The sequence below is a fragment of the Camelina sativa genome, chromosome 9 (assembly GCF_030686135.1).
Source record: "Camelina sativa cultivar CO46 ecotype springtype chromosome 9, ASM3068613v1".
NCBI lineage: Eukaryota > Viridiplantae > Streptophyta > Magnoliopsida > Brassicales > Brassicaceae > Camelina > Camelina sativa.
In genome coordinates, this window is record NC_141888.1 from 10531402 (window position 1) to 10603490 (window position 72089).

The 72089-nt window shown below is 38.4% G+C and overlaps 3 protein-coding genes and 2 non-coding genes across 6 annotated transcripts; 2 read left to right on the plus strand and 3 right to left on the minus strand.

Moving 5' to 3' along the window:
• Positions 1–16232: 16232 nt before the first annotated feature.
• On the minus strand, positions 16233–17420 carry LOC147938036 (uncharacterized). Its single transcript, XM_087465434.1, has 2 exons — positions 16629–17420; positions 16233–16556 (listed from the first exon to the last, which is right to left on the minus strand). The coding sequence occupies exons 1-2, from the start codon at positions 17418–17420 to the stop codon at positions 16233–16235; spliced, it is 1116 nt and encodes a 371-aa protein (XP_087321560.1).
• Positions 17421–19565: 2145 nt separating this feature from the next.
• LOC104710816 (WAT1-related protein At3g30340) lies at positions 19566–22041 on the plus strand. 2 transcript variants are annotated; one of them, XM_010427472.2, is made up of 6 exons: positions 19566–19865; positions 20160–20222; positions 20317–20433; positions 20505–20907; positions 21166–21317; positions 21733–22041. In XM_010427472.2, the coding sequence occupies exons 1-6, from the start codon at positions 19678–19680 to the stop codon at positions 21902–21904; spliced, it is 1095 nt and encodes a 364-aa protein (XP_010425774.1). In that variant the 5' UTR covers positions 19566–19677; the 3' UTR covers positions 21905–22041. The 2 variants fall into 2 exon arrangements, with proteins under 2 accessions (XP_010425774.1, XP_010425775.1); XM_010427473.2 differs by having other exon boundaries at positions 19596–19865; positions 21714–22041.
• Positions 22042–22117: 76 nt separating this feature from the next.
• Positions 22118–22190, plus strand: TRNAK-CUU (transfer RNA lysine (anticodon CUU)). Its single transcript has one exon. It is a non-coding gene; the product is annotated as a tRNA-Lys (tRNA).
• A 3698-nt stretch (positions 22191–25888) lies between these two features.
• On the minus strand, positions 25889–27471 carry LOC104710817 (protein GOLVEN 3-like). Its single transcript, XM_010427474.3, has 5 exons — positions 27267–27471; positions 27050–27117; positions 26809–26968; positions 26426–26472; positions 25889–26333 (listed from the first exon to the last, which is right to left on the minus strand). Exons 1-5 carry the CDS (start codon positions 27355–27357, stop codon positions 26109–26111), a joined length of 591 nt encoding a protein of 196 aa, XP_010425776.1. The 5' UTR covers positions 27358–27471; the 3' UTR covers positions 25889–26108.
• Positions 27472–66549: 39078 nt separating this feature from the next.
• Positions 66550–66658, minus strand: LOC147938037 (small nucleolar RNA R71). The gene has a single exon (XR_015567634.1). It is a non-coding gene; the product is annotated as a small nucleolar RNA R71 (small nucleolar RNA).
• Positions 66659–72089: the final 5431 nt, after the last annotated feature.

Consider the following 72089-nt stretch of genomic DNA (forward strand, 5'->3'; position numbering starts at 1 on the left):
AGTTATGTTTGTAAATATATTTTTTTTTAGAATTATTTTATCAACATTCAATAGCCGAACTCTACCAATTTTGTATTTGATTTGTCTTTAATTCGGTTTAGACAAAAGAATGATCAGATTGGTTTATGTTATCAATAAAGATAATTACATTAAAAAAATAGTAAAAGAAAGATTGTATGTTATTTTGGGACAGTAAATGGGTCACATCCCTTATATCTAGAGTTTATATTTAACTATTTGATATTGTATATTTTACTTCAATGTAAGGGATTCAAACATACATGTATGTAAAGAATTTTATTGGTAGATATATATATATATATATATATATATATATATATATTTGATATAGCATTTATAACATAAATTTATATTTGGTTTGCTTTTATCAAGTTGTTATCGCTTCACCATAAATTTTAGATCAACATGATAGCTAACCCAGATCGAGTGTGATCAAGGTTAGGGTTAGTGATCAGTGTAACACCCGCAAACCAATTTTTGGTATTTTGGTAAGGGTGTCGATCGACACCTTCTAGTGAGGCATCGATCGACACCAGTTGTGGCCGGTTTGGTCGGTTCAATTTTAATTGTCCGGTTTGCCGTGTTGGTTTAGGGAAAACCCTAGCTCGGGTTTTTAAGGAGGGAGCTCGAGTTTTTCTCCTCTCTTGGCCGCTTTTGTCAAAAACAGAGAGAAAGAGGAGGAAAGCTTTGTTCTTGAGTTCCTGGGAGTTTTTGTGAGATTTTCTTGCTGTTCTTGGGAGATCTAAGGCTGGGAAGGTGTTAAAAGCTTGCTAGGAGTGAGGGAATTCGTCCTTATTGGTCAGAAACTTCCTGCAAAGAGGTGAGTGCATGACCATGGCTTATCTAAGCTAAGATCTCTAGATTCTATGTGATTTGGTGCTTATGTGGTTGTTTCTTTGAGTTCTCTATGATATTTCGTTGCTGTCTGGGCTGGGTTTGGCTTCTGGGAGTGCAAGGAGCGGATTGGAGAAGCTTGGAGCCGAGATTTGGAGTTTCTGATCGAGGGGAAATCGCTGCTCGGCATCGGTGTCGGTCGACACCAGTTGGGGTGTCGGTCGACACCAACGCGAGGACGGCTCGGGACTTTAGCAAGTGTCGAACGATGCCATGTGGAGGTGTCGGTCGATGCAAACTAGGGTTTCCGGGAGTGTCGGGCAGGGTGTCGGTCGACACCAGTTTGGTGTCGGTCGACACCAGATGTTCAGTATCGATCGACACCATCTGGTGTCGGTCGACACCCCTTGTTCAGTTACGATGGACGCCGCATGCTTTGTATATTGCCTGGTTTGTTTTATTGGTTGTTGTTTGTGGCATGTAGAGATCTTATTGCTTGCGTGTATAGCCCAGTAGATGGGAGGATTGCCTCACTGAGTGTTTATGAAATACTCATGCATCTCAATTTGTGTTTGTGGTGCAGGTAAAGGCAAAGTGTGATCGTGGAATCAAGGCAATGAAGAGGAGGATGTTCTAGGGACTCGATTGGATGTTGTCTTGCATTGCTAGGTTGCTAGAGTTGGGTCATTAGAAACATTGCTAGGTTGCTGGTTCCTTGTTTCTTGTTGTTTGGATTGATTATTGTTGATGATTATGGTTACTGGTTTTTATTGGAGTATTATTGGATATTATGTTGGTATTGTTATTTCCGCTGATGTTTGTGATTGTGGTTAGGTGGCTAGTGGGTATGGAACCACTAGTTGTAGTTCTATTTATCATATTATATTTATTATTATTATTTTTTTTTTTAAAAAAAAAAAGGTCGGTCGTTTCATTTTGGTATCAGAGCCCTTACGGTTCTAGGTTTGGGTTCACTAGGTTTCTGTTGTAGATGTTTGGGATTGCATGTCTTGATTGATTATGTGAGTTAGTCAATTGTGTGTGGCATGGAGTCCTAGAACATCCTCTTCGAGCCGAGTGTGTGATTCCACGGTGAGTTTATGTTCTGTGTTATATTAGAAATTGTTTGCTTAGCCTTCTGTTCATGGTAGTGCAGATGGTTAGAGAGGATGCTGTGACTGGTCGAGGTCGTGGACGCGGACGTGGTCGCGGACGTGGTCGTGGTAGGGGCAGAGCCCCAGTGGTTAGTGAGACCGAAGACCAGAGCGTGACAGCTGAGGGTGTTGGCGAGTCACAGGATGTTCCAGGGGATTCCGTGAGTGTGGCAGGAGGGGGCGGTGTTGATGCTCCAGTGGCCGGTGATGCTAGGGTCCCGGGTGTGGGAGTCCCAGCGGGTGGAGTCCTTGGTACTGACGTTGTGGCTATGCTAGCACAGTTGTTGGAGCGGTTACCACCTGTGGTGCCGGCTCAGGCTCAGGTAGTGCCACCAGTGGTGGCGGAGGGGCGGCAGCCAGTGGCTGCGGATGTGGGAGTTCATGCTCGTTATCTCAGCATGTTATCAGAGATGGGTAAGTTACGTACCGAGCAGTTTCCGGGAGGTGTGGATCCTACTGCTGCGGATGCGTGGAGGACGAGGGTGGAACGCAACTTCCATACCTTGAGATGTCCTGAGGAGTTCTGGGTGGACATAGGGGTCTACTTTTTGACTGGAGATGCTGAGTTGTGGTGGAGATCTGTGGCTGCTAGGAGAGTGCAGCGGGAGATGACTTGGGCTGACTTCGTTTTGGAGTTCAACCGCAAGTATTTTCCGAGAGAGGCATTGGATCGGTTGGAGGTGCAGTTCCTTCAGTTGTCTCAGGGGACACGGTCAGTGCGGGAGCTGGACTTGGAGTTCAGTCGACTTCTGTGTTATGGGGGTCGAGCTATGGAGCCTGAGGAGGCTCAGGTTAGGAGGTTTATGAGAGCTCTACGTGATGAGTTGAGAGTTCATTGTAGAGGGAGGTTTTATGCTACGCGTGCAGAGTTGGTGGAGACTGCAGCAGAGATTGAGGAGGATATCCGGGCACAGTCAGTGCCGGTTGCTCCAGCAGTTCAGCCTAGTAAGGCTCAGCAGCAGGGTGGTTCTAGCAGGGGCGGTAGGCATGCTCAGGGAACCAAGAGGAAGTGGGAGGCTACGCAGAAGCCGAGTGGTGCGGGTTGCTTCGGGTGTGGGAGCAAGGATCACAGGGTTGCTAGTTGTCCCAAGAGGAGTGTTCCGACTGCGGGGCCTCGGGTATGTTATCACTGTAGGGAGACAGGGCACATTAGGCCTTTTTGTCCCAAGCTACAGCCGGCAGCAGTGGCAGCTTTGCAGCAGGTGCAGCCTGGAGGTCAGCAGGTGGCACGGATTGAGCAGGCGCCACGTGTTTACTCGACAGTAGAGACTGGTGGAACCAGTGCCGGGGCGATCACAGGTATAATTTCTGGTACTTAATCTTTGTGAATTTTTGTAGGGTCAGATTTTATGTTCCTGTGATAAATTGTTAGGTTCTCAACACATGAGGTTTGTGTAGGGACCTTGTTGGTGGGCGGGTTTAAGTCCCACGTTATGTTTGATTCTGGAGCTTCGCATAGCTTCATTACTCCAGAGTGTGCAGAGTGTGCGGGGATCAGCGGGGATCCTGGTGAGCGTGCAGGAGTTGTCAGAGTTGCGGGAGGCGAGTTCCTGAGAGTGATTGGTCGAGCTAGAGGAATTGATATTCAGATCGCAGGAGAGTCGTGGCCAGCAGATTTGCTTATCAGTCCAGTGGAGCTGTATGATGTTATTCTCGGGATGGATTGGATGCATCGGCATATGGTGCATTTGGATTGCTATCGGGGTAGTGTGGAGTTTGAGCGTCCAGGAGGGAAGTTGGTTTTTCAGGGTATTAGACCGACTTCGGGGAGTCTCGTGATCTCAGCCATTCAGGCTGGGAAGATGATCGAGAAGGGCCGTGAGGCTTATCTGGTTACTATATCTATGCCAGAGTCAGTGGGGAAGTCTACGGTTAGCGGTATTCCAGTAGTGGAAGAGTTTGAGGATGTGTTTCAGTCTTTGCAGGGATTACCACCATCTCGGTCGGATCCTTTTACCATTGAATTGGAACCGGGGACGACACCGTTATCCAAGGCTCCTTACAGAATGGCTCCAGCAGAGATGGCAGAGCTGAAGAAGCAGCTAGAAGATTTGTTGAGTAAGGGATTCATCCGTCCTAGTGTATCACCGTGGGGAGCGCCGGTGTTGTTTGTGAAGAAGAAGGATGTGAGTTTCAGGTTGTGTATTGATTATCGGGGTTTGAACCGGGTCACTGTGAAGAACAAGTATCCTCTTCCTAGGATCGATGAGTTGTTGGATCAGTTGAGGGGTGCTACTTGGTTCTCCAAGGTAGATCTGGCGTCGGGTTATCATCAGATACCGATAGATGAGGCAGATGTGAGGAAGACTGCTTTCAGGACGAGATATGGGCACTATGAGTTTGTGGTGATGCCTTTTGGATTGACTAACGCGCCAGCAGCGTTTATGAGATTGATGAACAGTGTGTTTCAGGAGTTTCTGGATGTATCTGTCATCATTTTCATCGACGATATCCTGGTTTATTCCAAGAGTCCTGAAGAGCATGCAGTGCATTTGAGGGCGGTTATGGAGAAGCTGCGGGAGCAAAAGTTGTTTGCCAAGTTGAGCAAGTGTAGTTTCTGGCAGCGTGAGATGGGCTTTCTGGGTCACATTGTTTCTGCAGAGGGGGTTTCTGTAGATCCAGAGAAGATTCAGGCTATCAGAGATTGGCCTAGACCGCAGAATGCCACAGAGATCAGAAGTTTTCTTGGGTTGGCAGGTTATTACAGGAGATTTGTGCAAGGGTTTGCAAGCAGAGCATGTCCTATGACTAAGTTGACAGGGAAGGATGTTCCTTTTGTCTGGTCAGAAGAGTGTGAGGAAGGCTTTGCAAGCCTGAAGGAGATATTGACTACTGCGCCAGTGTTGGCTTTGCCTGAGCAGGGAGAACCCTATGTGGTTTATACAGATGCATCTAGAGTTGGGTTGGGTTGTGTTCTGATGCAGCATGGGAAGGTGATTGCCTATGCTTCGCGGCAGTTGCGGGTGCATGAAGGCAACTATCCTACTCATGATTTGGAGATGGGTGCTGTAGTTTTTGCCCTGAAGATTTGGAGATCTTATCTTTATGGTGCAAAGGTGCAGGTGTTCACAGATCATAAGAGCCTGAAGTATATATTCACTCAGCCTGAGTTGAATTTGAGGCAGAGGCGGTGGATGGAGCTTGTGGCGGATTATGATTTGGAGATAGCCTATCATCCTGGTAAGGCTAACACGGTTGCAGATGCTCTGAGTCGGAAGAGGGTAGCTTCGGCTCAGGAGCAGGAGATGGAGTCACTGGTAGGGGAGATCAGTGCTTTGAGCTTGTGTGCTGTTTCACAGGAACCGTTGGGTTTGGAAGCAGTAGATAGAGCAGATCTTCTGAGTAGAGTGCGGTTGGCTCAGGAGAAGGATTTGGGGCTGGTGAATGCCTCTAAGGATGTGGATTCAGAGTATCAGGTCTCAGATAATGGTACTATCTTGGTGCACGGTCGTGTGTGTGTGCCCAAGGATGAGGAGTTGAGACAGGAGATTCTGAGAGAGGCTCATGCGAGCAAGTTATCCATTCATCCAGGAGCGACTAAGATGTACCGTGACCTCAAGAGGTACTATCATTGGGTCGGGATGAAGAAGGATGTGGCTAGTTGGGTTTCGAGGTGTGATGTGTGTCAGCTAGTGAAGGCTGAGCATCAGGTTCCTGGCGGGTTACTGAAGAGTTTACCCATTCCTGAGTGGAAGTGGGATATGATCACCATGGATTTTGTGGTGGGTTTGCCAGTGTCACGGACCTTTGATGCTATTTGGGTCATTGTGGACCGGTTGACTAAGTCAGCACATTTTCTGGCCATTAAGAAGACTGATGGAGCAGCGGTCTTGGCTAAGAAGTATGTGAGGGAGATTGTCAGGTTGCATGGGGTGCCAGCGAGCATTGTGTCTGATAGGGATTCTAAGTTCACTTCGGTGTTCTGGAAGGCATTTCAGGCAGAGATGGGCACTAAGGTGCATATGAGTACAGCTTATCATCCCCAGACAGATGGACAGTCTGAGAGGACGATCCAGACGCTGGAGGATTTGCTGAGGATGTGTGTGTTGGATTGGGGTGGCCATTGGGCAGATCACCTGAACCTGGTAGAGTTTGCTTACAACAACAGCTATCAGGCGAGTATTCAGATGGCTCCTTATGAGGCGTTGTATGGAAGGCCATGTCGTACACCATTATGCTGGACTCAGGTGGGGGAGAGGAGCATGTTTGGTGCCAGTTTTGTTCAGGAGACCTCAGAGAAGATTCGGGTTCTCAAGCTGAACATGAAGGAGGCTCAGGATAGGCAGAGGAGTTATGCTGATAAGAGGAGGAGAGATCTTGAGTTTCAGGTAGGAGACAGAGTGTACCTCAAGATGGCCATGTTGCGGGGTCCGAACAGGTCATTGTCAGAGACTAAGTTGAGTCCGAGGTATATGGGTCCATTCAGAGTGATTGAGCGGGTTGGACCAGTGGCATATAGATTGGAGTTACCTGAGGTGATGCGTGCATTCCATAAGGTTTTCCATGTGTCTATGTTGCGGAAGTGTCTCCGTGAGGGAGAGGAGGTGTTGGCTAAGATTCCTGAGGATCTTCAGCGTAACATGACTTTGGAGGCGAGACCAGTGAGGGTTCTCGAGAGGAGGATCAAGGAACTTCGGAAGAAGAAGATTCCTTTGATGAGAGTCCTGTGGGACTGTGATGGTGTTGAGGAGCAGACTTGGGAGCCTGAGGCAAGGATGAAGGCAAGGTTCAAGAAGTGGTATGAGAAGCAAGCCGCGACTTGAGCTTGTTTAGCCTGGTCCCATCTGTAATCCGTGGCTGGAGCGGGAATGGAGTATTCCAGCCCATCTCTCTTGTTACTCGGTCGCTTGGGGTGGTTGGTTGTGCGACTCAGTAACAAGATGAGGTGGTGTTGGGGTACAAAGTTTCCGCGAGGCGGGGTTGCGAAGTTAAGTTTCCTGAAAAAGAAGTTTCCAAAAGTGGGAAGTTTCCAAAAGTGGAAAGTGCTAAATATGGAAAGTTTTACGGGAGTTAGAATTTGTCCATTTTAGCGGTGGGAAGCCTCGGAGGGGCTTTGTGGCCTTTGTGGCGGACTTTCGAGTCAGGGTGCATGTGTGTGGCGGTCTTTTTAGACAGTGTGTGTGGCCTTAGTGGCGAGCTTTTAGCCAATTGTGTGGCCTTAGTGGCGGGCTTTTAGCCAATTGTGTGGCCTTTGTGGCGGGCTTTTAGCCAATTGTTGGCCTTTGTGGCGGGCTGTTTAGCCAGAGTGTCTTTGTGACGGTCCTTCGGGACATATGGTCTTTGTGACGGTCCTTCGGGACAGATGGTCTTTGTGACGGTCCTTCGGGACAGATGGTCTTTGTGACGGTCCTTCGGAACAGACGGTCTTTGTGACGGTCCTTCGGGACAGATGGTCTTTGTGACGGTCCTTCGGGACGAGTGGCCTTGGTGGCGGTTCTCTTTAGGACATTTGTTTTGGCCTTGGTGGCGGTCCTCGCTAGGACATTTTGATGGCCTTTGTGGCGGCCCTTGTGGCGTGTGTATGATCCTTGTGTGGTCATGAGGTATCCCGGTGAGGGGATATGTGGTTGGTAGGACATTGAGATGTTTCTACGCGAGCCACGGGAAGGAAACCTGGGTAGGGATAGGACTCAGACGTGTTCAGAATCGTTTGCTCGCGACTCTTGGGGGACTTAGGTTCTCCTAGTACTGCTATATTCAGAGACTTTGTGGCTCGGGAGTATGGTTGGTATATCGACTTCGGATGACGATCCGGGGGCGCACTGTAGGGTGGCAACCCGAGAGACGAGTTTGGGCTTTTCCTTATATATTATGGCATGCGGGCTTAGGCCTGATGAGGAGCCAACATTGGCATGCAGACTTAGGTCTGATGATGAGCCGATGAAACTCAAGGTCTAGGCCTATGAGTAAAGGAAAGTCCAAAAAGTCAAGAGCAAATGACGCCTGGAGCGTGAGTCTATCGCCTAGAGGTGACCTTCTGTAGATCAGTCGGAGGAGTGCGGGCCGTGGAGACGGTTGCACGGGAGTCCTTGACTGATGGTTGTTTGAGATTCGAGGACGAATCTAGTTTGGTGGGGGAGAATTGTAACACCCGCAAACCAATTTTTGGTATTTTGGTAAGGGTGTCGATCGACACCTTCTAGTAAGGCATCGATCGACACCAGTTGTGGCCGGTTTGGTCGGTTCAATTTTAATTGTCCGGTTTGCGGAGTTGGTTTAGGGAAAACCCTAGCTCGGGTTTTTAAGGAGGGAGCTCGAGTTTTTCTCCTCTCTTGGCCGCTTTTGTCAAAAACAGAGAGAAAGAGGAGGAAAGCTTTGTTCTTGAGTTCCTGGGAGTTTTTGTGAGATTTTCTTGCTGTTCTTGGGAGATCTAAGGCTGGGAAGGTGTTAAAAGCTTGCTAGGAGTGAGGGAATTCGTCCTTATTGGTCAGAAACTTCCTGCAAAGAGGTGAGTGCATGACCATGGCTTATCTAAGCTAAGATCTCTAGATTCTATGTGATTTGGTGCTTATGTGGTTGTTTCTTTGAGTTCTCTATGATATTTCGTTGCTGTCTGGGCTGGGTTTGGCTTCTGGGAGTGCAAGGAGCGGATTGGAGAAGCTTGGAGGCGAGATTTGGAGTTTCTGATCGAGGGGAAATCGCTGCTCGGCATCGGTGTCAGTCGACACCAGTTGGGGTGTCGGTCGACACCAACGCGAGGACGGCTCGGGACTTTAGCAAGTGTCGAACGATGCCATGTGGAGGTGTCGGTCGATGCAAACTAGGGTTTTTGGGAGTGTCGGGCAGGGTGTCGGTCGACACCAGTTTGGTGTCGGTAGACACCAGATGTTCAGTATCGATCGACACCATCTGGTGTCGGTCGACACCCCTTGTTCAGTTACGATGGACGCCGCATGCTTTGTATATTGCCTGGTTTGTTTTATTGGTTGTTGTTTGTGGCATGTAGAGATCTTATTGCTTGTGTGTATAGCCCAGTAGATGGGAGGATTGCCTCACTGAGTGTTTATCAAATACTCATGCATCTCAATTTGTGTTTGTGGTGCAGGTAAAGGCAAAGTGTGATCGTGGAATCAAGGCAATGAAGAGGAGGATGTTCTAGGGACTCGATTGGATGTTGTCTGGCATTGCTAGGTTGCTAGAGTTGGGTCATTAGAAACATTGCTAGGTTGCTGGTTCCTTGTTTCTTGTTGTTTGGATTGATTATTGTTGATGATTATGGTTACTGGTTTTTATTGGAGTATTATTGGATATTATGTTGGTATTGTTATTTCCGCTGATGTTTGTGATTGTGGTTAGGTGGCTAGTGGGTATGGGACCACTAGTTGTAGTTCTATTTATCATATTATATTTATTATTATTATTTAAAAAAAAAAAAAAAAGGTCGGTCGTTTCAATCAGCAAGATTTATGTTAAACTTGATAATCCACATAGATCTATGCATAGTATTACATATAAGAAATATATTGTGGGAAGTATCTTTATTCAAGTGATAATAGCACCGCCTGTGCGACCAATCTCATCGAATTTTAACTCCACTAAATCGTTGATTCAATTTTCAACAAAAACTATAAATCTTAACTACAAATTTGAAAATTATGAGTAGTAATAACAATATATAAAATTTATCAGAATCTTAACCGTTACTATTTATCCATTAAAGCTATCCTTAACAATAAAAATTTGAATTTTAACTTATGAAACGGAAAATCTCTAAACATTTTAATTAGACATTTTGAATTAATCGTTTTGAAAATTTATGATATTCAAAATTTTGAGATACTAATGAATCCGAATTTATAAGAGGAATATGCTACTTTTTAAAGTATTAAACTATGGTTAGATTATATATGAAAATTTTAATACATGTTTTTAAAATTGAAAAATCAATATAAATTCAGTTTTTTTTTTAGTTTTTTTTTGTTTCCATTTGTTTTAGTCTGAACTAATTAGTATAGCTTTTTAAAATTGTTTTTTGATAAAAATCTACTATATTAAATGATGATTTGTATTTACTGAATAATAATAAATTAGATGGTCTTGTTTAAAAAAACAGATAATATACTAGCAAAATTAAATATGTTTGCATATATAGAATATCAATATTAATAACCTCATATGAAAACTTTAAAAACAACTTTCCTAAATATTGGCTAGTTATCAAGTTGTTGATTTAATTTTGATTAGTTTGTAAACAAAGATCCACTTGTTTATTTGACCAGGATCCAACGGGTCACAAAATTACTTTTTTTTTTGCATTTTTTCTTTATTCAAAAATATTCTAACCTTTAATCAAATATAAAACAAAAACTGTGAATTACAATTTCAAAACAGTTTTATAAAATTTATTAATAAATAATTTATCTTTTATACCACATATATATGTGGATAGATCATAGATGCATAACTCTACTATAAGATTACATGTTCTTTTCATCTATATAAGGCTTAACCAAACACAAGTAAAGTATATTTAGATTAAAGTCCCTTAATTATACTACTACTCCCGGTATGATCTTGCATGCTTTCGTCTTTTTTCTTTTTTATGCTTTCGTCTTTCACGCCATATTTTCTGCAATGTCCATTGTAAATCATTTTTAAACGTCTTTCAATCTTGCAAGTTCAAAAACCTGCTTAGACTACATATATATTATTTACTTGAGGGTTGTGTGTCAACAGTAACATTATATTTTATTATACCATGTAATTTAGAGACTATATAATACATGAACTTAATTTATTATTGGTTTAGTGACTTACCTCTTCATTTACTAATAATAACTTAATTGTTGCATCTTCTGCTTTCTTTCTGCTTCTAGATACTCAAGTTGTCATTGGCTTAATCTGTCTAGACGAAGATCTGAAACAAATTAATAAGTTATGTAAGAAAAATACCAGAAGAAATATTTGAATTTTAATGAAACTACAGAAACACCGAAGGAATATTTTATTAGAACTACAGAAATGAATCTAAGTAATCGGCTTGTCAAGCTGTATTTATAAAACAAATAAGCTTTCACGATTTAGATTTATAGAAAAATCTTTCATTATTAAAATATATATATTTTTAATAGTTATGGTTCCTAAAATTACTCCGAAAAATTTGGTTATTTGTTATGTAAATAAGATAACAATTCCTAATTTTTAAAAATACATTTAGAGCTATGATCAATTCAATGCAATTCAATAAAGGAAAAATGTTTGTTATACTTGATAGATATTTTAAGAAACAATTTATTTGTTGGTATAAATAACATATTGTTGACTGTTTTTATTATGTAATTTGTACTAATCTAGTTTCTTAGTATACGTGATCTGAATTTGAGATTCATTTTAGTTATTTATAATATTTGTATTTTTCATATTAATTATTTGTTTTGATTTATTGTATTAAATTAATTTATTGTTTCCATAATTATCTCATAGTATACAACCAAATCAAATAAGTTTACATATATCTAATTTCAAATTTAATTTTCGATTGTTATGTAAGCAACTTTAAACAACTTCCTAAAATATTTTGTAATTAAAATATTGATTACCTTAATTATTCAAACTGATAAGATTTTTTATGTTGCATTATTAGGAAACTTAATATTTTGTATATGTTCAGATACGCGTTTATTTCCAATTACGTGGGTACATTTTTTTGTATTTAATGACATCTACACTAAAATATCGTGTAACCATATTTGTTTTGTTCCGATTTTTATGTTAAGAATCAATTAATATTTGTTTGACTACTACACTAAAATATCAATTAATATTTTTTGTTCTGATTTTTAGCTATGGCACATAAGATCTGTTTGGCTCAGAGTTCTTTTATTAGTTGATATCTGTTAGGCTACATGATTTATACATTCTTATTCTGTTTTCAGTGGCATTTCATGTAATAATCTCTTAATCCATGTATACTTATTAAAAATGCTTCCCTTTTAATAGTATAGATTTGGGTAAACTCATATATCATGAAATGCGAGCACCTAGCTAGAATTTATAACCAACTAGAAGGAAAATATATAAGTTTTTGGAAACTTCTATTTTAAAAAGAAAAAATATGTGACGACAAAGAGTTTATCTAATTCTGGTTAACGTTTCTAATACGATACGATTGTCATTTGTCAACTTTGTTATGTTCCAAGTAATTCAGCTGACTTTGGTTTCCCGACTAGTTTTAAGCCCCGTTTTAAAAATCGCTAGACGTTAGTCGGGCGGTGAGGGAGTGCCTAGCGATTAATCGGAAAATAGGATATAAATCAAGGATTAATCGGAAACTAGTTTTAGGAGTTTTATTATTATATATGATAAATAACTAATAGTTATAATTATATATAAATTGTACCAAATTATTACTGAAGTATTTGACAGCTCAATTGGTTCAAGGCTTGCTAAGAACCCCTAAAGTGACGAGTTTGATTCCCTGATCATGCGTTTTGTCCATTTTTGTTGCATTTATTAATAAGGAGCAAAATGGTAATTTGCCACTCATCATCTCCACATACGATTTACAGTCTGTAAAACTCTAATTTATGGCAGCCAATTTTTTTAAACTCAATTTTTACAGATTTAATCATCTTTTTAGCTGGTTATGACATATAAATGGTAGATCTACATACTCAACATCATATTTAAGTGGAAAATCAACTCAAAAATGAAAAAAAAATTTGGTCTGATTTGAGTATAATCGTGGCGGCTCTTTGCTGCCTAGCGATTACACGGCATGGAATTGGTAAAATCGACCGATTTTTGGAATAGGGGTTTTAAGTAATACACATGATTAGAAATCTAAAGACGTAGAGTAACCCATTTGAACAACAATAATAAAATATGGTTTTTGTTTTTTTTTATAATTTACATAATATTAGTATCAAAGCTTATATTCTACTATCTCGCAGTTTAAGAAACTTGGTAAACCTGAAAATATAGGTTGTCGAGAATGTGAATGTTTCCATAAACATGTCAAAAAAATCATGTGGAGGTTGATCTATAATAACTATAGAAAATATGCAGGTTGCAGGTTTTGTAAAGAACAAAAGATCAAATAAGAATAACTCTCTTATCTTAGTTCTAGAAAAATTGTTCTTCTCTCAAACTTTCAATCTCTATATGTTAATGTCATAGCTCGATACACACACATATATATATAAGAAGGCCAATCCTAGAACTACTACGAAACACCAATATCTTAGATACCACCAAATAAAGTTTGATCCTTATCGATTCACTAATCATAACTCGATTAGGAATGCTCTGCCTTTCTATTTTAAGTTCTTCTCAAGCTTAAACCAACATTCTCCCCTTTAAGCTTGACCTCACTCTTCACGTCACTCACACCAATGAGATCTCTCATCTCTTTGAACTTGATCCTCCCTAGTGCCATTGTTAATATGTCTGCCTTTTGCTCACTTCCCGGTACATGTTCTACATCGATCAATCCACTCTCGACACACTCTCTTATTAAGTGGAATCGCCTATGTATGTGTTTACTTCGGCCATGAAACACAGGATTCTTTGTCAATGCAATTGCAGACTGATTGTCGAGTCGTATTGTAACCTTCTCACATAGAGCTATGGTAACCTCACTAAGCAGTTCTTGTAACCAGATGGCCTGTTTTGCTGCCTCTGTTCCAGCCATCAATTCAGCCTCACAAAAAGATAAGGCTACGACATCTTGCTTCTGTGAACACCAAGTTATCGGACTCTCTCCTAAGTAAAAGATATGTCCGGAAGTGCTTTTGCCATCATCTGCATCAATGTTGTGACTGCTGTCACTGTATCCTATCAGTTTTGGTATCTTCGTTCTCCCAAACGTTATTCCGAGATTTGTAGTTCCTTTCAAATACCTCAAACATTGTTTCATAGCTGCTCCATGAGATTCTCTAGGACTTTGCATATACCTGCTTAGAACTCCAACACAAAAAGATAGATCAGGTCGTGTATGGAGTAAGTAGCGAAGGCATCCCACATTTTTATGTACATTGTTGCATCGATCTCTTTCTCATTCTCAGCTTTAGACAATTTCAGGCCAATCCCCATCGGAGTATGTACCAAATTGAAGTCTCTCATCCCTGCTTCTTCAAGAATCTTCAAAGCATAACGAGTTTGATTCAAAGTTATTCCTCCTTGATGTTGTAACACTTCGATTCCCAAGTAATATGTCAGCTTGCCTAAATCACTCATCTCAAACTTTGATGACATATCTCTCTTGAACTCATTAATAATCTTCAAATTTGTGCCTGTCACAAATAAATCATCAACATAAACACCAATGACTAGCAAGTGCTCACCAACTTCCTTGCGATATACCGATGGCTCCTTTGAGCACTTAACAAACCGCAATCCTAGCAAAATTGTGTTCAACTTGTTGTTCCATGCTCTAGGTGCTTGACGCAAACCATACAGTGCTTTGTTCAACTTGTATACCTTCTCTTCACTTCTAGCCTTTTGAAAACCTTCTGGTTGTGAGACATAAACTGTTTCCTTGAGCTCACCATGCAGAAAGGCTGTCTTAACATCAAGATGATGTATCTCCCATCCATATGCTATTGCAAGATCAATAAGCAATCTAATTGTTTCAATCCTTGCCACTGGAGCGAAAACCTCCTCAAAGTCAACTCCATATTGTTGTACATATCCCTTTGCAACAAGTCTAGCTTTGTGCTTGTTGATACTTCCATATGAGTTTTTCTTTAGTTTAAACACTAATTAAGTCCGATTGGTTTTGCTCCAATTGGCAAATCAACAAGATCTCATGTTTACAACCTTTTGATCGAACCAACTTCCTCTTTGCAAACGTGTATCCATTCTTTTGAGTCCTTTACTTCCTCAAAGTGTCTCGGTTCATTGTTCAAAATTAATAGCAGCATCTCTCCTTCTTCTTCAGCTAAAAGAACGTAATCCTCAAGATATTTCGGAACATGTCTCTCTCTCTCTAGGATCTTCTTAACATAACCGGAGACAGTCTTTCATGTGTGCAATCGTGCTCTTTTATCTCTTCACTATCCTCTCTGTCCTCATTATTCTCCGATGCTCCTCTGTTTTCATCAATTTGTTCTATCTCTGATTCTTTGACATCATCTTGAAGTCCATTATTTCCAAACCCACCAATCATAATCTTAAAGCTTTCATTACTATTTCTCATAGTATCTACACCATTCCAGTCCCATCATTTTGTTTCATCAAAAATAACATCCCTACTAACAATGATCTTCTTTGTGAGAGGGTCAAACAATTGATAGGCCTTTGATCCAGGTTCTGTTCCTAGGTGAACAAGGATGCGAGTTCTGTCATCCAGCTTCCTAAGATGTGGTGAGTCAATTTTTGCGTATCTGATTCAGCCAAAAACACGAATGTGATCAACATTTGGCTTCTTACCTCTAAATAATTCATACGGTGTTTTATCCTTAAGAGACCGTTTTGCCACTCTATTCAAGACATAGGTTGAGTGTCTTACAGCTTCTCCCCACATGTAGTTAGGCATGTACATGTGTTTCAAGATACTTCTTGCCATCTCCATTAGTGTTCTGTTTCTCCTTTCCACTACACCATTTTGATGTGGTGTATAAGCTGTAAGATGTCTCTGAATGCCATTCTCCTCACAGAAGCTTCTAAATTCATTGGATACAAACTCTCCCCCTCTATAGGTTCTCAAAGTTTGTATTTTGCTCTCTGTCTCATTTTCTATCACTATTTTGAAGCTTTTAAATTTCTGAAAAGCATCTCCTTTCTCTTGTAGCAAGATCGTCCACATATATCTGAAGAAGTCATCCATAAGGACAAAACATATTGTTTTCCAGCACTTGTACTTGGTGTAATTGGACCGCAGAGATCACCATGTATAAGCTCAAGCTTCTTCGTTGCCCGATACGATGTTGCATGTGGAAAGGCTCTTCGCGTTTGTTTACCAATCAAACAGGAACAACAGAGTTCCTTCTCAAGTGCAGACCTTGGGGCTCCATGAACCAACTTCTTTTCAATCATAGTATTCAATGTCTCAAAGTTCACATGACCCATCCGTGCGTGCCATTTTCCTTCATCACTTATTTCTGTTAGATAGAGACATGTATTATCCTTCAATCCCATTCGAACCTTGTAAAGTCTGTTTAGTGATCTCTCTGCTTTCACAAGAAGTTTTCCTTCACGGCCTCTCATTGTTAAGTATCCATCCTTCAACCGAATGTCACATCCAGCTTCTGTGGCTTGACCAAGACTAGCTATATTACTTTTCTATACCGGAATATAGTAGACATCAATCATCTTTCTTTGTTTTCCATTCAGATCAACAAAGGCTATTGTCCCTTTGCCTTTGATATCAATACGAGAGTCATCTCCAAATCTAACTTTTCCTATGACCGTTAAGTCAAGTGTGTCAAAGTATCTTCTATCTCCAGTCATATGATTGCTAGCCCCATTGTCAAGATACCAAACGTTGTCCCCATCTGTGTTTGTTTCGAATTTGCTAGGTACACATCGTTTTTCATTGAGAAAAACCACTTCGTGCAGCATGAGCTCATCTGCAGTCTCTGTATCCTTCTCTACTTCTTGAGTTTCCTGCTATTTAAGCAAACGATCTGGACAACTGCACGCATAATGCCCCATCTTGTCAAATCTGAAACATGTAACTTGCAAGGGATCTCTTCCTCCGTTATGTCCACGTCCTCTTCCTCGATAGGAGAATCTTCCTCCTCTGCCTCTTCCTCTGTAGCTTCCATTATACTCATGCTGTTGTTGATTTTGATAGCTTGCTTGTGTATCACCGTTAGAAACAGTGTTAGCATACATCAGCTTGCTCTGTTCTTCTTGTGGTTCTTCGTCTTCAAAGATTCTCTCTTCATAAGATTTGAGTCGTCCCACCATTTCTACAAAGCTTGTTGTATTCAAGTCAAGTACTTGCTCCAAGGAAGCAACTATATGAATGTACTTTTTCCGAGGAAGGGTTTTAAGAAACTTCTTGACTAGTTTGGATTCTTCGCTTATTGTCCCTAGTGCAGCTGATTTTGAAGAAAGTTCGGATATTCTCCCAAAAAAATCATCAATACTCTCTGTATATTTCATCTTTAGCCGATCAAAATCAGTCATCAACGTTTGCAGCCTAACTTCTCGGACTCTCTCAGCTCCTACATGTCTGTTTTCGATTGCTAACCATATCTTCTTGGCTGTGTCGAGCTCCCCTACTTGCAGGATGAGTGCCTCAGGGATAGATTGAAACAACAATGCAATGGCTATGTCATTCTTTTCTTCGTCTATGGTTTCTGCATCAATTGTCTCCCAGACTTTGTTTACCCTAAGAACAAATTTCATCTTCATTGTCCAAACTGTGTAGTTTGTGGTAGTTAGCATCGGACATGTGATGGAGGATGATCCTCCTCCCTCTGTTGGTTTTGCTACCACGATAGCACTTTCTCCGTCGGTCATTATTTTCTTAATTTGCTCTTATACCAAATATAAAAAATATGCAGGTTGTAGGTTTTGTAAAGAACAAAAGACCAAATAAGAATAACTCTCTTATTATTAGTTCTAGAAAAATCACTCAAAAACTAAAGCTATCTCACAATAGTTCTTCTCTCAAACTTTCAATCTCTATATGTTAATGTCATAACTCGACACACACATATATATATATAAGAAAGCCAATCCTAGTACTGCTAGGAAACACCAATATCTTAGATAACACCAAATAAAGTTTGATCATTATCCATTCACTAATCATAACTCAATTAGGAATGCTTTGCCTTTCTATTTTAAGTTCTTCTCAAGTTTAAACCAACAATAACATACAAATATTCTTTGTCGCAAAAATTTCAGTATGTCTTTAAAGAAATACTGAAATTTACTTGTTATCTAACTCAACTATGACACATACAATGAACTCGAGAATGCTGATATACTTTGGGTACTAAATCTAAACCCTAAAACAAATAGGCGAACCCAAGGGAAGAAATGAAAAATCTCTTGCCAAATTAATCGACAACGATAGTGAGTAATTATACGCACGACGACTGAAAGAATCGATTAACCCATTTACTAACGCTAATTCTCTATTCTAAAAGAGAGAGAACCAAATTCAATAAAAATACTCGAGATGTATAAACTAGTTGAGCAATATCAATAGGATATAACCGCATAGGATGTGACCAGTTGTGTGGAGAAAGTGCTTTACTTACTGCCATCGGATGTCTCAGTCAGGAGCATAATTTACGTCAACTTGCCCAAAAGATAATTACTTTCTTTTTAATAACACTCATAAAAAAAAAGTTTATAAGCATTTGTCTAAAAATAATTTTGGGTGATCCTCTTCAGCATCAGACTATAACCTGGTCTAATCAGGGATCTGATTCAATTTGCATTGCAAAGCTTTGTAAATACCAAACAACACAACCAACCAACAACATAAACAATCTACATGCAAATAATTCTTGTTTCTAGCGGAATTTGAATCCTGAGAAGCGAGCTTAAGCCTCGTCCAGTTCCAAAAAAACTAGGCCACAAAAGTAGTCGTTTGTATAGTTTTCCACAAATAATTGGGATACTTCATGTCAAGGAACGTAAAGGAACCGAATAAATATTAAACAAATGAAAGATACTTAGAGCTAAGCATTAAGCATCCCATTTTGCGACAGGATTTGACGCATTATTCTTACCTCCGTTTAAAAATTTGAAAACTCTTGTCAAAATCTTTATTTATATTATACTACATGATATGTATAAATATTTCATGAAGAAACAAAGTATAGATGCTTCTCATTGTCTGATCAGATCTCTACTTTTTCATAGAGAATCTTGTATCAAATATGGTTCTTTTTCAGCCAAACACGCCAGCTTTCAAAATAGAATTTACGTCCTTCACGTTGCAGACTACTATCCCATCTTGAAATGTGTTAAATAAATTACGGCCTTCACTTGACCTCTAGAGAAAGTGAAACAAACAAAATCAATCAAATAAAAAACGTGCGTGTTGATGGAAGGATATACACTTCTTATTAGATATTTGTTATCACTTGGATTCTATGATAACTATATTTTGGAGTTAATTAGGTAAATAGGGCCAGGGAGAAGATTAGGATTAAGTAAATGACAATGCTATTGCTGTCAAAATGTGTGAATTTTTTTATTAGTTTTCGATTTTTCCTTGGTAAATTAACAAGCATATTTTGATTAAATAGACATGCTAAAATTAGTGTAAATTAACCATGACTCTAAATAATATTAAAAAGTATGTCTTTCACTTGCGGGGTACAGATTAAAGAAAAAAAAAGATCAAGCTTAGCTTTCTAAAACTAATTATTATATTACCTGTTAATCTACTTGTTCGCGTAGCTCTGCTCTAATGTTATTAATGAGTATAAATATATTTACTTTTAGATTGATGATGTGATTAATGTCAGTGTATGATGTCACTTTACAAATTGCAATGATGCAAACTTTCCCATTAATTACTTCTCTCTCTATCTTTATGGTCATGAATAGTGTAATCATCAATGGACAAAAAAAGCCAAGTTCAAAGCACAATACGTTTAGTTAAAGATAAATGCGATAATGATACGATTCTCAGCATTACTTGAGTCACAATATATATAGTCACACCCTCGTCAAATCTTTATTGCTTACCAACTTCTGAAAACTACATAAAGACAAGTGCATAGATATACAAATACACACAAACTACATAATTATGGTGAAGTTTGATACAAAACTATGGAAAGCTGTGTTTATTATGTCGATAATTAACATTGGGCTAAGTGGTGTAAACGTTATGTTCAAGAAGATGATTGATCAAGGGATTAACCGTATGGTTGCGACCACTTACCGACTTGCCGCAGGAACTCTGTTCTTGATACCATTTGCGATTTTCATGGAAAGGTATGTGTATACATGTATATGTATCTAGTCACTGTTTCAATCTAGTCACTTTTCTTCTTGGTTTTAAAAGTTTCAAGTTATCCAATCTTTTTTTTTTTTTTGGTTTTCTTAATTAGTTATAATCTTTGAATTTGTTCATTTTGGTTTAAACTCTTTACAAGATAAGTGGCTGTCTTGTTTATGCGAATTTCTAGTTGACTGTTGGTTTCAATCTTTTTCTTAGTCAACATATACTCGTATTCCATTTGAAAGAGTTCCAAGATTTTTTTTTTTTTTTTCTCTTTTTGGTTTTAGACATAACAGGCCAAAACTCACTGGTAGGATCTTGTGCTCACTCTTCTTTAGCGCTCTTCTGGGGTAAGTTCATTTTAATACTGTTCACTGATAAGACATGTATAAAACTAAGTTTGGAGATGTTTTATTTTGAACTTGATCAATCACAAATTTGCAGGACAAGTTTGGTGCAATACTTCTTTCTTATTGGACTTGAGTATACATCTTCTACTTTTTCCTTAGCTTTTAGCAACATGGTTCCTTCAGTCACCTTTGCGTTGGCTCTCGTCTTTAGGTAATCAAATCGATCAAACACATTTGAATTCTTCAATTTCGCTCTAAATATGTTGTAAACTATATGATTAGGCAAGAGACGTTGAACATCAAGAGCAATGTAGGAAGAGCCAAAGTGTTAGGCACAATGATATGCATTTGTGGAGCTTTGGTGCTTACGCTTTATAAAGGAACCGCTTTAACTCGAGAGCACAGTACTCATATGCAAACACAAACGAGAACTGATTCAACCGGTGCAATGACACAGAAGTGGGCAATGGGTTCGATCATGCTAGTTATATCGATCATAATATGGTCATCTTGGTTCATTGTTCAAGCTAAAATAAGCCGGGTTTATCCGTGCCAATACACTAGCACCACGATCCTCTCTTTCTTTGGTGTGATCCAATCTGGTTTGTTGAGTTTGATCTCGGAGAGGAGCATGTCTATGTGGGTCGTTAAAGACAGGTTCCAAGTTTTAGCTTTACTTTATTCGGTGAGTAATCCAATTTACTATTTAACTATAACCTACCAAATATCTTCTATATATACGACGTTGACATATAAGAAAACTTTTTTTTTTTAAGTAATCAGATGTTTTTACAAGGGTTAAAAGACAAAGGAAAACAAAACTTTTTATGTTCTAGTTTATTTTTCCAATAACTTGAGTCAACTTGTCTTCATGTCCATATCTATGCTTCTTCTATCTTCTATTTTCCGGTTAAAATATTTTCTGAATCCACCACCGGTATAGGGTATCGTTGGATCGGGACTGTGCTACGTGGGAATGTCGTGGTGTCTCAGGCAACGAGGTCCGGTTTTCACGTCCAGCTTCATACCTTTGATCCAAGTCTTTGCTGCCATTTTCAGCTTCTCTTTTCTTCATGAGCAAATTTACTGTGGAAGGTAACCTAATATTTCGTTACAAATATCAATTTTAAATTACATTGAACGCATCATAGTACAAATAATATTGCACTATATACATTTAAATAGCAATTGACTAGTAGAGAATATGCCTATATGAAAGACCCTTTCATCTTAGTAGAGAAGTTTAACGCTTTATAAACCAAATTGATGCATCATATTGCATAATACAAATTTAAAAATTGTTATCTTCAAAGAAAATCATTGAGACTTATATAGCTTTGATCGATGTATATATAGATTATAATAGAACGGATTAAACAGGAATCTAGAAATGATTACATACGGGAAAGCTGATTATATGTGTTTCTTTTCACCTAACAAGTTGTTATTATATGGTTCTTTTTGACTTTTATTACTAATAATTTCTGACAGATGAACTATGTAAATGAAGTGTGATAGGATCAGTAGTCATCATCGTGGGACTTTATATACTTTTATGGGGCAAAAGCAAGGATAAGTCTGCGCCGATTACCAAACAAGAACCATTAAATCTCGATCTTGAAGGTTGTGGGACAGCACCAAAGGAACTCAATAGTGCTGCCCATCCAGTCTCTGCTAAATAATTACTTCAACATATATTTAACTGTTTCGCATATTTCTAACTCCAACTGAGTAAATGTCTATTAGAACATCATACTAAAGAAATTACACAATAAATTAAATGTTATTCTTATTCAAAAATAAAAATACGAAGTTCAGATTTGGAGACTCTTAATTTAGTTTCATAATCATAAGCAATGGCGTCAAAATGTATAATCAAAAGAGCTTAACAAATTGCCCGTCTAGCTCAGTTGGTAGAGCGCAAGGCTCTTAACTTTGTGGTCGTGGGTTTGAGCCCAACGGTTGGCGTTTTTTACTTTTAAAATATATATTCTTTTCATATTAGGAGTTTAGGCGTTTTTTACTTTTAAAATATATACATACTAGGTGCTTCCCCACGCAACGCGTGGGTTGTGGTGTAGTTGGCACTTTCTTATTTTTTTTGGTCTTTTTCGTTTTCTTTTTTGTATTATTTCGTTTTAATTAGGCATATACGAACTTTGCCGTCACTTTTATTTATACACTATATGTTTATACCATTTCGTTCAGATGTGTATAATTGTGGCGTTTATTTTTTATGAATTATGAAAATGTTGTTTCTTGTTTTTGAGGATCCAATCTTATCATTGACTGATATTGTTTCCAATACATTTATTGTATTATAGATTTTCTAATTAACTGCTTATGTAAACCCTTCATACGTTGATGTTGCAATAATAAGTTATTTTTTAAAAATATCTTCCGTGTAAGTGATTATGTTTGTATGCCCATGTTTTGGTCTAATATCAATAAGATCGTTTCTGTTTTTCTTTAGTTGGCTTTGAAACCAATATTGAGTTAAGCAAATAATGGGTGAAATTATGGTGTTAATAAGTAATATAAATTATTATGTATATATATTGTATATATGTGACTATAAATTTAGCTAACTAAAAAATTATGTAATATTTAAATACAATCTTGAACATATATATATATATATATATATATTTATTTGTGGAAGGAATGTATGAAATTATTGGATAGAAGTTATTTTTGAGTTAAATGACCTTTAATGTCTTTAAAGTGAGTTAAATATTAATAAATTTTTATATGTGTCTTGACTTTTTTAAAAAGGAATACCAAGTGTTTCCTTCCAAATTTGAAGTGATATAGTATTTTAGTTTTCTTATATGATTTTATGAACTTCAATGTAAAAGTTTTTCAAAGTAATAAGTACACTCACTGATTGAATTATAAAATTTAGAGAAATGTTTATTTCGTGTAATTATCTGCTCTTTTAAATAAATTAAATAAGTATGTTGTTATTCCTACAAATAGGACAACATATATTATAGTTTAACCATGGAGTTAAGCAATGGAAATGGAACTTGTGATTGCAAGACAAAATGCTTATATGTTACACATTGATCGTTTAAAAATGAATAGGAACATTTAATTCTCAAATAAAGTTGATTGTTTTGTTAAAACCAACATATGTGAATTTAAATTTAACTATGCAAATTTAAAAAATAAATATGAATAGATTAGAAAGGCAAGAAATATAAAAGAAATATTTTTTTATAGAAATAAAATAAAAATTGAAAACAATGTTAAATATATATAATACTTTTTACATTAAAATATAGAATCAAACTCTTACAAGTTACAACACATATGAGATATAACAACATTTGATATTGGTAGGAGAGGAGGAGAGAATGTTTATTATAAGATGGTAATCCAAATTAGATAATGGAGATGAATCTTTAAAAAATAGAACAATGTAATACTATATATATATATAATACTTTCAAAATTAAAATATAGAATCAAACTCTTACAACACATATGAGATATAACAACATTTGATATTGGTGGGAGAGGAAGAGAGAATGATTACTTATAAGATAATAACCCAAATTAGATAAAGGAGATAAATCTTTTAAAATAAGAACAATGTAAAATATATATCATGTAGTCTCTAAAATTAAAATTTAGCATTAACAATTTACAATGATATTTTATTTTTTTTACAACCCATACAACAAAAATAAGAAATCAAAAATAACAAAAAAAAAAAAGAAAAATGATTTGAGGTATTGTAGAAGAGAATGAGAGAATGTGAAAATGAGATAGTAAAAGAATGTCAATATGAGAGAATGATAGATTGAGAGAATGCTTATTTATATGATAAGAAATGATGGAAGTTACATTTAGAACTATGGAGTTATAATAGTAATTTATTGTGTTTGAATAAAATTGAGTGGTAGAATATGATTAATGCATAATTTATTTTATTTTCAGTTATAATTTTATTTTAATGTGTGAGTTAAATGTATTGTGTTTATTGGATCTTAAATATTTTTTAAAGCAATTAGAAAGCAAATAAAAAATAAAAAGAAAATTAGAAAACATTAAATGAAAATCAACCAATAAGGAGAGACCAAAACCTTACTTTTTTATATATGATATATTGCTTTAAACTTTGAAATGAGAGATATATTATAAACAATAATTTTACATGAGAAATATATTAATTTAGTCAACCAAAATATGAATATAAGTTTAGCCAACCAAAATAAATAAAAAATATTAAAATTTAACCAAAAATAATTTCTCTTCAAAGATAATAAGTTAGTAGGAGGAATGAATTAATGTACAATTATTGGATAGGAGTTACATTTGAGTTAAATGGAGTTACATGTCTTTAATTATAAATAAATAATTTAATTTTTTATAACCTAAAATAAAAGGAATACCAAGTGGCTGAATCAAAATTCACATAATTTGGTTGTTTGTTGATATAAACTCAACACTTACACATAATATTTCAAAATAAAAAAATATTACTTTTAAGTGACAAACTAAATTAGTTTTCTTATAAAATTATATGAATTCTTCAATCTTAATAATTTTTAAAATCCCAAGGATAACTCATCAATTTAATTTATAGTGCTAGATTTCATTCTAATGCTTTCATCTTTAGAGAATTTAGTGAAATGATATTTTTAAAATTATATTTTATTTTTATATTTAAGTTCCAGTTGAATATGTTTTGTTTTTGGATCATTTTTTATTTTGATTAAAGACACAAAAAACCAATTGTTTAATTATGTTCTTTTTGTTTTCAAAAACCTCAAATAAAAAAATATATATATATTATATTGATCTCTGCAGATTTAACAATTGGATCACAAAACAAAATAGTCTTTATAAATAGATAAATGGATAATTATATTGATCTTTAAATATTATATTGATCTTTATAAATTATTAAAAATGATACATGAATATGTGAGATAATCAGAGACATAATAGATAATTACATATGGATCATTTCAACTTTATGATCTCATTGTGTGGTGAATATTGTAAGGAAGTATGAAAATAATGACTTATAAGATGTTAATATAAAATAGAAAATAGAGATAAACATTTTAAAAGATTAAAATAAATATATAAGATATACATATCATACAAAATCTAAAACTAAGCTTTTACAATGATATTTGATTTGAGTTTTATAACCCATACAACAACAATAACAAAAAAATACAAAACAAAACAAAACAAAACAAAACAAAAAAGAGATTTGAGAGTAGTGGAAGAAGATGAGAGAATGAAAGAGTGATAGACTAAGAGAATAAGATAATGAATATTTATAGGAAGAGAAATGATGAAAAATTACATTTTAGAAAAATGAGAGTTACAATTCTAATTTATTATTTTGTTTTAATACAATTGATTAATATAACTTAGTGGAGAAATAAAGTTAATGCATAATTTATAGGGAGAAGCTATAAAGATTTCAGTTTTATATTATGTGAGTTAAATGTGAAAATTAATTGTTTTAAATATGTGTTCTAATATAATTTTTTTTTGTTAAAATTATATTGCCAAGTGGACCAATAAGGAGAGACTGAAACTCTACTTTTATATATATGATTCACATATATGTATAGGCGTTTTTTACTTTTAAAATATATATTCTTTTCATATCAAAAAGCCAGTACAAAAAAACTAAATTCAAAGCAAGGTCAAAATAACGACTAAGGAGTAAGGAGTAAGGATATTACAACGAACCCCAAGAAAGCAAAGAGATAACTATTACTTTGATCACAACACAAAGATATATATGTCCCTATACATATATGTGAATATGTCCCTATACATCGAAACAAAACTGGGACGACCAACAAAATCGTTTACCTATCCACCAAAGTTATCATCATACTTTATCCGTAACTAAATTTCTTTGTTCAACGGATCCACAATTATTTTGATCAAGCCAGGAGTTTGATTATTGATTGGAGGCTTGCGTCGAGGCTTACTATGGATCGGATAATCATTGCGTAACAATCGAGCCAGTTTCTTCATATTCTTGGCTGAAGTAGATGGTTCAAGTCTTGAAAGGCTATTATCGATGGTGGGATAGTTGACTATGGTCATCATCTTTTGACAAGATGTATGCTGTAAATAAAGTTATATATAAAACGATAAATACTATAGGGATAACAAGGAGACTAAATCTATGAGTCTTTAAAGATGGATTACAGACAAACCTTGGTGGTGTCAATATCTGCCAATACATTGGTCTGCTTGTGCTCTCCTGCAGTAAAGCCAAAACATATCTAAAATAAAGACATGTTCACTACTTTAACCAATCACTTCAGAATAAAAATAAAGTTTTTTTTATAAAGGATGAAGGAATTAAATGTGTTTTTGTACAAACAGCTAAAAATGATTACTGAAGCTTAAGAATAAAACTAATTAATAAAGAGATTATACAAATGCTACACATATTACAAATTATAAATTGTTTGCTGTGACTATAAGTTATGCCTAGGAGGATGGCGTGCTGGTCCATGATAATCATCATAGAAAGCTACAAATGGACTAGAAGATTTTTTCTTCTTGGGTTTCCATTTAAATAAAGAACTCTTACTTCTTTTGTGAAACCCTAATTTATGCCCAACCGTCAAATGCTCTGATGAAGCTGACATCTTGAAACTCCAATTATCATTGTTCATTGCCGTGACTTGCTTCTTCTCGGCTCTCACTGTTCTCCCCGACCTTAGTTTCCTCGGTGCAACGTTGTATAAAACCTATTATATGGTGTATAAATTTATATAATGGATTTCATAAAAAGAAAATTGAGAAAGATTCATTGAAAATAAGTGTATTACTTGAGGGTGCAGTGTCGATGAATCTTGATCTTCACGATAGTCAAGACTCCTGTGACCCGCTTCTCCGCCTATGAATCAAGTTTTAAAGATATTACTTTTAAACAAAACTTGTTACTAGCAATTTTGTTAAGCTAATCATCAGCCGAAGAAAAAAAATATGCAAGAAAAAGTAAGGTATAGAAGAAAAGCAAAATTAGGGATCTCTATGTAAAGGCACCTTCATGAGCATAGACTAGTAGGACATGTTCCTCTTCTAGCGATTGAATAATCAAAAGGAAAGCTACTACTATGGTTGTGAATCGCATCATGAATATCAAAGACAGATTCTTCCAAGTTCTCTCTCTTTTTGTTTTTGAATAAGAGATACATACATATGAGGGTCAAAAGGCTCAATATTGACCAATTTCTTATTCTGGTCTCATTAAGATGTAAAGAGCAAAGACCCGAGTCAAAAGGGCACGGTTTTTGTCGTCTGGTAATAAACAAAAAGAATATTAGTACTTCTAGGTGCATCTTTATTATCAATGTGATACATATATATATATATATATGTATGTATTGTCTCCTTGTAAAAAAATAAACAATGGCCTTCAGACAAAATAACGCAAAGATCTTCACATACATATTTTCTGCTATACCAAAGCCAAAAGGTGAGAAAATCCCATCAAGCATAAGGGAAACTACAAATACAGTACTCCAAGTGCTATATTAAAGAGATTCTTAATTAATATAATTAATTATGTTAATGCGATTTCTCAAAATAATATGTCAAGGCGAAACTTGATTTGATTCAAATAAATAACGAGATACAAGTTAAATATTTAACGTTGAATAAGTAAAGTGATAGGAAATTAAAATATATTTTGAAATTTTATTACTATTTTGGTTTTTTCAATTTTTGAAATATTTCTGCTTCTGCACTTTAAGTAGAAATACTAATTATATTATCTATCAATATTAAAAGAAAAAAATTGTGAAATTTTATCTATACTATTAAAACGGAAGCATTTTTAATAAAAAGACATAGGATTAGACATTATTACAATGAAATGCCACTGAAATCAGAATAAGGATATGTATAATCTTTGAAGCCAAACAGATCGATATTAATAGGAAGCCAAACAGACTGATATTAGGTATATTGGCTGAACCAAAATTTAATGATATAACACTAAAAAATCGGGTGCAATTTTCTAATGTTTATGGAAATTGAAATTATTATACTACAAAAGCGCAATCAACAAGATAATAACTATCTAATTTTTATGGAAATTGAATTAAAAATAATAATAGTTTCCTAATATTTACGGAAATTATATAAATTTGTTGCCATAAAAATCGGACTCTTAAATTCAAAATTACATATATGTAAATATATTTAATTTTCTAATATATTTTGAGATATTTCTGGAAACAAATATTTAATTTTGATATAATGATAATGTTTAATTGGGTAAGAAGTAGTCGTTTTTCATTTGTTAACATAAATAATGTGGTTAATTAAAGAAAACAAATATTGGATTATCAAAAATGGAAATAAATAACGTTAGTTTTTTAAATTTGTTCAAAAAAAATTAAAATTACTTTTATGAATTAAAACAATAATTACGGAATTATGGACAAATTTGTGGTAGTGAAATTTGTGGACGAACAATTAGGAAATTTATACAATATTTTGGGCAAAACATATCTTAACAACAAATGAAAAATACGAACAGATATTTAACTTATGCCATACCATTTTCCTATATGTATAACGAAATATTTGTGTTTAAATCCTAGATTATCCTTTTTTGGTCTTCAATTTCGATAGCATATATATTTTTGTTCTATTTGCTAATTGAAGTAGAATCTAATTTTGAGTTTTTTTTATTCTTGATTTCAGCTAATGGAAGACATGGAGACAGTTGTTTCTCCACCTTGTGTGTCAGTATCTCTTCAAAACTATGTACTTTGATCTATTTATTTTTGAATATTACTTAGTTTGTTGACTTGGTAGATTTTATATTATGTTAATTTTGCTCTTTATTTTGCATAACACACCTTTTGATTGAAAGAGTTTATAAATTTATAAATTTATAAATTGATTACACAACTGTTCCTGCTCTTCTCAATATCATGATAACTTTTTTTGATGATTTTGTTTTAAGGTGATTTTTGTGTAATATTAATTTGTGTGCTTTGTTTTTGTAGATGGCAAACTTCGGTTCAATAATTTGGACTTGGGAATCAAACTCATAGGTATGTAATACACATAAACATTAAGATTCTAATTGTTGTTAATTTTTAATGTTTTTTAAATTAGCTAATAATTTGGTTGTGTTTATGCAGGGTCAAAGGTCAACATAGTCGAGAAGCCTATGAAACTGTCTCTTTTTTTTTTCAAAACAAAATTGTCTATTAATTTCATGTTAATAAATCTTTATGTTCATACAGAGAATAAATGACTACTAAACCTGAAAATTATGTACAATTCCAACTCATCTTAAGACAAGGATCACACAAGAAGAAACTATGAAAATCATTTTATAATAGCTTGGCTGCAGTCATCAAACACACACAAAGATGTCCGTCTTTTTTTGTGAGATTAGTAGTGCGAAGAAGAAAGCATGTAGGTTGAAACATGAAGTAGTAAAATCAAAGAACTTGTGATTAATTTTATTGTATTTTGACTTTTCAACAGGCAAACAACATGTTGTATAGAAAATTAGTGTATCCATCCACACGTTTATTAATATATTTTACAAAGAAATTGTAAATCACATTTTTTGTTTTTTATTTTACCAAGTGTATAATGAATGAAGGAAAACAAAAATCGACTCCTGGAATATCAAAAGTTTTATACCCAATATTTTTGAAATCATTTTTAAAAGTTTCCGCAACATATCAGATTATTAAAATCCATACTCTATATATCTAAACTTATTTAATTTGATGGTATATTATTTGTTATTTCCAAAAATGACCATCTAATTTAATATGTTCAATAAAAAATCATCATTTATCTTTTATTTCATAAAAAAGTTTAACAAAAATACTAATTAATTCTGATTATAATAAATAGATCAAAAACCAAAAAAGTGAATTATTAATTATTATTTTTTTCAATTATGAAAACAGTTATTATATTTGTAATATATAATCTAACCACAATTTACTATTTAGTAAAGTAGTATATTCTTTATATAAGTTTTGGATTTTAGATCCATCAGTATCTCAAAAATTGAAATATTATCGATTTCCAAAATATTAATTCAAAATATATACAATGCTGAAATTTTGTGGATCTTGGTTCATAAGTGGAAAAAAAAAACAATTTTTAACAGTTAAGAATAGTCTTAGTGGATTAATATCATAACTGCTACGATTATAATAAATTCTATGGTGAAAGGATTATTATTTCATTCTCACACATTTATAGCAAACTAATACAATTTAATGTTATAGATCCTATACAACTAAATGTATCTACAAATAAAACCCTCACAAACGTGAGGATCCAAAACACTTACTTATTTCCTTAGCTGATAAACTAAAATATATAATATGAAATGTGTAGATTATTATTAAAACCACAGTTATGAGATGAAAAATCATATCTGGGACGTGATATACCACTTTTGTTTTACTATTTTCTGTCCTGAAATAGATGTACCGTCTTTCTCTTATTGTTTTTTTTAATGTAGTTATCTTTACGTATAATAAAAGACAAAACTGATCACTTTTTTAGTCTAAACCAAATTATAAACAAATCGAGTACTTAATTGGTATGAGTTCGGTTATATGAATGTTAACATTGCTAAAAAAAATATGTTTACAAACATAACTCCACACATATGTAATATATTATAAATTTAATAGCAAACTTAGCTTTTGAAATCAATCCCGCACGTACGTGCGGGTCTGAATCTAGTTGATTATAAAACAGATGAAATATCATGTTGAGGAAAACAAAAACAAAAATTGTGAAAAAGGCACGAGGAAGTGCATCAAACAAAGTGCAGAGGTTGGGAACATGTAAACAGGAAAGAAAAAAAAAGCATGTAAATGTGTCTTTGCATGGATTTACTAAAATCACTACAAGAAAACCTGCGATATGTGACCATTGGTTGTGACCAAAATTGTAGTCGCAAATATTAGCGACTACTTTGTAACGTATTTGTGACCAATTAACGACCAACACCAATACCAAGACAAATCAGTCGCAAATTAACGACGATGCTGGGAAGTCGGCGGGTAGTCGCAAATTGCGGACCCTTTTGCTATGCTTTTAAGACTGGTCCAAAAAAGGTCGTAGTTTGCGACTAATTTGGGATGGAAAGAACGGGGTTGCAAAAAGCCGTCGCTAAATCGTCACAAAATAAGACTTATTTGTAACTCTCTTAAAGTTTTGTTGTTCCGTCACAAATCAATCGCAAAATAAATTTAGAAAACGTTGGAAACATTAGTATCTAACTCACCTAATGTTTGAGACCCCCAAAATGTACTCGCAAAATCGTCACAAATATTCACCTGTCATAGTTTGCGAGTACTTTGAGACGCAAAAAACTGACAGATGGGCAAAAATGTAATTTACACACAATTCATCTTCTTCTCTACAAACCCTCAGTTTGCTGCGAGTTTCAATCTGAAATTTTGGTGTTTTTCTGTTTTGTTGGGCATTTTCTTATGTGTTTTCATCAAAATGGAACAAATCTATGGTCACCTATTTGCGACTTATTTGCGACTAATACCTATTTCTTGACGCAGTTACAAAGCGGTCGTAAATTAGCTACAAAACAACGATGACTTTGCGACCACAGCCTGAGTTCGGGACCATTTTGCGACTAACACCTGAGTTCGGGACGCCTTTGTAACGCCTTTGCGACACTCGTATTTTACTTGGACATTTATCTATTCATATTTTGACAATTGTCTATATTATAAGTCTTATAATGACTCCAACAACATTAGACTTGGAAAATATAAGCAGTGGCATACAAATATTATAGAATTCTAAACATTTGTAAGAATTTCTTAAAAATCTTAAACATTGCTTAATATATTAGGTAATGTTTAGTAATGCTTTGTAATGATCATAACTTAAATGCATTTCATGATTATTGTCATGTAAAGGATTAATCTTGCTCTATTGTTGTAATTTCATTGTTTTTAACAGATTAGATGGACTGTAGATCAATCAAAAGCTTTAAAATTCATTAGAAAGTTTTGTGACTCTTTAGATTGGTCACAATAAGGTAGCGTTTTTGCGTCTGTTTCTTGAAGCAGTTACAAAGTGGTCGTAAATCAGCTACAAAAAGACGACGACTTTGCGACCACCACCTGAGTTCGGGACCACTTTGCGACTAGCACCTGAGTTCGGGATGCCTTTGTAACGCCTTTGCGACGCTCGTATTTTACTCGGACATTTATCTATTCATATTTTGACAATTGTCTATATTATAAGTCTTATAATGACTCCAACAACATTAGACTTGGAAAAATAAGCAGTGACTTACAAATATTATAGAATTCTAAACATTTGTAAGAATTTCTTAAAATCTTAAACATTGCTTAATATATTAGGTAATGTTTAGTAATGCTTTGTAATGATCATAACTTAAATGCATTTCATGATTATTGTCATGTAAAGGATTAATCTTGCTCTATTGTTGTAATTTCATTGATTCTAACAGATTAGATGGACTGTAGATCGATCAAAAGCTTTAAAATTCATTAGAAAGTTTTGTGACTCTTTAGATTGGTCACAATAAGGTAGCGTTTTTGCGTCTGTTTCTTGACGCAGTTACAAAGCGGTCGTAAATCAGCTACAAAACGACGACGACTTTGCGACCACAGCCTGAGTTCGGGACCATTTTGCGACTAACACTTGAGTTCGGGACGCCTTTGTAACGCCTTTGCGACACTCGTATTTTACTTGGACATTTATCTATTCATATTTTGACAATTGTCCATATTATAAGTCTTATAATGACTCCAACAACATTAGACTTGGAAAAATAAGCAGTGGCATACAAATATTATAGAATTCTAAACATTTGTAAGAATTTCTCAAAAATCTTAAACATTGCTTAATATATTAGGTAATGTTTAGTAATGCTTTGTAATGATCATAACTTAAATGCATTTCATGATTATTGTCATGTAAAGGATTAATATTGCTCTATTGTTGTAATTTCATTGATTCTAACAGATTAGATTGACTGTAGATCGATCAAAAGCTTTAAAATTCATTAGAAAGTTTTGTGACTCTTTAGATTGGTCATAATAAGGTAGCGTTTTTGCGTCTGTTTCTTGAAGCAGTTACAAAGTGGTCATAAATCAGCTACAAAAAGACGATGACTTTGCAACCACCGCCTGAGTTCTGGACCACTTTGCGACTAACACCTGAGTTCGGGAGATTTGTAACGCCTTTGCGACGCTCATATTTTACTTGGAAATTTATCTATTCATAGTTTGACAATTGTCTATATGATAAGTCTTATAATGACTCCAACAACATTAGACATGGAAAAATAAGCAATGCTATAGTCAACTTATGGTTTTGTATATTTTTTTTATAATTAATCAAACCATAACATGTAACATGATATGTAATGTTAAGTAATGAGTTTGCAATTTCATAACTTATAAGCATTGCATGTGTTTTTACTAATTTAACTTGCTAGACTTTTAATTATTGTAATATCATCCTTACATCACAATAGATAGGTGTTATTTCGATCATAAGTTAACAAATTCGTTACAATTCTTAGATGTTAGTCACAAATTTGTCTCTCTTTGCTACACTTTGCGACTTATTAGCGACCATTTCAAACTTCTTTGCGACTGTATTGCGACATAATTGCGACGGATTATTTTCAGATTAAAATTTTGGGTTTTCTTTTAGCGGCAAAACCTCCCTCCTAATATTTGATTATAATTAATATTTTTGTGACCCTTTTGTGACTACGTAAGATTTATAAAGTTAAAACAAAACCCATTCGACACTTCGACATGACTTTTTAGATCTAGGGTTTTGCTCTCTTGCTCTCAACCTGAAACTCTCTCTTCAATCTCTAACCAAATCTCTCTATTTCGATCGATTTCTCTCATACTCTAAACCCAATCTCTCTGTATTCTCTTTGATTGCTTCTAATGGCTGGTAAATCGACCAAAGGACGAGGAGGGAAGTTTGTTGCTCCCCGAGACAACGACCATGGAATGAAGCAAATCTTCCGCAACACGACTAAGCACCTCCACCTCGTCAGCCACTGTTTGATGAGGATGAGTATATGGAAGAGGAACAGCCTGAGAGTGATGAAGATTCTAGTGATGGCGAATGGGAATGTCCACCGGAAGCTCGAGAACCACCGGTGCCGCTAGACTATGAAGCTTTGATTTACGGTTTGTTGCAGCTTCCTTGGCGAAATCATCTACCAGTCTTGAGTAAGGACCATATTGAAGGCGTTGAGACCATATGGTAAGGAATCTTGGCTTCTCGTTTGAGTAATTTCTGTTTGAGCTTTTGAATTTTGTGTTTGAGTTTATGATATTTGTGTTTAAGTTTGCATTTGGATAGAGTTATCTTTTGATTCTTTGACTGGTTAGAGTTAGCTTTTGATTCTCTCTAATGTCGATTTGTGATTCTGATTCTAGCTTGGAACCTCAACTCATCGGAATCTCTATATTGATCAACAGAATGAGATCTTTCTAAAGGTAATTTATGTCTAACTCTTCTTAACATTGTCTCTGCCTATGACCTGTGACTGGTTGTCTTTATTTTACACCTTGAGGTTGATGCTACTTTCAGATTTTTTTTGGCTTTTTAATCATTTTCTGTTCATGTTTTCAGTGTACTCAAACAGATGACAAGGGAAATCCTTTTGGGCTTGGACGACTTGCTGAAACCATGGCGAAAGGGAAAAGAAAAGAGAGTTGTGAAAGCTCTTCTTCCTCATCTATGTTGGAGTTGCATCAGAAACTTGAAGATGCTCATCGTAAGCTCGTGAAACAAAATGAAGAACACCAACAAGCCCTTTCTCGACTCTCAACCTTGGAGCACCTTTTCTCATTCATGAAGAAAAAAGATCCAGAATTAGCTGACTATATGGATGCTCACCAACCACCACCAGGGACTACACCTGCAAGTGCCGCAGGCACTGCACCTTCCACCAAAGAAGGCACTACACCAGCCACCGGAGAAGGCACTACACCAGCCTTCATACCTGCCAATGAACAAACCGTCAATGAAAACGGTTCAGTCATTCCCTCTACCTCTCAGAATTAATCTTCTTCCCTCTGAACTTGTTGTTTATGTTTATGTTCTCTTTTGGAATTATCTCTTTTGTTGGAACTTGAATTATCTCTTCTGGGACATGAATGTTGTTTGGAACATGAATGTTGTTAATGTTTTGGTTATGGATTGTGTTTTTTGGTCAATATGGTGTTTTAGGTTTCAAATTTGAATTGTCAGGATTTATAGCGTTTGATTCAGCTTTCTAAATTGTTAAAACAATAATAGTAGTGACTACCTTGTTACAAATAAGTCTCAAAACTGTGACTAATTTCAGACCAAAACAATTACACAAGCTAACAAAATCGTTGCCAATACGTTACAAATTTCTGACCACCCAATGTCTCTCACACATTAGTCGCAAAATTTTCATTCTTTTCTCACCGTTTCGCGACTAATGATACGCTCATTTCTCCCCAAACCAGGAGTCTCTAATTCGTCTCAAATACGCATGAATCACAAAAGCGTCACAAATACGTCGTCAAATTTACCACTATCTTGCGACTAAATTGAGACGACCTTTGTCACTTGTTTGCGACCACCTTTTCGTCATGATTCCCCGACGCACAACTCGTCCTAACGTAGTCGTATATACGCGTTTCCAAATTCAGTCACGTTTTGGTCTTTAATTTACGAGTAAAAGTTACAGTCTTAAAGGAATCGCTTATTAACGACTAAATTTAGTAGTCACAAAATCGTTGCACAATTGCGACACTTTTGCGACGATTGTCATTTTGCGACGGGAAATTTGTGACTACTAGAGGTCGTCGCTCAAACGTCGTAAACAGATGTTTTGCGACCCATTTGTGACGATTACCGGTGTCACAAAATGCAGGTTTTCTTGTAGTGAATGTTACGGAGACTTTACCGATAAGCTGTAACTTAACTTATCAAATCCTTTAATTAAAAAACTTAGGATCCTTGACACTATATTTATTTTTGGAAACTTGAACTAGCGACGTGTTGCCTGAGCTGGTCCCTCTTTACCTATTATTCTAATACATTCCTTTTAACCGAGTCACCGGAACCAATCCCTACTAAAATCTTTTATGACACATCTCATTTAGAACAGTAGAGTGAATTTGAGTGATTACTTGATGCAGCGTGCATCGTACTCTATTCCCGCCTTGTGACACATTTGGGTCGGTGTTGTGTTGCGTGTGCCGCAAGGATTGTTAACGTACTTTGTTTTGGATTTGTTCTCTTTTTATTTAGGATATGCTCGAGTCTTTAATTTTTTAGATTTAGGATTAAAACGTACTTTTTTTTTTGGCTTTAAATAGAGCCGCAAATCTTTGTATCAACAGTATTAATTTTAAAGAATAATAAAAAAAAATTAAAAACAAAGGCAATCTTAATTGCCAAAAAGAGCTTTTGTAAGCCTTAAGAGGAGGACTCTCGTATCAGTTACCGTCTCCATCTCTTCGTTCGCTCCTCTCTCCCTCTTACACCCTTGCGACTTGCTCTATTTTGGTAACAACCGCCTCTACACCAGTTGGTATCACATTCGTGTTGCTCCTGACCGAGTCTCAGTCATGCCTCCGAAACCAAAAGCTGTTGGTGGTAACCCGCCGGACAACACCATTGATTGGACGGAGTTCCGTGACACCTTACTCGCTTCTAAAACAGCAATGCAGAATTCCATCGCCGCTCTCACCGACACGTTGCTCCAAGGTCGTGGTGTGGTTGACCCTCGCCTTAATCCGGTCGTCGTTGATCCCCAACAAGGTCAGCATGACAACCCCGTGGTAGATTCAGTTCAGCAACCAAGTGATGTGGCTCTGTTTCATCCTCAAGACCAGCATTTTGTTGACTCGTGTTGTGAAGCTAGTTTTCGTCTTGATATTCCTGAATTCCATGGCGGTATTAGGGGTTACTGTCTCCTCAATTGTCTGGTATCTGTGGAAGAGATGCTTGAATTAAAAAGTGTCCCCAACTATCATCGTGTTTCCTTGGTAGCTACAAAGTTTGGTCGTCATGCGGCCTCGTGGTGGCAGCAAACCATACTGACAAGGTATCATACTAGGAAAGCTTGCATACCGCGGATTCCGAGATCACATAGCGACTACTACCAGAGTGATTGATAAAAGTATAGATACGCCCATGGATCGTGCAAGTGGATTTGAAGATGTTGTAGCAGAGCCAGTTGTCGGTAGGAGTTGGAGGAGCAATACAAGAACGACGTGATACCAAACCCAAACCCGTATCCCAAAATGTGCCACAGTTTTCTTCCCTTGTCGCTACATCAATTTCTTCAGTAAAGTCAAAAATATCATCATTATTGTCACCATTTTTGTCTAGCAGAATCGAACAATGTTGTTGGTTGGGACAAGCAATTTGACGATGACCTAACTCTCCACAAGATAAGCACTTGAGTGTGTTGCGAGTAGAACGCTTCACCCCATTTTTATCCTCCCAAAAACCCAATTTGGGATCTGGTTTAAATTGATCCTTGTTGTCCTCTGGTGTGACACCAAGCGAAGCGGTAGCCTGCTCAATTGAGCGGGGTTGAGAAGACGAAGAAATCCAAGGAGAGGCACAAAGTTGCAGTTCAAACGAGTCGGAACGCCGGTGAGCCTCGGTAACTGTGGTTGGATCAAACTGAGCCAGAGAACTTTGTTGCTGAGGCCGAAGACCCCTAATAAACTTGGAAACCAACTGGAATGGGCTATCAGCAATGTCGATACTTGTTAACAATACGGAGAACTCGTCTGTGTATTCATCGACCGAGCAACTCCACTGCTTCAAGTTTTGAAGCTTGTTGTACATAGTCCGATCATAATTATAAGGCATGAAGGTGTCCTTGAGCTTCTTCTTCAGCTTGTCCTACGTTTGAATATGGAATTTCCCCGTACGAAAACTTGTTAGTTTTGTTTGCTGACACCAAGAGGCCGCATGACCACGAAATTTTGTAGCTACCAAGGAAACGCGACAATTGTTGGGGACACGTTTGAATTCAAGCATCTCTTCCATAGATACCAGCCAATCGAGGAGAGAGTGTAACGCCCCGATTTCCACCTCTTAGTGGGCTCCATGTCCACTCCCAGTCCATGGGCCTACCTTCCTTAATGGATCTCACATTCTCTCACTAGACCGTGAGCGCATCCATATCCGACGGTTGGTTTGCTACGTACGGGAGGCTTTCAAGACTTGTTTACTATCCTTATAAATCACCACATAATCTTTCCTTATGTTTTGTCCTCACTCGCACAGTTCCGACAATCATTTCCAGGAAGGTAACCCATCCTGAGACTACTCCAGCTCAAGCACGCTTAACTTTGGAGTTCTCTCATGATTCTTGACCGAAAATATAAGTGCACTTTAGTGACATAGGTGGCCAAATCAATTCTTTTAAACCTCTCTGAATGTCCCTGAAACCAAGGTGTCAGAATTCACCCCACTAATAGATCGCAACGTCCTCGTTGCACACCAAAACCGTCACCCCCGATGGTGTGAACCCACTCGACTCCACACTCGTCTGAGTTCGGCTCTGATACCACTTGTAACACAAGCTCTTTTGGGCAGTTAAGATTGCCTCCGTTTTTTGTTTTTTTTTTATCATACTTCAAATCAATGATGTTGATACAAATATTGGTGACTCTATTTAAAGCCAACATAAAAAGATACGTCATAATCCTAAATAAAGAGAGAACAAATCCAAAACAAAGCCGTTAACATTCCTTGCGGCACACGCAACACAACATTGACCCAAGTGTGTCACAAGGCGGAAATGGACTAAGATGCACGCTGCATCATTACTTATTGAACCTTTCGGTTATAGGTTTTTGATTTAAGTGATTACTAATTTTTTTTTTTTTCGTATGAATAATTCCATTATAAGTAAACAGAGTTTGTCACACTACAAAAAGGGAACCAAAACAATCATCGACAGGAAGCCAAAATTTAAGAGAAACAAAAATTTTGGTCTTTAACAAAAACCTCCTGTAGCCAAAAGGGGAAACCTTGAGTGACGTATGATTGTGGGCGTTCATCCCTTGTGACACTCCTTGCTATTAAGAAAGCTCCCAGATTCGACTTTCTACTTTCAAGAACAGTTCTCCACTCCGGTATAAAGGATAACGCTTGGAGGAGAACTTCCGAATCTGCTTTATAGCTAGGCCAAGCCGCAGGTCTGTTGATCGCCTCAGCAATATCCTTTTGCTCCAAACCAAAAACCACTCTTGGGATATGTAAGCTTTTCATGCTTTCCATAGCCCACAAACAGCTCTGAACCGCTGCATCCACTTTTGTTCTAATGCACCCAAAGGATCTTCTACTATGGAGAAGAACTGTACCTTCTGAGTTTCTGAAGGACCCAAGCCGCTCCACTTATCTCTTTCTCTTTGTCCCACTCTGAAGCTAAATTACATTTCAGCCATGGTTTTTCTGGGGGTCGCCATATTTGAGAATGAAAAGGAATAGCCTGTTGCGTATGATTGTCTTCAACCAGGCCTATTTCTTGAGCTTGAAACCATTCATCTATTTCCTCTCTGATTTTCTTGACCAAATCCGTAGTCAGGAAGACTTTTCCTTCAAAGACCAGATTGTTCCTGGTTTTCCAAAGTAACCATAAGATCCAAGGAAAGGATCTTCTTATCTGCAACGACAATCTCTTATTCTTACTCATGGTTAAAACGAGGTGGAGATTTTGGTAAATAGAATTTGAGTCATAACCATCCTCAGGCAGGGGAAAGCCAGATAATGCCCAAACCTGTCTAGCAAGGGAGCAGACAAAAAGCATATGGTTGATTGATTCACCTTCCACACCACAAGTATCACACCGAGAGTCAATTTTCATACCCCTGTAAATTAATCTGTCGGCCACTGGTAAGGCTCCACTTACTGCTTTCCAAATGAACATCTTAATTTTTGATGGAGCTAAGATTTTCCAAATCTGATCTTTAATCCCATTTAAGGTAGGCAGAGCAGAAGCTAAATGGCTGTCCTCTTCTTTAAAGACCTGACAGGCCAACCAATATCCAGATCTAACACTGTAATCACCACTTTTGTTGTGTTTCCAGACCAAAAAGTCAGGTGACGAGGTAATCGGCTTTGTCCTTAAGATTAACTCTATGTCTCAATGAAAGAAATGCTCCTCCAAGGCTGTGGGACACCAGTCTCTTGTATCTTGGTTTATCAATTCATGAACCGAAAGTTCAAGATCCACGAGTATATTCTTCATGAGAGGTGCCCGAATCCTGTCATCTTCCAACCAAAGAGAGGTCCAAACTTTAAGAGAGACTCCATCCCCAACTCTTTGATTTAACCCTTTCTCTAAAAGAGCTCTCTCATGTAGAATGCTACGCCAAGCAAATGATGGTCTCTTACCATAATCCGCTAACATAAAAGGCATGTCATTGAAATATCTACTTTTCATGAACCGGGAGAAAAGGCAATTTGGATAATGGATCAATCTCCAAGCTTGCTTTGCCAATAAGGCCTGGTTGAACAACTCAATGTCTTTAAAACCGAGGCCCCCTTGATCCTTTGTCAAACACAGCCTGTCACAAGCTATCCAGTGGATTTTACGATGATTCTCCATAGAGCTCCACCAAAAGGTAGACATTGCGCTAGCTAGAGACTCACAAGTAGCCTTCGGAAGCTTAAAGCAAGATATCGCAAAACTGGCATGGCCATGGCTACTGTTTTAAGCAATATCTCCTTTCCACCTTGAGAGAGACTTCTCGCAAACCACCCGGATAATCTGTTCTTGAGTTTTTCATGAATGTAGTCCAACATAACTTGTTTAGACCCACTCTTCCTCCACTTTAGCACCAAAGGTTATTGAAGACTTATCCAAGTTGATGGTCTGACCCGTAGCATCACCATACACCTTCAAAATGTCTTTAATAACCTCACATTGGGAACTCTGAGCTTTACAAACAAACAAGGTATCATCCGCAAACAATAAGTGATTACTAATTAATTCGAGATGTTTTAACAATTTTAAAATGCTAATAATAATCCTTCAAAGATTAATATAGATTAATGGACTTTCATAACATTAATCATATTAGATTAATCATAATCGTCTTTTGTATACATTGAATGATTAAAATATCATTATTAATTTTCTGGAATTGGTTTAATCATAAAGTTATGTTTTGTACAATAAGTAAGATATAAAATTGCACTGAACTAATAAAAATAGATAAAAATATATGGTGGTTTGTACTATTGTTCTTACAAGCATTTTCGTATAAAATCTAATAGAGTTAATATAGTATAACTGGCCTAACTCTAATGTACGATATCTTTAATTTTATTTACTTAAATATTGTTCATTTGGTCGTTTGCCAAGGAAAAAAAAATCAGTTTGTCATTTTGATTTCATTTCTTTATGCTCTGTAATCAAAACTACACAAAAATTTTAATCTGCATTTCTTCAGGTGATGTGTGAAGCGAATATATTTGCCATGGCCGGTTACGGGTTTACGTCCAGAAGTCCAACCTACGTTACATGTGTTAGGTGTGCGATAGCACAAACATTGGGTAGGTTTAGTAGAGCCGGGCCGGGCTGAACCTACACAACACAAACATTGCTGCTATGACCTTTTTTTTATAACCTATCCAACATCAAACATTGCTGAACTAACTGAGGCTGGAACATGCGAACATGCATTTGTGTGTCCAGTTGCAATCTCGCCAAGTTACGAACTAACCAAGTAATTTTCAGAAAGATTCACTCTAACCTTTATTAGCTCAAACTTCACATGATACTCCAAAATTCCCTCTGTTTTCCTGTAGTTGTTTTAACTCTGCGCTTGGATCGTCAAAAATAAAAAACAAGCGACCAGTTTTTTTTCAATAAAATAATTACTAATGATCCCATACTCACTACAACCTAATCCAATCAAATACAATTAAACCAAAAAATCCAATAACCAATAAACAAATAACCAAAGATTCAACATTCCAATCTATAATAATAAAAAGTAGGAGTTACAAAATTCTAAGGCTGTCCACATAGAATTTTAAACAACCTATCAGGATTTAACACTTGATTATATAACATTTTAAGAAAATACAATAGTTTTCTATATTATTAAGATTTTTTAGAAAAAGGAAAAAGTTTAATCTATGGAGATAGAAGAAATATGTATAACGTCTCACATCGGCTAGAAAAATTTAAGACAATAGTTCAGAATCATTATAAATAAGACTAATATGTTTTCAACTATGAATTAAGAAGAAAAATCTTGATTTATCAAACGTCCAAATTTAAAATTTTAGTCGGTTTAATCAAATAAAATTTTTTAAAATATTATAATATTTATAATTATAAACTTTTAGCCAATAGATGAGAACCATTACATAAGATTAATATGCTCCCAACTACGAATGAGCGAGAAAACTTGAATTATCAAGCGTCTAAATCTAAAAGTTTTATTCAGTTTAATCGATATTTTATTTGAGCAAATAACTTTTTTAGAAAAAGTTTTAAAATATTATAATATTTAAAATTTCAAAAAATTAAAATATTGAAAAATTTAAAAGAAAATAACATAATTTTTTAAAAAAAAAACAGCAGACATAATTTATAAATTTTAAAAAGTTTAAAATATTAGAAATATTGAAACTTTTAAAAGGTTCAAATATTATAAATAATTAAACTTTATAGAATGTTTTAAAATATTATAAATACTTAAACTCCATAGAAAATTTAAAGTATTATAAATATTTTAAGTCTATAAAACAGAGTATATGGGTAAAAGTATCAATCAATAACTGAGTATATGGAGTGGCTATGTTGGTCTTCATGAATGACATAAATCTTACTAAATAAAGAGGCAATGATTTTGGTCTTGGAGTTTTTTGAGAATAAGTTTTGTGTACTTTAATACAATAAGTAAGTTGTATGGTACTTTAAAATAAATAAGTTTTGAATGATTATTCGGTGCAAGAAAACGAGGAAGAGAAAGAATAAGAGTATAACAAAAAATCGCACAGTGAAAATAAAGATGACAACTATCATGCAAAATTGACAATAAAGATGACGAGAAAGAAAGTGAAGATTAAATGAAAAACACAAAGACATAAGTGGTGGATCAATTGATTTTTACATTTGTTTAATTGTGTTTTTAAAATAAAATTATTGCCTTAATAGTAATTTAAAGTTCTTATAAAATAATATTTCATAACTACCATCAATTATATATAATTTCTTCTAAATATATCAATTAAACTCATGTGTGGGTTCAAAACCTAGTAATGTCATAAAACAAATAACCAGCAATCTAAAATGGTTCTAATGACACAACTCCGGCAACCTAACAGTAGCCAAGCACCAATCAATCGAGCCACTAGAACATCCTCCTCTTCATAGCATTAGTTCCACGATCAAACTTTGCCTTTACTTGTACCGCAACACAAAAAAGATGCATAAGTATTTCAAGAAATATTTAGTGAGACAATCCTCTCATCTACTAGGCTATACACACAAGAAATAAGATATCTACATGCCACAATCAACAAGCAACAAACAAACCAGGAAATACATAAAGGAAACACAACATCAGCCGCCTGTTGAGGAAGGTGTCGACCGACACTGGTCATCTGGTGTCGACCGACACCTGCTAGGCATTGCCTAAAACCCTAGCAGTGTCGACCGATACCTCCACATGGTGTCGACCGACACTTACCAAAGCCCTCGCGCCGTCCTCACCTTGGTGTCGACTGAAACTCTCCTGGTGTCAACTGATACTGATGTTGAGCATCAATCTCCTTCGATCTTCAGCTCTGATTTCCGTCTCTGACTGCATCAAGCTCAGCCAAAGTTCTTCTAGATGTCTTACCAAGCAATATAAAGCATGAAATCACACAGACAAGCGAGGAATCAATCCATAACTCATAGAAAACACATAAACTAGAGATTTCAGCTTAGATCAGCCATGGTCATGCACTCACCTTTGCAAAAGAGAGAGATTGCCAACACAAACGACCAGCATTGACCCCCCCCTCCCAACAAGCTTCCCACACGTCTCTAGCCTTAGATCTCTAACCACAGGGACAAATCTCTGAAGAACTGGCAGAAAACCTCACTGGATCCCACTGAAAATTTTTTGGAAGTTTTTCTCTCTTTGCACAAGGTAAAAACGGCTAAACACGACCAAGGGCGTAAAAATAAACCTTTATACTCGACCCCTAGGGATCCCAAAACCCAAAACGCAGTAGAACATACATTCAACATAATTTGGTCCACGAAGAAGTTAATGGTGTCGACCGACACCAAGATACAACTTTTTTGGACCGCAGGTGTTACAATTGTCCCCCACCGACATAGATTCGTCCATGAATCTAGCAATGCCGACACAACCTCCAACAATCCATACTCGCGTCTCTAACAATATTCGCTCTCAACTCATGTATCTCCCCCACTCTCAGGTCACAGCCTTCGAGTCTTATTGGCTTGCTATCATGCATCGGCCCCGAAGCTACGATATCCAGGAAGTCTAATCTCGCTCTCGGGTTATCACTCTACAACGCACCTTCGGATCGTCACCCAAAGTCGATATACCAATTAAACTCTCAGGTCACAAATTCCTTCGAGATAACGGTACACATGAACCTAACCATCCCCTCATGAGTTGTTCGAGATCTCACATCTCTAGAGCAATAATTCCAAGCTCGACTGAGTGCCACGCTGATAAGCGGGATTTCACCCAGGGTATCAATTCCCTATGCAGTTGTAGTGCAAAGGGTTATCAATCCAAATGGTTGTTTATGCTAGCAGGAAGGATGCAATCAGAACAATGCAAGTCAAGCCAAGCAATTAAGGGTTTTGTCTAACAATCCTAAAATAATAAAAGAAAAGAATATAAACAAAGAACCACACGACTTAAGCACTCGATGCAAGAATTCGAGTATAGGATCAGGTGGGGTGCTCGAGTAAGCAAATAAAGTATGAACAACTCGAGGGGTTACTTGAAGCAGGTGATCGTGTACCTGTTTGGGTAAGGGATCGAGTGATGAATGGAAATGCAAGCAATTAAGATACAAAAGCTTCTAAGGATGGGGTAATCGAATCCTAAGTATTCCTGACCAGTACATATGTCTTACATGCCTCAAGCAAATATTCCCTAGACAATGAATCTCTAAAATCTTGTTAAAACACTCTCGTGATAGAAACAATCAACCGTGATCACTACGCTACCCAACTCTCATTGGAGAAACATGACCAAGCAGGCAATAAGAACCGATTCATTTTTTTCAGTAAACCCCTTACTCATCTAATCTCTTAGGCTAAGTGAGTAAACCTCTAGCATTAGTTTATTCAAGCATCTCATCTACACCTCTCGGTGGTAAAACACCTTAGATCTAATATCACCCTCTCGGTTTGTTGACAGCATTAAGAACACCAATCTAGAAAGGAATCTATTAAACATATACAATCAAACTAAAACATCCTAACCGATCAAGAACACAAAATCATTTATCCCATCCATAGAAACTTTACTACACTACTCGGAAATCATAGCAAGAAACATAAAAGCATATATGAACGAAAAATGCATTGTATTAAAAGATAGAGTAGATAGATAAGAGTACAAGATAGAAATCTAAAGAGATGATAAAAAGATATGAAATAAAATCTAACAAAAAGTGAAAAGTGTTTTGAGTCGCTCAGTTCTCTCAGAGAAGCTCTCGCTCTCTGGTTTGAGGGTCTACGGCGTCCTCGTTTGCGAGGAAGAAGAGGAGGGGTTTATATATGGAAACCCCTTTGACCTAGCTTCCCAGTCCTGCCCGAGGGTCTTCTCGATGGGGTACACGAGGATAAGGTCGAGTTACTCCTCGGGTAGATCTTCGGGTTGTTCTTCCTGCTCTCGGATCCTCCTCGATCGTGTTGGGGTTCAGACTGTTCTTGTAGTTCGATGGCTCCTTTGGGTACATGCTCGGGTTTGTCCTTGTTTCTCCCCATTTTAGGCTCTTAAGCACCTGTTTTCATCCAAAGTATGCAAATGCAAAAATGCAACACCCTAAATGGCCTAAAAGTGAATTCCTACAGTTAATGACCTAAAAATGCTAAGGTAAGGGTATAAACAATGCAAAATATGGACAAAAAAGGATGCTAAAAACATGTAAATTAGAGAATTATCACACGCTGACCAGAACTACCTTTAAGGCTCATGCAGGAACATCGCAATGTCCTACAACAAACAATCACCAAAAGGGCCATCACCAAGGCCATAAAAACTTCACAGAGACCATAGAAATGTCCTGCAGGATCGCCACCAAGGCCACACAAATGTCTGAAAAGACTGATGTGTGTAGAATTTCACTCCAAATCTTTTACCTGAAAAGACTACACGACGACTGAAAGTGCACAGTTAATCAATTGTAGTATTTTAGGATCGATCCCGCAGAGAGTAATAGCAAACACAAATTGAATTAAAAGAGAAAGAACTATAGCTAAGACTAAATAAGAGATTGGGGTTTTGGTTTTCCTAATATCTATTGCAAATAAATAAAAATGATTTAAAACTATAAGACTAAGGCGTTGGGCGTTTTGGGAGTCATCTCAGGGTTTTCATGATTCTAAGTAATATTAAGTGTAAGATCTAATAAGTAAATACTAAATTCGGTCTAGGTTCACAACTACGAAACACTAATGAACTAACAAGCTATTTTCATAGAATGAAAGTCTAAAGTCTTCATACTCCGTTACTCAACTTTCGCAGGCAACGACGCATGTCAACCAGCTAGATAAACAAGTTCGATACATTCACCAAACTCCGCAACTCAACTTACAGAGGTTACGACGCGAGATTTCGGTATAATACTAGTTCGGAGAAGTACGATAACGCGGTTAACGCTCCCGTTCTTTAGATCAGCACTTGGTGATCAATCCAAGCACATGCATTAAGATAAAGATGTCCCAAAAGAACTCTAATACAAAACCGAAAATAAGATCTAACAACCTAATTGAACCGAACCATGAATTCCCCTTGAATCACCCCATAAAACCCAACAAATAAAACTACTCGCATATGATGCAAAGAAACGACATTGATATTATAAAGTATAGCATCAAAAACGAATCAATAAACAAAAAGGGGTTCAAAAGAAACTTCTCTATTTGTCACAAAAGTAACTTGATCCCAAAAGCAATGATAGTATGAAAGAACTAGAAAGAGTAGAAAAAGATTGGTGTTTTTGGTGATGGCTTCTAAGATGAGCTGAGAGAGGACGAGCTTCGACGGCTGAAGAGGAGTCTCTGGTCGTCTCTAGGTTAGCTGCTGATGGCGTGGATGAAGAACAAAGAGGCACAAAGGAAGCACACCTTGAAAACCCTAGGTCTTAAGAGTATTTATAGGGTTTTGTCTAGGGTTAGGGTTTGTAAGAGTAAAAACGTCTTTTCTTCTTAAGTGCAGGACAAGGGGCGGTGAAAGAAGCTTTAGGACCGTGTAGGAGGCTTGGACTGGGCCGGCGTGATGGTCGCTGGTCAGGCCTTGAATAAAAGCCCATCGGCTGGTCGGTTCTTCTTATGTCTGTTTATAAAATGTCTCGGTAAATCGGGCATAACTTCCGGATGAATGGATGGATTGACTTGATTCTACTTCGAGAAGAAAGATGACACGTCAAAATGTGAGTTTGGGAAGGCTTTCAAAAGTGGCCCGTACTGAAGAGCTCTGAAACTTTCCTAAAACGTATTTTCCTTGTCTTTTGGTCCAAATTGCTATAAAACCTGTAAAACTTTCTTGAAACCTGAAATACTTGATAATAGACCTTTTATACCTGAAATCTTATCAAACTCTTCCTAAATGCATATGAAAACTATAGCTAATATGAGTAAAATAATGATGTTATCAACTCTCCCAGACTTAGACTTGCTTGTCTTCAAGCAAATAATCAGAATAAATCATGGAAAAGAGGTTTTGAAAACAATGGGAATTCACTTTTTTTTTTGTCAACCATTGAGCCACAACTGGCCGGCCCATTAGCCAAATTCCTACATTCGTAGGAGCCGGGACTCGATCCTGGGTGTGATGGTGCCTTCTACAAATGGACTTACCTCCTGCCACTACACTAAGGTGATGTTCATATATTTTACCATGTTTTCCCTTAGTTTATTCATATCTTTTGCATCTTTTGCTATCCATTTAGGCCATTATTGTGTAGCTTTAGCACTAATCATGCATTAGAGTTTAGTTGCATTGCATTTGCATCTTTTCATGCATATTCAGGTGATTTTGGAGCTTAAGGAGCATGGAAGCAATGCTGAGGAGAAGTGAGCCAATCATGAAGGGAAAGCAAGAGAGTTAAGGCTGAAGAACCAAGGTCCAGAGTCCAACTCGACCGCACACTCGACCAGACACTCGACCGTGTGCTGAGGAGGACTCGACCGAGTGGAGAATGCACGAGAGAAGCCAGCTCGACCTGCCACTCGACCGAGCACAGGTCGAGTTGACCGAGCCGTTGACTATTTTGTCTTTTAGTGTTTTTAGGGCTTCCACCTCCTCTCCTATATAAATCCTTGTACCTGCAGCCACCAAGGTGTGCAACCTTTTTAGAGAGTCAGAAACCTAGTTTTTATTTTTTAAGGAATTATTCCCTTTGCCTTTTTATTTTCTTAGATTTTGTACCCTTTTTAAGAAAACTCTTAGATTCTTCAATATTGTTGGTTCCATAACTTTCAATATATTAAAAATTTGGGTTTGATTCCTTTTGCAACATTGAAGATCTTGTTCTTATCTTTCATTTGATACAAGTTTCGAGATTTTCTGGGTTTATGACTTTGATGTTCATCATGTGTTCATGTGAGTAGTGCTTAGGATCTTGAGGATGGGTTAGGCTGGGCTGTGTTTGAGGTTTGTTTGCTTTGGTCAAGCTTGATTGTGGTAGAATCTCTTCTAGACTAGATGTTCTTAATGCTAATCCTGAACTGAGAGGTTAGGGTTTGATTTCAAGCATCTTAGCATCACACCAATGTTTACGGAGCATAGATAAGGCTAGATCTAGAGCTTACCATTAGGCTTGCTAAGAGATTAGAGGTCTTGTTTGGTATGAGATGTATTGCTTAATGCCTGCTTGTATAGATTCTTTACTTTGTGAGAACAAGTCTAGAGATGCATAGGTTTGATTGATTCTTGCCATGAGAGTGGAAGAAACTTGTCTTAGATTTATATGCCTAGAGATTAGCTCAAAGCTTTGCTTGAGATTTGTTGGCCAAAGTGTGATAACCTCATTCATTAGTCTAGCCCATGAATCCCTCCTCAAGGCCTTCTTTGTTTATTGATTTCTAAGTCTTAATCCTGTTGCTTGCTTGTTGTTTGATTCGTATTTGCATTGCTCTGTTTTTATTGTGTTGCTCTGTTTCCCGGATTATTCCAGCTCGACCCTGTACTCGACCTACACTCGGTCGAGTGCTTGCTCGAGTTCATCCCCAGAACTCTTGGTTTATGATTTTTAATTGTCCGGTTTTATCTCTAGTATCATTCTATTTGCATTTTTGTTTCATTTACTCATTGTCCTGTTCATTATTGTCTTGCATTAGTTCATCATAGTAGTTTCTATTTCTGTTCTAGCTTCATATAGTCATAATCATTCTGTTCCATTTACATTTAGCTCTTAGTTCTTGTAGTTTTTCTTTCTGCATCTTTACATTTTCATCTTAGGATTGTTAGTGACAAACAATCTTTGCATTTGGCTCAACTTAGATTCATATACATATCTTAATTATTCACAAACACTCATTTAGGATTGATACCTCTTATACTGCTACAGCATAAGAGGAATTGAAACACCCATCCATCCATCCATTCATATCTCACCATTGCATACATTCATCATCATTCATCACCCACATACAAAAAGCTTGTTTCATAAGGTCACTTCACATAATGGGAATTCACTTATCTTTGGGGATATTGTCCTTGCACTCTTCTTCGCCTTGACATTCAGAACTTCCATTTGCAATCCACCATGAGAGTCATCAACGCTCCTTAATCCCACAATTCTTTAGAGTCTCCAGAATCTCCATTGTCATCTCTTTACATAAATTAAAGCAATAATAAAAGGTGAAATCTTACCAAGGGAAAATTGATCAGAGGCTTGCAGACTCTCTTCAAGCCAAGACTTTCTCCGTATGATTCATTTCCTCTCCATTTTCTCACTTCCAAGGAATCTATTTCTCCCTAATTTTTTTTTTTAATCAAAGGTGTAGATGAATACTGGGGTCATCGGTAATTTACATACCCCTCGCTTCCAAGCTTTGTATGATCATTTGACTCAAAAAAGAATAATGAGGTCACAGGTAATATACCTACCCCTCTAAACTGATCAAAATCATCTCATCTTTTATTATCTCTCTTTTTTATCTTTTTTTTTAGAGTATTGAAGGGAAGAGAGAGGGGAACATACTATTGAAGAAGTGCAATGTCTTGTGTGGCTTGAATGTAGAGACCTAGTCCAATGTATACCAATTACCAGGGCTTGAAAATTAGTCTGGTTTAGGTCCTATAAAAGTTAGAGACAACGTTAGATCATCTGAATAATTTCGTTGACTTGAGACCTATACTAATGCTACTTTTTATTTTGTTGACTTGAGACCTTTTTCCATTTTTTACATCAATAATTTTGACGTTTTTATCGAGTCACATTTTTTTAGTCAAAACTAATAGGGGATTATGATCTTATTCTAACGGTTTATTTGATTTGGATTAACACTCTTATGACTCTTGATTATGCTTGACAACAGAACCGAAGTTTGGAAAGACTGTGAGCCGACTCAACAATCCCCCAAGTCCCTATTCGATGGATATTCAGATGATCTAACGTTGTCTCTAACTTTTATAGGACCTAAACCAGACTAATTTTCAAGCCCTGGTAATTGGTATACATTGGACTAGGTCTCTACATTCAAGCCACACAAGACATTGCACTTCTTCAATAGTATGTTCCCCTCTCTCTTCCCTTCAATATTCAAGCCACACAAGACATTGCACTTCTTCAAGGAATGAGTCAGTTGAGGAAGATCCTGAGAGGACTGAAAGTGAAGAAGAAAGGGAGCCAACCCTTAATGAGTTCATGAGGAGACACAAGGCCAAAGGGAAGAGGCCAGCAGTTGAGGTTGAACAAGAGGAGATTGAAAGTGAGAGTGAGGAAGAAGATGAAGAAGAAGAGCTAGAGGATGATGGAGAAGCAGAATCTTGTGGGTTGACAAAGAGGCAGTTGTATGAAGCTTTCATGAGAATGGAGTTCTTGGGGACTAGATATCCTCACTAGGAAACCATGGAAAAGCTTGCCACTGATGAAGATGTGGAGTATCTTTTTGAGAAGAGCAACTTAACCAAGTTCATGGGGCTTTGCATGGAGGGCTACAAGGAGGAAAGTTGTGAGTTTCTGGCCACTGTCAAGCTGCACACATATGCAAGGAAGGATGCTGAGGTTGGAGCTGGTCACATTTCCTTCACAATCAAGGGGAAGAAGCATGAGCTTTCAATGAAGAAGATAGCCAATGTGTTTGGTTTTGAAGTTGGGAGTAATAGAAGCTTGATGATACCAAGAGAGGAGCTCTATTCCGTTTGGGAAACCATTGGGGACAACAAACTCTACTCATCCTCCAATTCCAAGAATTCAAGGATAAGGAGCCCAGTCCTAAGATACTTCCACAAATCTCTTGCCAACACTTTCTTTGCTAGGAAGGAAACTGGGAATATCAATGAGGGTGAGCTTAAGATGATTGACATGGCTCTCAATGGGATCATCCTCAAGGCAAGAGATGGAACCATCATTCTTGGGAGCACTGTGGAGACTGATCTTGCAATGGTGCTCATAGACCAAATGATATATTTGAGAAGTTGGGTAGGCAAGTTGGAAAACAAAGGTTCAAGAGGAGCACTCACCATTGGAGGCATCATCACTCCAATTCTACAAGCTACCAAGGTCCCATTTAGAGGAGAAAGGGTCTCACCAAGATGGATTGACTAAAGCTACCTCACCTCCACTCTCATCCTAGCCAAGGAGATGCATCAAGGAAATCACATCTTCAATTTTGAGCTTCCAACACTTGGGAAGAAACAGTTGATCTTGCCTAACCAAGAGCTCACCACCATTCAAGAAGGGGCCAACATTGACTTTTGGCCAGCTGATGAGCACTTGTTTGATGGGATAGTTCAACCTAGAGTTGATGGAGCTGGAGATGTGCAAATGGCTGATGGAGAGGAGTAGTTCTACTTTCAAGATTATGAGCCCAACCCAAGGGATAGTAGAGGAGTGAGAGAGAATAGCAAGAGGTTGACACTTTTGCAAAGGGGGAACAAGTGGCATGGGAAGAGGTTTGACAAGCTTAAGAAGAAGGTGACCAACATGGCCAAGTCCATCAAGGGCCTCAAGAAGGAGATTGCTGAGCTGAAGAGTGGAAACTCATCTCCAAGCCATTCAAGCCCTTTGAGGAGGAGTAGCTCAACTAGAACACTTTCAAGAGTTGCAAACCCTGTGGAACCAGCTAGAGCTTCAATGTATGAGCCAAATCAGAGGAAGAGGAGTTCAAGTAGCCGAGAACAACAATTTTCGAGGCACTCGACCGGGTCACTCGAGCACCCACTCGACCGGGTCACTCGAGCACCCACTCGACCGAGCACCCCAAATGCACTCGGCCGAGTTCCAGCCCAGGTCACCATATGACTTCCCACCTCCAGCTGCTTATCCAGGCTATCCAGGTTACCCTCCCATCCCACCCCAGTACTTCATGGATCCAACACTCTACCAGCAGTTCAACCAGCAGCAAGCTCAGAATTTTGGCATCCGTAGTCCAGCTCGACCCCCCCACTCGAGCACGTACTCGACCGAGTGCAGGTCGATTGCAGTCGTCGAGCTGTCCCAATCTCCATCTCCAAGTTACCAACAAAACCCCAACTACACATTTGACAGCATGCAAGAGGATGTGGACAACTTTTTCCACAACCCTTGAGGTACCACTATCACCTTCACTTGTAAATATCATTGCATTTGACATTGTGTTTTGTTTTTAATCTTGAATCCTCAAACAATTTTCTTTCACACAGAGGACTGTGTGATTTAAGTTTAAGGGAGGGTTTGAGATAGCATTTGACATTGTGTTTTGAGTTCTTATTTCAAATTTTTAGCATCATCATGTTAAGTATTTGCATAGCATCTAAGGCATAGAATAACCCTAAAAATTTGAAATTTTTTTGCAAAAATCTTTATAAAAAAAGAGAGTGTTCATGTAGTTTGCATTGCATATTAGGATCTTGTTTAGCATGTTTCATGTAGGATTGTATAATATTTGCATTAGGGATCTATGATGAGTATTTCCTTGTTAGCTTGCTTAATTCACTAGACTAGGATCAATCTGCAAGTTAATAGTACTTTGATGCTAGTTGTGTGGTTAGAAGCATAAGATTGAACCAAGCCTTGAATTCCTGCATTGCATTTGGTCTAAATTGAAGCATGTTGTGATTTGACACCATTTCCTATTTATAAGAACCTAATATTTAATTTCAATTATCAATGTGTGCATTGCTTTAAACTCATGGATACCATATACATATTTGGATCATCTTTCTCCTTTTTACCACTCTTGTTGATCCAAGTAGCTGATTAACCATTGAATAAGAAGAAAAGAGAACCATAGCAAATAAGTAAGAATCCCCCATCCCACTAGAAAGATCAAATAAGAAAACTCTCCTAAGACTTGAAAACCAAAAGAGAAAATGGTGAAAGAAAAGAAGAAGTTAAAGGGTAGCACTAAGATCATTTGGGTTTAGATTGATAGGATAAACACTTTGGGTGCCTTTGGGTAGACAAGGTTTTGTTCTTGTATGTGTCTAAGTGTTCTTACCTTTAGCATTCTTCTAAAGCTCAATCCATTTTTTATGAGAGAACCTTGATATTGATAAGCCCCACTCTAAAAAGAGACCACCATTGTCTCAAAGCCTTTATCTCCAAGCCAAATGAGTTTAAGAATTGCATAGAATTGATTTATGTTCTAGATTAATGAATGTTAAAGGAAATGGTTGATTTGCATGCATGTGGACATCTAAGGCTCAAATCAGTAAAGGTTGTGATATGCTTGTCTAAAATCTTTAAGTATAGCTCATTCAACTTGCATCATAGTACTAGTAACTTGGACATTGATTCTAAATGGTCTATTTGCAAGCTTTAGGAGCTGAGATCCCACTTTAAAACCTCACCTACCTTCTTATGTCTTGATTATTTGCTTGAGGGCAAGCAAAGACTAAGTTTGGGGGTGTTGATGCTTATATATTTTACCCTGTTTTCCCTTAGTAAATTCACATCTTTTGCTATCCATTTTTACCATTATTGCATAGCTTTAGGACCAATCATGCATTAGAGTATAGTTGCATTGCATTTGCATCTTTTCATGCATAATCAGGTGATTTTGGAGCTTAAGGAGCATGGAAGCAATGCTGAGGAGAAGTGATGTGACCGCCGGACGCGGTCGTCTACCGAGTCGCACGGACGGACGGTCGCTGCGGATGGACGGAACGAAACTCTCTCGAGCCGAGGAATTTAGATGAGGCTTTCCTCGGACAAAGCTCGGAGATTTGAATCCAGTAAGGAAACAAACGGTGGATGCGAGAGATGAGCTGAAACGAACGAGCGGATCGAGAGATCCGGCCTTTGGTCTCGGCTTCGGTCGAGCAGTCTCGGTCGCGGTACGGACGATGCGGAAATCGGTTCCCAGAGTTTGAAGGTAAACTGCGGGAACGGCTCTCGGCAACGCGGCGGTAAGAATCCTTGGTGATGCGGTAAGGATTCTCGGTGATGCGATAAGGAAGGTGGAGTCGAAGTGAAAGTACAACAAGCGGTAGGAACCGGACGTGATACGGTAGAGATGGACGCGAAGGTGGTTTGATGCGACGACACACGGGAGATGGCTCGGCCCGTGATACGGTCAACTAGTCGATGTCGAACCCGGTTCGAGATCGGCTAGGGTTTCTCGGTAGTCAAGTCCCGGACTTGGACTAAGGAGAGAGGTGAGACAAGAACAAGATTCTCTCTTGTGAAATTTAATTCAATACTTCAAGTCTAATTTTTACAATGAGGGTTGATACCTTTATATAGTGAGGCTTACATAAGGAGACTCTAAAACCCTAGAGACGTGGCCATGATTAAACCATACACATGGCCAAAAAGCAAAAGCAAAGATAAAGCAAAGCAAAGACCAATCTAACGGTCATAGAGGGATCTAGAAGAAATTCAAAAGAAAAGAAGGGAAGGGGATAGGGTGGCCACGTCATTGGCTGGGACGTGGTGAAATAATCTTCACTTCCTTGGCTCCTAAGTCTCTCTTTAAGTGTTTCAAGATCACGAGCCAAGTGGGAATGAAGTGGAGATGCACTAGAGTCGCTGCCTCGTTAAAACCTCTTTGGTAAACCCATTGGGACAAACCCAAAGTAGGAAAAAGAGTACAGCTCCTTCTAATGGCTTAGGGGTGTCTTCACACTAGTGTGATGGTGAAGACACGCGAATCAAGCTTCCCAAAGCTGGTCAAGACTCAAGGCTCTTCATTGGTGATGCTAGCCATGAGCCATGGGGGGGGGGGGTGAGCTTGGGTTGAAATGTCCATTGGTGACTCGTCTTGCTCCGCCTTGATGATCCTGGGGGGGTGAGTGATGCCTCGTTGGTCGCCTACGCTAGCTCCTGGTCACCAGTGCAGGTTGTCCGAGAGTTTGAGAGGCGTCCGAGTGGTGGCCGGGTAGCGTCTGAGGGCTGTGAGTGTTCTTGGCCGAAGGACCGATCCCGTGATCACATCATTCCCTCCCTCTTGTAGAAGTTTTGTCCTCAAAACTGTGCTCATTACCTGGATCAACAAGGAAAAACCCAAGAATCAGCAGCATCAAAAGTTCAACCGTGGTTAATTTACCGGGATCAAAAGGAAACAGTAAGGCCTTGAGGGAAAAGGATAAGACTTCCCCGGTAAAGCCAGTGGCATTAAGCGTTGCGATCCCTTCATGAACCGTGGTTGCTTGCTGAGACTCTCCTGGATGCCAAACAAAGGTTTGATCCGCACCAAAGTTGAATGGACACTTCGCCATAGGACCATGTGCGGTAACGGCCTTGGCGCTAAGAGTGGAGAAGGATGGCTCGGTATAGGCGACTCCCAGCTGGAGCTTACTACTTGAAGTAGTCATGAACAATACCGAGTGAAAAGATCCATCAATGGCCATCTCCGGTGGCCTAGCTTGCTTGAAACTCCCCATTACTGAGCAAACTCCGGATAAGAAGTTGGTCGCGTAGGAAGACTCTTCATTGACTTCGCCTAATGCCTTGGTACGCGTATCGGGTGAGGACTCGCGCACAGTGCGATGATCCGAGCATTGCGACTGAGTGTCGGCTCGGTTTTGATCAGGAACGGTAAGGAACTGATCGTGAACCTCCTGAGACGTCGAACTTGTACCTCCGAGTGTATGAACTTGTTGGTCTGGAGGCTCGGCTGGCTTCTCTATGATCCCTCCCGGACCAATAACTCCCTTAGAACCGATTTGATGATCGAATTCTAGTCCTGAATTCAGCTCCCAGTGAGCTTGCACCGTTGGTGCAGCGTCCTCGATCAAGTCGGTGTTTGGCCAGCTCCGTGTCAAAACGCCTTGTTCTAGCCGGTAAGGAACTCGCGGGTCCGGTGTTGGTGAAGGCACAAGGGCTGAGTGTTGGTGCCGCAATGACTCTCCTTGCGTGTAAGATGACTCGACTTGGTCCAACAATTCTCCAAGATGTCGGAGTTTAGCTTGAATACCGGTCAACTCATCCGTGAAACTTGGTGCTCCGGGAGATTGTTTCGGCTTCCTTGAGGCTTGCTCCCTCAACTTAGTCCGTGATTCCACATTGCTCGCCTTGGCTTTTTCTTGACCGCGGCTTGACTTATGGCCCGGTGTTGCGCGTGGTGTCCAGCTCGGAAGACTTTGGTTCCGAGTGCGGTAGGCGCTTGTCTTGCTCGTCGATGCGTACGGTGACCAGGTCGGCAACCCATGGATGCGACTCGGGTATTTCTCCGGCTGCTCTCGATGGTGTCGGGGTGGTGCGTAGTAACTTCCCAAGTCATCACTGTCGGAATCATCATAGCGGTTTGACCTTGGCTCGCTATGGCGCACAGCTCGGGACATTGATGGCCAATAGTAGTCCGATGATCCTCGATCATGTTCCATTTGGTCAGGCCCTTCTTCGTAGTCCTCTGCGTACCATGATGCGTTCTCGGTAGCCTCTGGATCGGTACCATGATGTTCGTGGTACCATGGCTCGTCTTTGGTGGCCTCTTGCTCCGGGTCGCTGCCTTGGTACTCTTCGCACCATGGTTCATCATCGGAGTAAGGATCCGCATACTCCATACTTGATCAATGTCAAATCAAGCATTCAGCTATCAATCGCGGACTTGGAACTCGGTACAGTCGACGGTACGGACGGCCAATGTTGGTCGGACGACGGTATGGACGGCGGACACGGACGATGATACGAGGTATGGTCGGCCGATGCGATGGCTGGTACGGACGGCTGGTACGGACGGCCAATGATGGTCGGACGTCGGTACGGATAGCCGGTGCGATCGACTGATACGGATGGCCGATGATATACGGTCGGCCGACGGGGGTCAGTCGATGATACAGTCGGCTGGTGCGGCAATGGTACGGACGGCCAACGGTTATCGGACGTCGGTACGGACAGCCGGTGTGAGCGGCTGATACGGACAGCTGGGTCGATGACTCGTCCGGTGGCTCGATAGTGATCAGACTAAGATACACAATACGCGATAAGGGCTTGGACGATGATACGCGGGTGATGATACGTGCTCTGGACGTTGATACGCGGATTGCTCGATCGGTGGCTCGGTCGTGACGTGGCGATGGTACCTCGTCAAAGCAAAACGAATATTCGTGAGCAAAAACGCGTCCAAAAGATGATGGATAAGATATTTATCTAGGCAGTCAATGATTGAGGACAGCAACACAAGATGACAAACTATGACTAAGCAAAAAGAAACCTACACGCGCCTAAAAGCAAACTCACGCACAAAAAGCAAAACTTTTTGGGACCACAACACAAACCCAAAAGCAAACGCGCTACTTTATCGATCTAATAAGTCCTAGGCAAGAAATATGACGAACAAAACTCAGAAATAAACAAAGCGACGACTCAACAAACGATCTATCGAGGAAACTAAGCATAAAACAAAAACTGTCGGACCTAACGACGCTAAAGATGAAACTAATGAACCGCAAAGACACAGAAACGAAAGCTTTAACAAAGGAAGGAGTTTCTCGGTTAGAAAGACACAACCTTTGAGTCAGGAGCTTTTAGAGCTCTGATACCAAGCTGATGTGACCGCCGGACGCGGTCGTCTACCGAGTCGCACGGACGGACGGTCGCTGCGGACGGACAGAACGAAACTCTCTCGAGCCAAGGAATTTAGATGAGGCTTTCCTCGGACAAAGCTCGGAGATTTGAATCCAGTAAGGAAACAAACGGTGGATGCGAGAGATGAGCTGAAACGAACGAGCGGATCGAGAGATCCGGCCTTTGGTCTCGGCTTCGGTCGAGCAGTCTCGATCGTGGTACGGACGATGCGGAAATCGGTTCCCGGAGTTTGAAGGTAAACTGCGGGAACGGCTCTCGGCAACGCGGCGGTAAGAATCCTTGGTGATGCGGTAAGGATTCTCGGTGATGCGATAAGGAAGGTGGAGTCGAAGCAAAAGTACAACGAGCGGTAGGAACCGGACGTGATACGGTAGAGATGGACGCGAAGGTGGTTTGATGCGACGACACACGGGAGATGGCTCGGCCCGTGATACGGTCAACTAGTCGATGTCGAACCCGGTTCGAGATCGGCTAGGGTTTCTCGGTAGTCAAGTCCCGGACTTGGACTAAGGAGAGAGGTGAGACAAGAACAAGATTCTCTCTTGTGAAATTTAATTCAATACTTCAAGTCTAATTTTTACAATGAGGGTTGATGCCTTTATATAGTGAGGCTTACATAAGGAGACTCTAAAACCCTGGAGACGTGGCCATGATCTAAACCATACACATGGCCAAAAAGCAAAAGCAAAGATAAAGCAAAGCAAAGACCAATCTAACGGTCATAGAGGGATCTAGAAGAAATTCAAAAGAAAAGAAGGGAAGGGGATAGGGTGGCCACGTCATTGGCTGGGACGTGGTGAAATAATCTTCACTTCCTTGGCTCCTAAGTCTCTCTTTAAGTGTTTCAAGATCACGAGCCAAGTGGGAACGAAGTGGAGATGCACTAGAGTCGCTGCCTCGTTAAAACCTCTTTGGTAAACCCATTGGGACAAACTCAAAGTAGGAAAAAGAGTACAGCTCCTTCTAATGGCTTAGGGGTGTCTTCACACTAGTGTGATGGTGAAGACACGCGAATCAAGCTTCCCAAAGCTGGTCAAGGCTCAAGGCTCTTCATTGGTGATGCTAGCCATGAGCCATGGGCGGGGGGGGGGGGGGGTGAGCTTGGGTTGAAATGTCCATTGGTGACTCATCTTGCTCCGCCTTGATGATCCTGGGGGGGTGAGTGATGCCTCGTTGGTCGCCTACGCTAGCTCCTGGTCACCAGTGCAGGTTGTCCGAGAGTTTGAGAGGCATCCGAGTGGTGGCCGGGTAGCGTCCGAGGGCTGTGAGCGTTCTTGGCCGAAGGACCGATCCCGTGATCACATCAAGAAGTGAGGCAATCATGAAGGAAAAGCAAGATAGTTAAGGCTGAAGAACCAAGGTCCAGAGTCCCACTCGACCGCCCACTCGACCAGACACTCGACCGTGTGCAGAGAGGGACTTGACCGAGTGGAACCTGCATGAGAGAAGCCAACTCGACCGGTCACTCGACCGAGCACCGGGTCGAGTTGGCCGAGCCGCCTAGCTATTTTGTCTTTTTGCATTTTTAGGGCTTCCACTAATTTTTCTATATAAGGGCTTGTACCAGCAGCCACCCAAGGAGTCCAGCTTTTTAGATAGTCAAAAACCTAGTTTTTACCCTTTTGGGAATTATTCCTTTTGCACTTTTATTTTTATTAGATCTTGTACTTCTTTTAAGAGAGAAAACACTAGATTCTTCAATATTGTTGGTTCCATAACTTTCAGAATATTGAGAATTCAAGTTTGATTCTTTCTCCAATATTGTAGATTTTTGCTTTATCTTTCATTTGATGCAAGTTTCAGTATTTTCTGGGTTTATGACTTTGATGTTCATCATGTGTTCTTGTGAGTAGTTGCTTAGGATCTTAAGGATGGGTTAGGCTGGATTGTGTTTGAGGTGTGTTTGATTTGGTCAAGCTTGATTGTGGTAGAATCTCTTCTAGGCTAGATGTTCTTAATGCTGATCCTATAACTGAGAGGGTAGGGTTTGATTTCAAGCATCTTAGCATCATACCAATGTTTAAGAAGCATAGATAAGGCTAGATCTAGAGCTTACCATTAGGCCTGCTAAGAGATTAGAGGTCTTGTTTGGTATGAGACATATTGCTTAATGCCTGCTTGTGTAGATTCTTTACTTTGTGAGAACAAGTCTAGAGATGCATAGGTTTGATTGTTTCTTGCCATGAGAGTGGATTAAACTTGTCTTAGAAATATATGTCTAGAGATTAGCTTAAAGTTTGCTTGAGATTTGTTGACCAAGTTAGATGACCTCATTCATTAGTCCAGCCCATGAATACCTCCTCAAGGCCTTCCTTGTTTATTGATTTTTAAGTCTTAATCCTGCTGTTTGATCGTTGTTTGATTCGCTTGTGTATTGCTCTGTTTTTCTTGTATTGCTCTTTTTCACGGATTTGCCCAGCTTGACCCTGCACTCGATCTACACTCGATCAAGTGCTTGCTCGAGTTCATCCCCAGAACTCTTGTTTATGATTTGTAGTTGTCCTGTCTTATATCTTGTCTCATTCTATTTGCATTTCTGTTGCATTTACTTATTGTCCTGTTCATTACTTGTCTTGCATTAGTTCATTAGTATAGTTTCTATTTCCGTTCTAGCTTCATATTAGTTATAATCATTCTGTTCCATTTTCGTTTAGCATCTAGTTCTAGTAGCTTTACCTTCTGCTCTTTACATTTCATCAATAGGACTGTTAGTGACAAACATCCTTTGCATACTTGGCTTAACTTAGGCTCATATACACATCTTGATTGTTCACAGCTCTCAGATTGGATTGACACCTCTTATACTGCAACTGCATAAGGGGAATTGAAACACCTTACCATCCATTCATTCATATCTTACCATTGCATACATCCATCAAACCATCACCCACCAAATATATCTTGTTTCAGGAGTGCATGTTGATGCAGGGGAAAGAGGGGTGGGGGGGGGGGGGGGGGTTTAGCCTATACTTAACGGCAGTTGCGAAAGCATGTGGGCAACTTATCTACTCATGATATGGAGATAGCAGCTATGGTTTTCGCTTTAAAATCTGAAGGTCTTATCTGTATGTCAAAAAGGTACAAGTGTGTATAGATCATAACAGCCTGAACTATATCTTCACTCAGCATGAGCTAAATTTGAGGCAAAGGCGGTGGATGGAGTTAGTGGTAGACTATGATATGGATATATCTTACCATCCCGGTAAAGCTAATGTGGTTGCATATGCTCTGAGGTGGAAGCAGACAGCTTCGGGTCAGGGGCAGGCTATTGAGTCGTTGGTGAGTGGGATTAGTACCCTGAGGTTGTGTGATATCTCACAAGAGTCATTGGATTTAGAGGCAGGAGATAGAGTACTTTTAAGTAGAGTTCGGTTGGCTCAAGAGATTGATGTGGAGCTGGTGAATTCCGCTAAAGATGCAAGTTTTGAGTATCAGGTGTCTGCTAATAGGATTATCCTTGTGCATGGTCAGGTTTGTGTGCCCAAGGATGACGGTCTCAGGCAGAAGATTCTGAGAGAAGCTCATTCGAGCAAGTTCTTTGTTCATCCAGGAGCGACTAAGATGTATCGTGATCAGAAATGGTATTATCATTGAGTCGGGATAAAGAAGGATGTCGCTAACTAGGCCGGGAGATGTGATACCTGGCAGTTAGTGAAGGCTGAGCATCAGGTGCCGGGTGGCCTGTTGTAGAGTTTACCCATTCCAGAGTGAAAGTGGGATATGATCACGATGGACTTAATGGTTGGTTTGCCTGTTTTAAGGAATATAGATGTTATTTCGGTGATTGTGGATCGTCTGACCAAGTTTGCACATTTTCTGGCCATGAAGACTGATGGAGCGGCAGTTTTGGCTAAGAAATATGTGAGGAAGATAATACGGTTGCATGGTGTGCCTATGAGCATAGTGTGCCTGTGAGCATAGTGTCAGATAGAGATTCCATGTTCACTTTGGCATTTTGGAAAGTTTTTCTGGCAAAGTTTGGCACTATGGTGCATATGAGTACAATTTACCATCCTCAGACAAATGTTTACTCAGAGAGAACGATTTTGATGCTGGAAGATTTGCTGAGGATGTGTGTGCTTGATTGGGGTGGTAACTAGGCTGATCAGTTGAACCTGGTCGAGTTTTCTTACAACAATAGTTATCAAACGAGTATTAGTATGACTCCTTATGAGGCGTTGTATGGGAGGCCATGTCGAACACCATTATGTTGGACTCAGATGGGGGAGACGAACATACTGGATGCAAGTTTTGTTCAGAAGATCACATAGAAGATCCAGATGCTCAAGCTGAACATGAAGGAGGCTCAATATCGGTAGAGGAGTTATGCTTATCAGAGGAGCAAGGACATTGAGTTTCAAGTTGGAGATAGACTGTACCTCAAGATGGCCATGTTGTGGGGTCCGAACAAGTCATTGACAGAGACTAGGGTGAGTCTGAGGTACATGGGTCCGTTCAAAGTGGTTGAGCGGGTCAGACTAGTTACATATAGGCTGGAGTTTCCTCAGATTAAGCCTGCGTTCCACAAGGTCTTCCATGTGTCGATGCTGAGGAAGTGTCTTCAAAAGGATGACGAGTTGTTGGCTAAGATTTCTGTAGATCTTCAACTCAACATGACTCTTGAGGCGAGACTGGTGAGGCTTCTCGAAAGGCGGATCAAGGAACTTTGGGGGAAGAAGATTCTATTGATGAAAGTCCAGTGGGACTGTGATGGAGTGTTGGAGGAGACTTGGGAGTCAGAGGCGAGGATGAAGGCAAAGTGCAAGAAGTGGTTCGAGAAGCAGGTCGAGGCCTGAGCATGCCTATCCTTTGTTTCCAATTTTTTTTTTTGTTGGCTTGGTCTCGTTGTATCTTATTTTTCATTCTGTATTTTCGTTGAAGTTATAATGATAATGAAACATTCATGATTAATAAGATGAGTATTTCTTTATTTGACTTGTGTTATCATGGAAAAGGAAATAGTTTCAGGTTTCTATAAATGGAAAGTTTACATAATTAGAAAGTGCTACAAATATAAAGTTTTATATGAATTAGAACTTTGCTGTTTTTGGAAAGTGTTGTGATATTTGTAGTGATCCTTCGGGATTTTTGCCTTGGTGGTGGTCTTGGTGACATTTTTTATTATGGCGGTTGTCTTGGTGACGTTTGTCCCTTGATAGTGGTCTTAGTGACGTTTTGTGCCATGGCGGTGGTTTTGGTGATGCTTGTGAGTGGTAGTGGTCTTGGTTACACTGGATACTTTGGTGGTGGTCTTGTTGATGTCGTATACCATGGTGGCGGTCCCATTGACGTTTGTTTGGCCTTGGTGGTGGTCCTGTTTGATATTGTTTTGCCTTGGTGGCGGTCATGTTGGACATTGTTTGATCTTGGTGGCGGTCCTTGATAACATCATTATTTTACTCATATTAGCTATAGTTTCATATGCATTTAGGAAGAGTTTGATGAGATTTCAGGAATAAAAGGTCTATTATCAAGTATTTCAAGTTTCAAAAAGGTTTTACAGGTTTTATAGCAATTTGGACCAAAAGACAAGGAAAATACGTTTTAGGAAAGTTTCAGGGCTCTTCAGTACGGGCCACTTTTGAAGACCTTCCTAAACTCACATTTTGACGTTCTTGGAGTCTATGGAAATCTCGAAGAGTCATATTTCTCTTCGAAGTAGAATCAAGTCAATCCATCCATTTATCCGGAAGTCATGCCCGATTTACCAAAACGTGTTATAAACCAATGTAAGAAGAACCGACCAGCCGATGGGCTTTTATTCAAGGCCAGACCAGCGACCATCAAGGCGGCCCATTCTAAACCTCATCCACGGTCCAGAAGCCTCTTTCACCGCCCCTTTCCTGCACTCAAGAAGAAAAGACGTTTCTACCCTTACAAACCCTAACCCTAGACAAAACCCTATAAATACTTTTAAGACCTAGGGTTTTCAAGATGTGCTTCCTTTGTGCCTCTTTGTTCTTCATCCACACCACCAGAAGCGGACCTAGAGACGACAAGAGACTCCTCTTCAGCCGTCGAAGCTTGTCCTCTCTCAGCTCCTCTTAGAAGCCATCGCCGAAGACACCAATCTCTTTCTACTCTTTCTAGTTCTTTCATACTATCATTGCTTTTGGGATCAAGTTACTTCTGTGACGATAGAGAAGTTTCCTTTGAACCCCTTTTTGTTTATTTATTCATTTTTGATGCTATACTTTATAATATCAATGTCGTTTCTTTGCATCATAAGCGAGTAGTTTTATTTGTTGGGTTTAATGGGGTGATTAAGGGGGAATTCATGGTTCGCTTCAATTAGGTTGTTAGATCTTATTTTCGGTTTTGTATTAGAGTTCTTTTGGGACATCTTTATCTTAATGCATGTGCTTGGATTGATCACCAAGTGCTGATCTAGAGAACGGGAGCGTTAACCGCATTATCGTACTTCTCCGAACTAGTATTATACCGAAATCTCGTGTCGTAACCTCTGTAAGTTGAGTTGCGGAGTTTGGTGAATGTATCGAACTTGTTTATCTAGCTGGTTGACATGCGTCGTTTCCTGCGAAAGTTGAGTAACGGAGTATGAAGACTTTAGACTTTCATTCTATGAAAATAGCTTGTTAGTTCATTAGTGTTTCGTAGTTGAGAACCTAGACCGAATTTAGTATTTACTTGTTAGATCTTACACTTAATATTGCTTAGAATCATGAAAACCCTGAGATGACTCCCAAAACGCCCAACGCCTTAGTCTTATAGTTTTAAATCGTTTTTATTTATTTGCAATAGATATTAGGAAAACCAAAACCCCAATCTCTTATTTAGTCTTAGCCCCTATAGTTCTTTCTCTTTTAATTCAATTTGTGTTTGCTATTACTCTCTGTGGGATCGATCCTAAAATACTACAATTGATTAACTGTGCACTTTCAGTCGTCGTGTAGTCTTTTCAGGTAAAAGATTTGGAGTGAAATTCTACACAAATCAAAGTTTTTTGGCGCCGTTGCCGGGGAGTAACTAGCTGCCCATTGAATTTGATAAGAACTCTCGTCTAAGATAATTTGATTTTTTCAATTTTAATTTTAATTTTCTTGTTTTTCGATAACCTCTATTTTCCCTTTTAGTTTCTGTTTTTGGATTTTGTAGTGCATGACTAGGAGTCAACCCTCCAGAACCGTATCTCCATTTCAAGACATTAATCGACTAGAACGTGAAATTAGGAAACTTCGAAGACAATAACTCATGGCCGAAGAAAGGAGCCAGGACCAAGGTCCCCTTAACCTCGACCAACCGCTGATACCTCCTGCCCTCAACGAGCAAACAGAACCAATTCTTGCACAAGGTGGCAACCCCCACCATGCAGCCGCTGATCCACAACTCGACCCTTAAGTTGGCCGAGACCATCAACAAGCTCCTCGTGATGCTAATCCTCTAGGCGTGGGAGACAACCTCGATGTTCCTCCTCACCAGCCTTCTCTCATCGCTAATCCACCACTACCTCCAGTTGGCGGAAGACAACCTGCTTATGTGCCCCCTCTAAGACGTGCCACACCTAACCGTACCATAGCCGTCTATGATGCTCCAAACCAATTCGTTCAATACCGTGCTGCCATCCATATCACTCATCCTCCACGACGTGATTACGAGATTAAACCTCAAATTATTTGTTTGGTGAAACAAAATCAGTTCCATGGCCTTAGTACCGAACATCCGATGGACCACATTGATCTTTTTGAAGAAATCTGCTCTACAACAAGAACCAATGGAATTCCCGAAGATTACTTGAAGTGTAAGCTTTTTCCCTTCTCTCTAGCCGACAAGGCTCATAGATGGTTAAAGTCTCTACCACCTGGATCGATTACTAGCTGGGAAGGATGCAAGTCAGCTTTTCTCAACCACTTCAACACCAAGTCAAGATCCAACTCTCTTCGTAACAAGCTGCAAAGTTTTCAACAAGGACCGGTGAAATCTTTTAATGAAGCATGGGAACGTTTCAAGGACTATGAACGTGACTGCCCCCATCATGGTTTTGCTCAAGGTAACCTCTGAAGTACCTTCTATAGAGGATTACACCCTAAATATCAACTTTCACTCGACACGGCCAGCAATGGTGATTTCACTACGAAGACAGTTCAAGAAGGACGAGCTCTCATCGACAACCTTGCCGCAAGTAGTAGCAACACTTGCACTGATTTTGATAGAACCATCCGTTCTAGCAATTCCGACTCCAAGGAGATTGCTGATCTTAAGAACATGATGAACCAACTTCTAAGGAACCAAAAACGTGGAGTAAACTCTTGTGAGACTATTAACAATGGAAACATGGAGCCTTTCCAAGAAGATTCTTATGACCAAGAAGAAGAAGTCAACTATGTTGGTGCTCAAGGATACTACCAAAACCGAGGGTACAACAACAACTTCAACAACAATTTTAGAAATACTTCTCACCTTTCTTATAGGAACCCAAATGTGGAGAATCCCCAAGATCAGAACTATCCTCAGCAAGCTAACCGCTTTCAAGGCAACAATTTTGGTGGAAACAACAACAACTTTCAGCCGAGATCTCAATTTAACAACAACAAGCCGCCTTTCCAATCCGGACCAGCCCAGGCGCCTACCTCTCAAGCTGATGCCAACGTCGATATAAAGATGCAAGAACTCCTTGTTGCTTTTCAAAAGTAATCAAGACACATCAACTCAAGGATGGATAACATCTATACTGAATTGAATGGGAAGTTTGAAAGCATTTCTATCCATGTCAAGAAGCTTGAAACTCAAGTCTCTCAAATCGCTAATGCCGTACCACGCCAAGTTGGTGTACTTCCGGGAAAACCTGAAGAGAATCCTAAAGGATATTGCAACGCTATCTCAGCCGTACCAGCTCTCACCTACCGTGAACCCAACCATATGGTACCACTCTTTGACTCTTATGAGAATGTTATTCGTATGACATGTCCATTTGATGGAGAAACGGCAAGCCACTACCCATTAAGGAGACTACCTAAAGCTGAAGACCCAAGACGTTTTGTTTTCTCCTCCTCCATAACATGCATTGAATTCTCTAACTCTCTTTGTGATTCTGGTGCTAATGTTAATGTTATGTCAAGAAGTGTAGCTGAAAAGCTAGGATTGCAAGACATATCGCCATCCAACTTCAGTTTAGTCTTTGGAGACTCATCAAAAGTTCCTGATGGATTAGTCCGAGACCTACAACTTGTAGTAGGAGATTGCATAGTTCCTACAGATTTTAACATCCTAGAGATAGAAGACAAGACCGAGAGACCTTTGATTTAAGGAAGACCATTCCTAGCTACTGTTGGAGCCATCATCGACCACAAGTCAAAGAGGACAACCTTTGCTAACATCAACAAGAAGAAGTCATATCCGACTATCTCTAAGCCGAAGCTATGGCCAACTAACTCGTTACATGAAGAACCGATGGATCCTAACATTGACAAGCTGAAGCAATTCAACCAAGGAGAATCCACAAGTATCAACAATCTGCCACCCAAGCAACCGAAACCGCCTAAGCCACCAGGAATTTCCAAGATCAAGATCATAGTTCCTCCTCAGCTAAGCAAAGAAAGCAAGGAACAGATCTAAGAGATGATAAGGCATATTAAAGAAGTTTTTCTTCATGCAAAAGTTTTAGAAACTTCTGCAAAAGGACAACTTGTTATTGAAGCTGGAGCAGACTATCAAGATATCAAAGGAGCCGAAGGAGCATTGATTCCCGATGCTAACTCTTCTCAAGCCTAACTTGGCCGCCAACGTCGAGCCAACGACGTTAAACAAGCGCGTTACTTGGGAGGCAACCCATGTCTAGTAAGTTTTTATTTTTAGGATTTATTTTCTTTTACTGTTAATATTTTTGCATTTTAGTTTCAGGTTTATATAAAAAAAAAACACACACAAAAAAATAGAAAATAGAAAAGCCAAAAAGAAGGAAGAAGTTCCCATGGATTGGCAATGCACACTATGACTAGTGGCAAGTACCACCTACTGACCGGCCATGTTCAACTTGACTGATGTATGCTGAAGGCGACGGATCATCACCATCCTTGAGTGACTGATGCCGAGAGTCCCCACCAGCCATACCAACCGTAGCCAACGCCATGTCCTATCCTACGTACTGTGTACTACATACTATGTACCGCATACCCTACCCACCGTACCAGCTGCTATGTCCGCGACCATCATCCGTGTACCGCGAGACAACTCCCAACCATCACCATTCTTTTACTTAGATTTGTTTTTCTTATTTTTATTTTATCATTATTATTGATGGTTTTAGGTTTTTGTTTCAAGGAGGATGCATTTAGAGATATATCAAATACAATTCGAATGAACATAGCCTAGTTCATACTCGATGTCAAGCAACCAAAGGAAGTACAAATGGTTAGTCACCACATTTTCATTACCACAGCCGACCTCTAAGACAATATTTGGGCAACCATAAAACGTCTAAGAGTCGACACAACATCATTCCATCCAGGTGATGTTGTTCTTAAACCCTACACTTTTCCTTATGCTTTTTAATCCTCAACTCTTTCTTTTTTCCCACCGAGGACGGTGTGATTTAAGTCTGGGGGGAAGGATGTTCCATCCTATACTAATGCTACTTTTTATTTTGTTGACTTGTGACCTTTTTCCATTTTTTACATCAATAATTTTGACGTTTTTATCGGGTCACATTTTTTTTAGTCAAAACTAATAGGGGATTATGATCTTATTCTAACGGTTTATTTGATTTGGATTAACACTCTTATGACTCTTGATTATGCTTGACAACAGAACCGAAGTTTGGAAAGACTGTGAGCCGACTCAACAATCCCCCAAGTCCCTATTCGATGGATATATAGATGATCTAACGTTGTCTCTAACTTTTATAGGACCTAAACCAGACTAATTTTCAAGCCCTGGTAATTGGTATACATTGGACTAGGTCTCTACATTCAAGCCACACAAGACATTGCACTTCTTCAATAGTATGTTCCCCTCTCTCTTCCCTTCAACAGTATTTTCTGGGTTTATGACTTTATGACTTTGATGTTCATCATGGTAGGGTTTGATTTCAAGCATCTTAGCATCACATCAATGTTTAAGGAGCATAGATAACGCTAGATCTAAGGATGTAGGCATTTGTTGAACCTCGTTAAAAGAAAAATTGTATGTGTCTCTTGTCTCTTCTGCACTAACAAGTGGTTCTTGTTAAAACAAAGGTACAAGAACAAGTGCAAAATATGTTGATGATGAAAACATTATCTGATGAGGACATCCCAACTGAACCGGATGGTCCAACAAAACTGGACAAAGAATCTAAACCGGAAGCACCACAAGTCTTTGATGGAGCCATTACAAGACAACGAGCTAAAGTGCTTCAACACAAGTTCAACAAGTATGTGGAAAAACTCATGGAACAAGTCAGCTCATCACCACCTCCACATGAGCCATTGGGTCGAGCTATTTTCTCTACAATTCAAGACCAACATGAAGAAGACATTGCACCACCTTCCACCGTGAATCGTGACTTGGATTCAGTTCGGAGTGACTTTTGGCCACTGGTGGGCTCGCAGGCCCAAGCCCACAACTTCCTTGTGATCAACATAGAGGATGCATGAAGACTAGGAGAACGTCTAGAACCAAGGCTTGATGAACAAGCTCAAGACTTTCCTTCGTTACCGATCTGTGAAGGTAAGTTTTTGAATTATTTCCATTTTACTTTAACGAGTTTATTGCTTTGATTTTGCAGGATTAAATTAGCCATATTTAGTTATTCTAATTAAGACTGTTGCACAATAAACTCTAGAGTCTAGAGTATTGTTTTATTTTAATTTTTTTATCTTTTCTTTATTTTTTCTTCTTTCTTGTAATTGCCTATAAAGGCCACCGTGTGTATCATTATTTTTCACGATGAAATAAAATAAGAACTTTCTTCTAAGCTTGCCGTAGTTTGTGCAGCCGCTTCGTTCTCAGCTTTGTCGAGACCCGATACTCCATAGCTAGAGAAACCTTTGTGTTTTATCACGAGAATCTCGCAGCTCGTGTGGTGCACCTCGTCTTCCCCTGGTTACGTGTTTGTTCGTGGTTTGGAGGCTTGAGCAGCTTGTCCCTTAACCACTCCATCCTTGGTTCGAGAAGTTTGGCGACGAAACCTGTTCGTACCAGCCGAGTTAGCTCGAGCTTGTATCATTATCTGATCTACAGTAGAAACAATCAATGATGAAATATTACTCCTGAAAGATAGAGAAATCGGATTGTATAAGATCAGTTCTTTCATGAAATCTTGAGGTTGCAGATTTGACATCTGATGAAAGAGAACTTATCTCAAGATGCTTACATAATCTTACATAGAAAAATGGTCTTATAGTACCATACTATGAAGAAGAGTTGAAAGAGAAAGATTTACAAGGAGAGTATGAATAACTTCTATGTATAAGATGATTTTTTGGAAGATTGTATGTAAAAGAAGATTTGGACTTAAAGTTCAAATATATCTTCTATATGAATGGGGTGCAAATGACTTGAAGTTCAATGACCCGAGAGAATATATGATAATCATATGAGTTTGTAAACTAAAGCTCTGTTTATTACAGTTTAGAAAAGCTGATATATATGATCACAATGCGTAACCTGAAGATGATGCTTCCAGGGGAAGAAATATGGTTATGTGCGTGGTTGTGCTCTTTTCCCTTCTCATGGTTTTTATCCCATTGGGTTTTTGCATGAAAGGTTTTTAACGAGACAACAAAGAACACGCAAAAGATAAACGTCTTGAGAGGAATATTATGATTTCAATAGTGAAAGACTATCATCTTCAAAGTCTGTAACATACATTGATTAGATCGTGAGAGACGAAGATAATGATCAAGATGAGTCATTTAAGAGACCAATAGCCTACAGAAAAATGGTGATGTATGGTGATATACATGTCCTACAAATTTCTTCAAATGAAGATTTGGAGAACCATTTACTAAGACGTTTTCAACCATTACTTCAAGAAGTTACTTCATTATATTGGATTGCGAACATATCGAAGATTTCAAGTGATGTACTCAAGAGGGGGAGTAAAAGCGCGCTGCACTTTTTTTCCCTTAACCATGGTTTTTTCCACTGGGTTTTCCTGGTAAGGTTTTTAACAAGGCAGCATCTCACATGCGCATTTGGAACTATATTTTTATAATGGTCATCTATGGGCGAGTGTTATGAATATTCTATATTGTATGGATGCCTATTATCGGCCCATTAGTAAATCAACCTAAAACCTTAAAGTTGTATTATTATATATATGTTATATCCTATGGATAGATTAATATACAATAGAATTATTCCCCTAAACCTTTGTTTATAACAATATGATACTATAATTGATTTTCCTAATATAACATTTGATGGGCAAAATTACTTTTCGCAAAGAGATTTGATTTTGTTATTTTGTGAACAAACTAAACATGTTTTTTA

What these genes read in the sequence shown, in the direction of transcription:
- LOC147938036 (XM_087465434.1), bottom strand. Translation starts at nt 17,420, where the DNA reads ATGACCGACGGAGAAAGTGCTATCGTGGTAGCAAAACCAACAGAGGGA. An exon ending in GAGGAAGAGATCCCTTGCAA is followed by an intron (nt 16,557 to 16,628) that starts GTTACATGTTTC and finishes CTTAAATAGCAG; the next exon opens with GAAACTCAAGAAGTAGAGAA.
- LOC104710816 (XM_010427472.2), top strand. Translation starts at nt 19,678, where the DNA reads ATGGTGAAGTTTGATACAAAACTATGGAAAGCTGTGTTTATTATGTCG. An exon ending in TTTGCGATTTTCATGGAAAG is followed by an intron (nt 19,866 to 20,159) that starts GTATGTGTATAC and finishes TTTTGGTTTTAG; the next exon opens with ACATAACAGGCCAAAACTCA. An exon ending in GAGCAAATTTACTGTGGAAG is followed by an intron (nt 21,318 to 21,732) that starts GTAACCTAATAT and finishes ATGTAAATGAAG; the next exon opens with TGTGATAGGATCAGTAGTCA.
- LOC104710817 (XM_010427474.3), bottom strand. Translation starts at nt 27,357, where the DNA reads ATGATGCGATTCACAACCATAGTAGTAGCTTTCCTTTTGATTATTCAA. An exon ending in ACTAGTCTATGCTCATGAAG is followed by an intron (nt 27,118 to 27,266) that starts GTGCCTTTACAT and finishes CTTGATTCATAG; the next exon opens with GCGGAGAAGCGGGTCACAGG. An exon ending in CAGATATTGACACCACCAAG is followed by an intron (nt 26,334 to 26,425) that starts GTTTGTCTGTAA and finishes CTTTATTTACAG; the next exon opens with CATACATCTTGTCAAAAGAT.